The sequence below is a fragment of the Populus nigra genome, chromosome 5, assembly GCF_951802175.1.
Source record: "Populus nigra chromosome 5, ddPopNigr1.1, whole genome shotgun sequence".
NCBI classification, from domain to species: domain Eukaryota; kingdom Viridiplantae; phylum Streptophyta; class Magnoliopsida; order Malpighiales; family Salicaceae; genus Populus; species Populus nigra.
The window spans coordinates 5,829,939-5,902,027 of record NC_084856.1 but is presented as its reverse complement, the minus strand read 5'-3'; the positions used below and the strand labels follow the sequence as shown (position 1 = coordinate 5,902,027).

General features: G+C 31.6%; 1 protein-coding gene and 2 pseudogenes across 1 annotated transcript; all 3 read left to right on the top strand.

Annotated features, from left to right (window-relative positions):
• The first annotated feature begins 36,564 nt into the window (after positions 1-36,564).
• LOC133695552 (small nucleolar RNA R71) lies at positions 36,565-36,675 on the top strand (annotated as a pseudogene).
• Positions 36,676-47,251: 10,576 nt separating this feature from the next.
• On the top strand, positions 47,252-47,362 carry LOC133695551 (small nucleolar RNA R71; annotated as a pseudogene).
• A 5,802-nt stretch (positions 47,363-53,164) lies between these two features.
• LOC133693396 (gibberellin 20 oxidase 2-like) lies at positions 53,165-55,397 on the top strand. The gene is made up of 3 exons (XM_062114602.1): positions 53,165-53,700; positions 53,846-54,167; positions 54,875-55,397. Exons 1-3 carry the CDS (start codon positions 53,270-53,272, stop codon positions 55,133-55,135), a joined length of 1,014 nt encoding a protein of 337 aa, XP_061970586.1. The 5' UTR covers positions 53,165-53,269; the 3' UTR covers positions 55,136-55,397.
• Positions 55,398-72,089: the final 16,692 nt, after the last annotated feature.

Sequence of the window (72,089 nt, the reverse complement as noted above, 5' to 3'; positions counted from 1 at the left end):
TTCATAAGAAAAAAAGTTATATTTTTTTAATGTGGGATAAAACACTTTTTTAGTTTAAATACTTCAACTTAAAAATATAACATATTATCTTTTTAATGTGCGATAAAAAACTTTTTAAAATATTTTTTTAAACTTCATTATTTACAATATGTATATCATATATTGACATTGATTTTTTTTTAATTTTTTTAATTTTTTCGGGTTAACCCGGGTTGACCTATAAAACTTGAGACCCGGTCTCTTAGCCAGGTCAATCTCTGGATCGGGTTTGATAACTATACTTGTAGGAGGGTAAGTATTGACTTTAATTTGGTCTTTTTGGCTGTCTGTATCTTTATTACCTGATATTGTTTTTTTTCATATCTAATCTTCTAAGACTAATTCAGGAAAGTAGATGGATTATTAGATCAACTTGTTGAATTTATAAGTCATTAATCAAACCTACTTATAGATTATCAAATCAATCAACGTGTCATTAGATGAATTATATTTATTAAAACATTGTTTTTCTATTATTTTTTTTTTTAAATAAAATTGGTGTTAACCTCATCAAATTTAAACTGAGTCACGAAAATTAGTTGAGTAAACTAGGTTTTGTCAAATTAATAACTCAACTAAAAATATAACTCCGAGTCATTTACTGTTCCCGTGTTTCTGGGCAACCCATTAGCCGGAATTTAACAGTTATGCGCTTTTTTAATTAGCCGGCTTTATGGTAATTCAATATATTCTTCATTAATTTAAAGATGTGTTATGTGGCTTCGAGGATAAGCTCAATAAATGAACAAATAAATTTCCCACAAAGTTGGTGTCTCCCGGAGAAGTGCTCTCCTGGGGAATGTCGCTAAAATTACTCATGATCGTTTAAATGGTTTTTGTTTAAAATATTTTTATTTAAAAATATATTAAAATAATATTTTTTATTTTTTTAATTAATTTTGAACATCACAGCATCAAAATAATATAATAACATAAAACAATTATTTTCTTAAAAAAAGCACCGTGTCAAAAATAAATAGGCTATTAAAATTAGCTGCTTAAACAACATGTACGCTAACACATTTTTTTAGGATACGTATATTGAATATTGGAGGAATAAAAAAACAATGAAATTTTGAATAAAGAAAGATAGAACTCCAGGCCGAGGGTCCATGCAAGTGGAGTGGGATTCTAAATTTTATGTGTAACATCAATGCCTTTTCTTCCTTTATGCAAACCCGGATTCCATTTTCTTCCTTGTTTCGTTCTTGATAAGCTAGTGTTGGTATTTGCTTTTTATATCACACCATCCTTTCTTTACCTTTTTAGAATTAGAAATGTGATTTCACTTAAAGTTTAGAATATTTTTTGTTTAAAAAATATATTTTTTTATTTTAAATTATTTTTATAATCAGCACATTAAAATGATCTAAAAATATAAAAAAAATAATTTTTTTAGAAACACGAGTTGGACTGCATTTCCAAATAGACCCGTGTCTCCTTGGCTTGATTTATGGAAGAACTTGAAAACAGTAGCGACTTGCAAGCAACTGGTAAAGGCAGAGTAACTGGCAAAGGCATAGGACTTGGTCTATTTAGTTTTGATTTACGTGGGAGTTGGGACCAATTTGCAGAGTTGGTTTAGAAGTGGCATAGTGGGAGCAAAGGTTCTTTTCAATAAAGGGAGGCTTTAACAAAAAAACCCAGAATAGACTCCTTCTGCCCTCTACTTTTCTTGAATGGGCATCAAGAAGTTTTTTGAATTTGGGTTGATTTTTTATTTTTTTGATTGATTTTTGGCTAGTTGAAGATAAGAAAAAAAAAGGGTTTATTAAGATCTTTATTATATTTATTAGATATTTTCAGATAAAAAAATAATTAAAAATAAGTTTTGTTCCCAGAAATTAGAAACATGACTTTTTTACCATTCAATATAGTCAATATTGATACTAAAGATGACATGTCAATGGTGATGTATCAACAATCTTCTCATTTCTTCTATATCAGCTTCCCCTACCTAATGAATGCATAAGCAGCATGGAAAGTTTACTTGATCCAGATCTCACAGCACATTTTTACAATCAGATGCTGTGGGATACTCCATTGAAACGATGGGGAACCGATTCCCTTACATGTTGCCTTTCTTATCAGAAATTTCGCAGAATTCTACCAATATTTACGTGCCCTGTTTCGCTACAATTTGTGGTGTCTACATCCTCAGAATATTACAACAATGCCACTGGCTTGAAATGATTTCCACAAAGAAAATGGTAACAGCTGTCAACAGAGAAGAGTCAAGGCAGGAGAATTTTCCATGAAGAAGCTACAAATTGTCGAGGCTGGCCTTATCACGTTAGGTCACATGGATCATATCAAACCATATGATATGTATAGTTTACATTATTTCTCTGTTCTTCTTATGTATAATCTCAGACACAACTCCTAACTCTTAAAACAACTATATATTTACGACAAAATAAATACTTTTAATTTCATTCTTTGATGAATATACTCTGAGACAGAAATCCTAAAAGAACTATTTAGGATAAGGGAAACATTTTGGTCATTTTTAACTTCATCAAGCCTTTTATTAATAGAGACAGTGAATTTGTTGATTTCTCAAGGGGTTAATGCTTTCCTACATCCTCTACTATTTATTTTGTGTTTAAAAGCTCCCTTTACTTTTTATTTTTATTTTAATATCATCATCTTATGATGCATATTTCTTTTTTCATCACACCTTTCATTGGTTGATGTCACTAACATCAGTAAAAAATTGACAGTAACTGTGTTCCTATCACATAAATTTTTTATTGATGTCCATTTTGGTCTTTTAAAGTTTCTAAATTTACTATGTTTTATTTTTCTTAGAGCAAGTCCTTAATTAAAATTCTTTATCATTATATTTTACAATAAATAAAATTTAGTCTCTGATTTTTTTTTTGTTCTTACATGTCAAATCTTAAATTTTATCAAAATTATAAAAATACATATATGATATTTTCATAAACAAAAATTCAATAAAATCACAATACTATCAACCACGATCATACAAAAATAATCATATCAATGTTCAATTAAGCTAATCAAATAAAATTCATAAAGAAGTTTAGGAATTGAACTATTACTTTGAGATAAAATTCATTCTTATAATATCATATATTTATTATAATTTTTCTTTTTTTCCCTCAATTATTTTAGGTTTAAAGTAGGGAAATCAATTCTTACAACAAAAACAAAATAAAGAGAAAATTATCATAATAAATAAGCACATATCCATTTTATCTTTAAATAAATATACATGAAATATGCATTTCATGTATATTGTTTTTTAATTTTTAGATTGGATATTAATTTTTTGATGTTTGCACACACAACATAACACTTTCAATGCACACATTATCTTTAGGTTAGCATGGGAAATATAAACTTCATACCCTAAATCTTTAAATATGATAGGTTTGGTCTTTTACCGTTCTATATTTTCTATGGAGTCTTATCAATAGATTTTGATGGAACACTATTTAAAAGGTAAGCAATAGTTTGTAGGGCATAACCTCAGGAAAAAAAAATAAAAGGTTTGCATAGTTTATCATAGATCGTATCATATCTAATAGGGTTTGATTTCTTGTTTTAGAAACTCTATTAAGCTGTAGTGTTCCAAGATGCTCCAATTGTGAGAGAATCTAATTGTCTTTTAGATAATCTTGAAATACTTGGCTCAAGTATTCACCACCTCGATCCGATCAACGTATCTTAATTCTTTAAACCTTTTAAATGATTCAAACTTTCATCAAATACACATGATCATATCCAATATGGTAATCAATAATGTATATCTACCTATGACAGAAATTAGACCTACTGGTCTACATACATCTGTATGTATGAGACATTAGACTTAACAATTTATTAGATCTATAACAATTTTCAAGAACATATATTTTTACAACAATTCTCATATTTCGGTACTAGTCCAAAAAGTCCAAATATATTAAGATTTTTTATATGTATTTGTTAGATTTCCCAAAACACATACAAGCGGTTGAAATGGTAAATTAATTTTTTTTAGAGTCCTAAAGATTCTGTTAAATAGATTTAAAGTTGTTTAAGGTTTATATGAAGATTATCTAAAAATTAAATGTTTTTTTTCAGCTTTCAATAATTGCTACAAGGTTGAGTTATCACAAACCACAAATGGCTAGTATCTAACAGTAATCAACATGAACTAATGCGATCCAAACAACACTAAGAGATCCGTTAAAGATTCAAGTTTGTCCAGTGACAAGACTTAAGTCTAAGAGGTTCACAGAGACTTTTAATAGACTTCTACAGGACACATGAGCCAAGATGGACTCCAAAAAGATATTAAATAATAAAGAACAAACTTTGATTAATTTAATTAATGTTCAAGAAGGGTTTGTTGGTGGACATTCAAACTTTACAAAAAGATTGGAATAAAAAGATTCAAATCTGCTACTTTTGATCTTTTGCTGCTGTTTTGGTCATAACTAGAGTTACAAAATAATTTTAATACAATTCTAGTTACATTGAAAATTATACATTCACATATTTTCGATAATATATGGCACACCTTCTAATTCATTAATCTAAGAGAGAGCCATGCATTTAAATTTGAGCTTCAATTCTGCCAATAGATTATAAAAATAACTTTAGTTTTATTTAAATTAAAAATCATTATTGGAAGTTTCTGAACTATATTTAATTTAATTTCATTTAATGTGTTACTTATTCTTTAAATGGCTTACACCATGCATTTGTTATGATAAAATATATAAGTAGCCCGCGCTATACCGTAAGTTGACCTAAATATTTTTCATTGTAAAATAAAGATTTAAAAGCAATGGAAGTGCTCTAAAAAAAGTGCAAAAAAAAGAAAAAGAAAATGATAATCAGGTCATTTACGATTTAATAAGCTCATATAATTTTGATAATATGAATAAAAAAAATGCAATGATAATAAAAATAACTGGAAAAGAAAAAAAAAAGGTAAAAAACCTGACCCAAATTTATCCAGGTTAGCATGCCAAATCTGGGACCTGGTCGTGATATTGTGGTAACCCCATCGAAAGCAAATAGAATAAACCAATGAAACTCAATTATTAAATAATCAAATATTGAATAACAAAAATAAAAAGAATTAAAAAAAAACAATGAAAAAAAGAGTCAGCTTGAGTTAACCTATTGGCTTCTCAATCATGAGTATATGATTGAGATAATCTTATAGAAAGAAAAATAAAATAAAAACACAAAAACCAATTTCCAGTAAATCAAACGTTGAAAGATGATATTGATAAAAAAAATCAAATTTAATAAAGAACTTAAAAAGAGACTAAAGTCAACCCGTGTTGATATTCAAAACTTTTGAATCTGGCCACGAGCCCGAAACTAATCGTATAAAAAGCAAAATCTAAAAAATAATGAAGTAAAATTCTCAATCATAAAATAATGAGGGATGGACTTGGGGAAAAAGATAATCAAAATAGGATCTAAAACAAAAACAAATAGTGATAAGAAGCAAGGGGACCAAATTTGACATGAAAATAAATCGAAATCAAATCAAAATCAAATGTTGAAGTATAAAATTAAAAACAAAATCAATTAGGAAAAGGATAAAAGGGAAATAATAGCAATTAAGAGAATAATGACTAAATTTAATATACAAATTAAATAAAATCAAATGATGAAGGACAAAATTGAAGAAAAAAATAATCTACAAAAGATAAAAAAAACAAATAAGTAACAATTAAAAAAATAAAAACCAAATTATATATAAAAAATAAATTAAATGAAACTTCTATATTTTATCAATAAGAAGAGAGAGAAAAGAGGAATGGAGAGATATCCATTAGAGTTACACTATCAATCCATCGCCGACACGCACTCCACAACTAGAAAGCCTTTAGTGCACCACTTTTAATGTCATTGTGGAAGGTGATATTTGACTGCTAAAACAGTTTATCTTTGAATCTATTTGATAATTACAAAAAATGCATAAAAAATAACCAAAAATACCTTAGAAGCAAGTTCAAGAAAAAAAAATGTCAAGGATAATGAAATTATTATACTGTGAAAAAAAGATGAAAAGTAAAAAATACACCTTGACCCTAGTTAATTTTTTTTTATTTAAAGGAAAAATTAGTAATTCTAATCTAAAAAAAAAAAACGAAGAGACTGATTTCTTCCTATTTAATTGATAATGCCTATTGAATTCCAGGAAAAGATTGTTTTGCCTCTTAATTTGTATTTTTTTTTGGTGAATGGCAAAAATATTATTATATTATAGGAATCCACGGTATAGTGAGGCTTGATAGACAATATTTTACTGACCAATTTTTTTTTTTAATTGACAAATCATTTTATGAACTGTTAGTTGGACAAATTGGCCCTCGAACCAGTTTCGATTTTAAATTTAAAAGGCTTCGAATTGTAAAAAATGAATAAACAAAAGGCTGAGTGGGCCGAATGCATTAGAACGTGGTCGTCATGCCACTTAATGAGTTTGGAGTTTGGACATCTAGATCCAGTCAAAATGCATTTATTTTGGGTACAATGGCCGCACTGTTTTTCAGTTTGGACAACCATCAGTAGAAAAAGAATTAGAACATTTATGCACGACGAAGTAGGTGGGTAGTTTCAAAAACCAAGATTATTTATTAATATGCTAGATAATTTATTTTTAGATTAACGTGGGTATCCGGACCAGCTTACGCGTATCTCGACTAATTCCACGGGCCCTGAAGTTAACGATCATGTAAGACTCCAGTGGCCATCATATGAGCAACCATAGAATTCGAACCTGAGACCACAGAGGGAGCAAACCCCTTAGTCCAGAGTTCTTACCATTGAGCCACCGCCTAAATGGTTGTAAATCAATTTTATAAACACTCGACATGACTCATTATTTAAATCATAATTTAAGTTAAATCATGTGTGAATTGTTTTAACGTGACCCAGTCGTCTTCACAGGTCTAAAGACAACCTAAATAACTGGAAAAAAAAACATAGTTTGACTTTAAAAAAAATATTTAAAATGATATCCTTTTATTTTAAAATATCAAGACGACAACATATTGAATCAACCCGGTTTTCACAATTTAACATACCAAACCCACGACCTAATCATGAGCTACACTAATTTTAATAACTTTTTTGAAACCATTTTTTATTTAATTTTATGATAATATTAACAGAAGCTTGCAAGATTGAGCACTAACTTAATGCCATAATATTTGTTTAAGACCGTGATAATCCTATGGAAAGCAAACCATAATAAATTATAAAGCTTAATTTTCAATCAATCCAAACCCACAATACATGTTATGAACTCCATTAGGTTTAATAACTTTGTTTTTTTTTCCCGAAACTATTTTTTTATCTAATTATACGACAACAAAAATAAACACTCATAGAATTGAGCATCAACTAAATATTCAGATATTTGTTTAAGACCACAATAATCTCATAAAAAACAAACTGAAATAAATTAGAAAGATCAATTCAAAATCAAAATATTAAAAGATAAAATGTAAAAATAAAAGACCAATAAAAACTCAAATAAAAAAAAACCAAGTCTAGACATATAGGTTTGGGTGGCCTGGAATGTGTGGGCCTTTACAACAAAACCTAGGCTCGTGTGCCTAGTCTTTTTCATTTTGTTTTCATTTTTAAAGATTTTTGAAAAAAACCAAAGCTGACAACACACAACACGTTATTTGTATGTTTAGAATTCGGTCACCATAATGGTGATAGAAAACTCATGGGGGATTTTTTTGCCTAAAAATTATTTTCAACCCCTTTTCATCTAAAAACATGTTTATAAACTCAAAAACCAATTTATCATAACCTATATATAAAAAAAAAACACAAAAAGGGTAAAAAACAAAATATAAAATCAAATTAGGGAAAAAATCTCTCTTGATAGTGATTTACTTTTTCAAATAAGATGAAGGTTCAAAATTACCTCATTAAGACTCATCTCATCAAATGGAACCTGTTAACACCAAAATTAACTTTTTGTTATCATCGAAATGTGGAAAACCAATGATTTTTTCTTTTGTTCGCTATTATTCGATAACTTTCTCTCTCATCTCTCACACATTGAGTATTAAAATAAATAAAATATTTGTTTTACTAAAACTAAAATTCTAAAAACTACAAGGACTAAAACATAAAACATAGAAAAATAGGTAGACAAAAAAGTATGTTTTCACACAAAATCAAGATTGGCCATGAAAGTTATCTTTATTTTACACTTTGGTCCCATTTTTGTTAATTTTATCTTTAGTAAACTTTGAAAAATTAATCATGAAATTGGGCATAAAAAACTGTAATTAAAAAAATTGATTTTTATGGATAACTATATTGTAATTCGTGGATACATTTACTCGAGATGGAAAGAAACCCAAAATGTATGCTAACATGCATGGTTTTGTTGTTTACGTATTATGCCTGCAACAGTTTAATATAGAATTGGTCGAAGATATTGAAGTTCTGAATATAAGAAAAATATGATTATTTTAGAAAATTACAGTCTTAATAGATTCTGTAATTCTTCATTTTGCTCCTATACTATTATATGTTCAAATGTTAATCTTAGTCCTTAGAGTTTTCAAAAAGTTATAATGTGACCTTTTGTTGTTAAATACCAATTATTATACAATATAACTAAAATATATCTTCATTTATACTACTGATAAACTACACATTCTCTCACATTTTAGTGTTTACATCATTATTTATAGCCACTTTTTACCTTTAAGGGGTATATTGTTTTGCACTTAGGTCATTGAACTTTATTTCTTTTCAATTTTATCCTTGCAAGCTATGATGACATAGTTTTACGTGTTGGGATATGTTTTGATTTGCTTGCCCTTGTTTATCTAATATGACATAAAATATTCAACTGAAATATAATTTTAGGTTATTATAAAAAAAAAAATTAAAAGACCACATGCCTAAAATAACATTATATAACATATTCTTTTTTTTCATTCATTGTTCAAATGGCATGAAAAAACTTCAGTTTAGTCCTTCAAATTTTATATTTTCATATTTGATCCTTGTTCTTTTTGGTTTTTATATTTTGGTATTAAAATTTATTTTATTATGTTTTAGTCATTGAATGTTAAAAGAAGAGAGAATAAGTCATCATACAAAAAAGAGGAGAGACATAGCATTTGTGAAGTTACGAAAAAGATCAATCTTGGTATCAATAAGTTTGTATAGAAATGAGAGATTAATGGAGATGGTTTTTCCTATCAAACATATTAAGAAAAATAGATCAAGACTGGTGATGTTATTTTGATTTGGTTTGGTTTATGACTTTCAAACTATTTAAAGGGTGTATTAGAGTTGGAGATGGATTTATATAAATTTTTATGATATTTTTAGGTTAAAATAACTAGAATTTTTGTGTGTTTGGAATCCAAAAACTTGTTTGCAGAGGTAGATGACGCGTCATTGTTCTACTTAAAGAAATTAGGGTGGACAATGTGTTGTATACTTTCTTTTTTATATAAAAAAAATAAGAAATCTATGTGCGCGGACCTGGCCTTTAAGGCCTATTCATGCTCGGGCCTTTTTTTCGGGTCTAGGCATATGAGCTTCTCTTTCAAGGCCCGAAGTGCTTGACATGTTGGTTAAATAGCCCTTGAATTTTTTATTTTTTAATTTTAAAATAGAGTTTTCTATAAATAAATGCATTAAAATAATATTAAAATAATTATCCAATTTTGGGAAAGTTTTCAAGAAAATTAAAACTTTTTATGGTAATATTAATAATTTTCATGTTGTGCTCCCTTTAAAATTTTCATGTTCAAGTCACTGTTTGAAGCTAATTTTACGTTTTCTATCCTTGTAATCATTTTGTTTTTACATTATACTTTATTTATTTTTTATTTTTATCCTTGTAAGTTGTGTTGGCATGGTTTTTTTATGCAGGGATTTGTTTTGTGTTACATGATCTATTGTATGTGGTGTGAAAGAGAATATTTCAACACTAAATTAATTAGTGATATTATAAAATAGAATTTTAGTTTATAGTAAAAAAAGTTGAAAGAACAAAAATCAAAATTAACACAAAAATATCAAAGTTTTTTTTTCCTTTTCATTGTTCAAAAGGTGTGAAAAACTTCAATTTGGTCTCTAAAAGTTCTTCTTTTTACATATTTTAACCTTGTTATTTTAGGTTCTTGCATTTAAGTCCTAAACATCTATTTTATCATGATTCAGTTTATAGATATTGAGAGAGGAGAGAAAAAGTTATTGAAAAAAAGAAAAGAAACATAAAGAATTCAATTAATTATATAAAAAAGTTAATTTTAGTATCAATAGGTTTGTTACAACGATACGAGATTAATGAAAATGGTTTTGCACTTCAAATATATATAAAAAAATAGAGATTAATAGAAATGGTTTTGCACTTCAAACATGTCAAGAAAAACAGATCAAGACCCATAATTTTATTTTGATTTGGTTTGATTGATAATTATTGCACTAATTAAATGGTATTTTAAGGTTAGAAATGGATTGATAGAATTTTTTATGGTTTTTTTAGGTTAAAATAAGAATAAATTTGGAGTTTTAAAATCCAAAAATTCATTTGTCCATTTAAACGACGTATCATTCCTTCTGCTAAAATATATCAGAGTGGATGCCATGTTGTATTTTCATTTTAAAAATAAAATAAAATAAATTTAGATGCGTGGATATAGCCTTCTACATTCATTCATGTCCAAGGATTGTTTTTCTAGTATAGGCATGCAAGCTCATCCTTTAAGGCCTCAAATGTGCTTGGTTTTTTTGTTAAATAAACCTAAATGTTTTTTTAATGTTAGAATAAAAATCTTTTAAATAAACTTATTAAAATTTTATTTAAATAATTATTCAATTTCTCCATAGTCTTCAATAATATTAGAGCTATTTTTTGTAATATAAAAATTTATTTTATGAATAATTATATATTAACTTACACTGCATATATTTTTAAGAAGTTTTCTCATTAATATTCAATAATAATATAATTTTATTATTTTTACTTTAATTATTCTATTTAATTTATAGATATTTATTATCCTATATTTTTCATACATGTGCCTAAAAATTATGATTTATTTTTATGGAAACTTGCATTTACAATAATAATAATTTTTTATTTAAAAGAACAATGTTGTTGATAAAAAAAAGCATGTTTTTGTTAAAAAAAAAAGAAATAATTGAATAAGAAAATTAAGTTTTAATTAAAAAGTTATATTTTTCATATTTAATTCAAATCATTAGAATTTTGATGAATTTCTTTTTAATTGCAATTAGTTTTTATTCAATAAACTATATTAATAATAATAAAAAACTTGTTATTATCAAAACAAAAAAAAACTACATGAATAAGAAAAGATAATTTTAACCTAAAACAAAATGCAATTTTCGTCCATATATTTAATCGCTGCCTTTCTTATGATTATCTCTTTCAATTGCCATATAATCAAATAAAATATATTAAAAAAATGTCCTGTGATAGCATGAGCACACTATAACTATTACAAAGAACTAAAATAAATTGGCCTTTTACTGTTGATATTAGGCAGTGGCCGACGACGACCCTTTCTCATTTTTCACGTTCAAGTCACTGTTCATAGCTAATCTTTTCCTTTTCAGTCCTTGTAATTTTCACTTTTGCAATTTAGTCATTAAACTTTATTTCTTTCTTATTTTATCCTTGCAATTGTGTTGGTTATTTTTATGTTGGGATTTGTTTTGTATTGTATGCTCTATCCCATGTGGCGAGAATAATTCGGTGGTAAATTAAAGTTTAATATTATAAAATAGAGTTTTAGGTTATGGTAAAAAATCTAAAAAATAAGGATTAACATTAACAGAAAAAATATAGTTGTTTTTCTCTTTTCATTGTTCAAAAGACATGAAAAATTTCAATTTGATCCCTAAAATTTTTGCTTTTTGCATATTTTATTCTTGTTGTTTTTTGTTTTTATGTTTCAGTCCTAAATTTTCACTTTACCATGTTTCACTTTGTAGATGTTGAGAAATGGTTTGGTTGGCCATGTTTTGACTACAAAAAGTTGATTTTTAGTGTCAATGAGTTCTTTTTAAAAAGACGAGTTCGATGGAAGTGATTTTATCTTTTAACCATGCTAGAAAAAATATATAATGACCTATAAAAGGCTTTTTTTTTATTTGGTTTGATTTTAAATTTATTGATTGATTATGAATGTTTTGGAGTTGAAAATAGTTTATCGAGGTGTTGTTCAAGGATTAGAGCAGCTTCCCACCTAAGACGGGGGTGAAATAAGTGTATCACTAAATTTTACACTTAAGACAAATTATTTTAAAGTAAATTCAATAACCAATAATATAATTAAAGTACTTAAAATAAAGAGTTAAGGAAGAGAATTCATAAACTCGTTTTAACATGGTTCAACAAGCTTACATCCATAACGTAAGTGCGAAACCGTATTTGAGTATTATATTCTTTAACTAGTCCAAACTTAAGAGTATAATTTCACTTGATGAATACACATCAAAATTTTTGCACCACTTGAAGAAAACCCTTCTTCAAAGATTTTTCCACTTGAAGATATACCCTCTTCAAGATTTGTTTTGGGTGAAATTCCCTCAAAAACACCAAAAGGTTTTACTTAACTTTTAAAGATTTACAATTACTAAAATGAACACTTATTATAAGTCTTCATTTTAATCATTTATTGGACTTTCAGATTGAGTTCTTCATATAATCCATCATACTTGTTGATATTTTCTTTGTATAAAATATTTTTAAAGATTATTCTCATCCAAGCATATTATCAGTTCATTTTTCATTTTATTGTTATCATCAAAATATATAAAAATATGAATTTGTGATTCTAAAGGTCAATAATGTCCCTTATTTTTATGATGATAATACAAAGATAGTTTATATATTAAAGTGAGTCTCCCTTTATCTTTTGCAATGCAATATATAAACATTTAACACTTTACATATGCATTTAAAAATTCAAGTTTCTCCCTCTTAATGTATGCATATATTATTAAACATATCATTTATCATATCTCCCGCTCTTAATTCATCTATAATATCTCTTTCTCCCTTTGTCTTCAACAAAAAAAATATAATAAAGAGATAAGGATATAAAAGTAGAATGTCAATGAAAATTAAGAATCTTAGTTAAAACATTTATAAATACATAATTTTTTTAAAAACATACAATATCCATTACAATGAGAAAAGAAATGACAAATAAAGCATAGCAACATTAAAATACAAAACCCAATACAAATGATCTAGGTGGTGAATAGTGAGAGAGAAGAGAAGCCATTATGTTCTTGATATCCTTTGAGTCGTTGGGCATTTTCGTCTCTTATGTGTGATTGAGCTTCTCTAATTTGACACACATCTGTCTTAAGGCGGATGAGGTGGTTTTCCATCCTAGATGACCATGTGCTAGTAGAAGCTTTTTTCGGCGAAGAAGTAGTTGGTGGTGTCGCAAGCATAACCTCAAGCTTATCATCACTACCAACTTGTTCTTCTTTATCAACATCATGCTATTCTTTAACATGTATTCCTATTTGGTCCTCAAGAACCCAACCACTATCCACATTTAAAATATTACTTTTTATATCACTATCCACATCTTGGTGAGGGTCTTATTATTTATCATCATTAATTTTGAATACGGCTTCTTATCCGTACCCATTAATAAAATCTCAAAATGCTTATAGATAGAAGTCAAAACTTGACCATAGGGAAGAGACTTTTGCTTTTGATCTTATACTATGAACATATTCCTTGTCATAGTATAACTTCTACCTCTAAGCATACAATCTATTAAGCATATATCCATAAAGGTTACTTCATCAAAATTTTATTTCTCTAGTACGATATTATGGGTTATAATTTTATGAAGAATCCTAGGTCTTATAAGCAAATCTTGACTTTTAATCTTAGCACTTGAAACAAGTTATATTTACCAATATGCATAATTATTGCTTCATCATAAACAAAACCTTCAATTGTGGGAATTATTTTAATTTTAAAAGACCTTCATCATAAACAAAACCTTCAATTGTGGGAATCACTTTCATTTTAAAAGCCCTATAATCATTAGCAAGCAATTAACAATTAAATTCAATGGGTTTGTCTTAAAGATTACTTGATATCTTAAGTTCCATTGTAATTCTCATGTTTACAAAGAACATCTTAATTAACTTAAGATATATAGGTTTTTCTCAAATCAAACAAAGTTATCCAACCCATTTGATTAAAGATAGTATCTATACCAAAAGTAATCAAATTATTCTTTAATCCTTTTTCTACAACTATAGCTCTATTAGAAAAAGAACTTAAAAATCTTTGAATATTATCACCTTGATAAGATGTAGGATCATTGGCTTTTTTTCTTCTCGTTTTAATGTCTCCTAAATGTTTCTTGGGTGCCAATTACACTTTGATATTCAAGAAACACCTAAAAAACATGATCAATTGAGTGCAATTTGGTGAAATGTTTTAGTGTTTTTGCTCTCAACTTGAATAGTGATAGTCATATTTATATTGTTGAGCACCCAGTCGATAGATTGCTATAGGTTAAGTTCAATTGGTTAGTCAGTTAAAACCCAAGCTGAGAATTTCCTAAAATTCTCTTTCGATTCTTTCTTTATATATAAAAAAATATCCAAAAGGCAAAGAAATTGAGGGGCTAAAAAAAAAAACAAAATTGGGTAGTAACTTCACTGCCAATGAATGCTCTGGCTCAACCGATTAGCCAGTTGATTTAGTTATATGAATCGATCGACCAATTCATATAATAACCAGATTTTTTCAAACATTTTCCTCAAAATATGTTTTTTGAGTTGAAATACATTAGTTTGTCTAACTTTTAGACCAAAAAAAAATCTTTAACAAAAAAAACTTAAAAAGTTATTGTTTACACAATATTTATCCTCTATTTTTAAGCATCAATTGGTTGATTGATTGAATTAAACATTATGAACCAGTCGACAAGTTCATCTTAGACCTGGCTAAACAATGAAATTTGCAGTAGAACAATTTTTTCATGGTATTCATGCTTAATAGGTATATATTTTATCATTTAAATATGTCCAACTTATTTACATTAATGTATACACATAAAATCAATACTTCAAATATCTTTTGCATGAAAAAAGCCTAAATTCCTTCTTATTTTTCAAAAATGATCTCCAGTTAAAAACTTTGTGAAAATATCTATTAGTTAGTGTTTTGTACCCATAAACTCAATTATGATATCTATTCTTACAATATGATCCCTTAGAAAGTGATGTCTCACTTCTATATATTTTACGAGAGTGTTGGATAAGATTCTTAGAAAGATTAATTGCAATAGGGTTATCATAATCTATGGATATATGATCATATTTAAGTCCATAATCCTCTAAGGTTTGTTTCATCCATAAAATTTGACCACAATAACTAGTCATTGCTATATATTCTGTTTTGGTTGTTGATAGGGATACATAGTTTTATTTCTTACTAACCCAAGATACTAGTGAGGATCTTATAAAATGATATGTTCCAGTAGTACTCTTTCTATCAACTTTATATCCGACAAAGTCTGCATTTGAATAACTTATCAAGCTCAACTCACTTCCTCTCGAATACCATAACCTTTAATCTATAATGTTATGTAAATAACAAAAAATATGTTTTACATCACTAACATGTTATTCTTTAGGGTAAGCTTGAAAACATGCACATAGACATCCAAAAAATATAATATCGGACCTACTAGTAGTTAAGTATAAGAGTGATCTAATCATACCTTTATATTTGGTGATGTCTATATTCTTACTATTTTCGTCCATATCAAGCTTTGTTAATGTTCACATGGGTGTGTCATCTACCTTGACATGTTATATCCCAAATCTTTTTAGAAGATCCTTATTGTACATGCTTTGGTTGATGAAGATGTCTTTTGTTTGTTTGATTTGCAATCTAAAGAAGAAGTTCTACTCTCCTATTATGCTCATTTCAAATTTATCTTACATGCATTTTTCAAAATCCTTACAAAGAAATTCTTTAGTAGTGCTAAATATAATATTATCAATGTAAATTTGTACAATCAAGAGATGTTTGAATTTTTTTTGAAAAAATAATGGTGTCAATTTTACCAATGCTAAAATCATTATCAATAAGAAAAGACTTGAGTTAATCATACCATGCCCTAGGTGATTGTTTTAAACTATACAAGGCCTTTTTAAGTTTGAAAACATGATCAGGAAAATGAAAATTTTCAAAACCTTTTAGTTGCTCAACATGCACTTCTTCTATAATAAATCCATTTAAAATGAAATTTTAACATTCATTTGAAAAAATGTGAAGTTAACATGACAATTATAGGTTAATATAATTCTTCTTGATTCTAGTCTAGCTGCCGATGCAAATGTTTTCTTATATTTATACTTTTTTCTTGATTATAACCTTTAACATCTAGTTTGAATTTGTTTCTTACTATGGTTCCATGTTCATCAACCTTGTTCCTAAACACTTATTTTATTCCAATTATTGATTGATTATTAGGGTTGAGGACTAGTTTCCAAACATCATTCATTATAAATTAATTTAGCTCATCTTGCATTCATTATAAATTAATTTAGCTCATCTTGCATGACTAAAATCCAACTTTCATCTTTTTTGTCTTTTAGAAATAATTTAGGTTATATTTGAGAACAAATGCAAAGTAACCACTATTTCTAGTGAAGCTCTAGTTTTTATCCCTTCAAAAGGTTGCCGATAATTAATTAAGGAGGGTGAGAGCTTACATACCTTAGCTCCTTTAGGGGCACACATGGGTTACTTACCATCTCTAGTTGATTTACTTACCATCATCAAAACTCAAATGTTGAACATTTCCATTTATGTCATCTAGAATCTCAACAATTTTGTTATTTTATGTTTCCTCAAAACGATATGCATGGATTGCTCAAGACAAAGTGTTTTATTGTTATAAACTCTATATGCTATGCTAAAGGATGAATAGTCAATAAAATTTCAACATCAAATTTTGAATCAAATTAATCTAAATTATATTTAGCATTGAAAATTAAGCATTTTGAACCAAAAACTTTTAAATAAGAGATTTTAGGTTTTCTTCCTCTTAAAACTTATAAGGAATCTTTTTCAACTCTTAGGGATTAAAACATAGCAAGAAGTATTCATGGCTTCTTAAAAAAAACATTTAGTTGTGTAAAATTCATTTAATACAGTTCTTGTAATTTTTTAAAGATACTAATTTTTCCTTTCCACAACCTTATTTAGTTGGAGAGTTCTAAGAGTTGAAAAGTTATGGTGGTATCTTTTTTCTTCACAAAACATTTAAAATAAATCACTTATAAATTCACCACCATGATTACTCCTTATTTTTATTATAGAAAAACCCTTTTCATTTTTAACTTTCTTTAAAAACTTTATAAATTGATAAATTGTTTTATCTTTAGATTTAAAAAAGAATACCTAAGTATATCTTGTAAAGTCATCAACAATTACAAACACATATTTATGACCACTAATACTTCTAGTTTTAGTGGATCCAATATATGTGTAGTAATTCTAAAGGTCTTTCAATTGAAATATGATTTTTGCTATTAAAAGAAGTTTTCACTTGTTTACCTATTTAGCAAGCATCACATAACTTTTCTTTTTTAAATGCTAAATATGGGAGACCATTAACTAGTTCATTTTTAACTAGTTTGGAATGGATGTCCATGCTAATATGACCTAGTTTTCTATACCAAAGAAAACTAACATTAATACTAGCAACTATACAACTTTTTATTCTCATGCATACATCAATTTTAATCTTATAGACATTTCTTTTTCTATTTCCTACATAGATTATTTTATCATTTTCAAGAATTAAATAAAATACATCATAAAAAATAATTTTATAAGCTTTATCACATAATTGACTAATGTTAAGCAAGTTGTGCTTCAGGCTATTAACAAGAAAAACATTTTTAATGGAAGGAGAAAATTACCTCCAATATTGTGAACTTTAATTATTTTTCCTTTTGAGTTGTTTTCAAATGGGACATTTCCTTTTATTTTGGTAATGCTTGAGAATAAGAAGTCGTCTCCAGTCATATATCTTGATTAAGCATTATAAAAAAACCATTCTCCATACTCTATTGATTCTTTATTTTCACTTTTAATTGCTATGTATCACATGTTTGCCCGATCTTTTTCTTCATCACTTGAGTTTAAATCTGAATCATCACTCCAAGTAGCTTTCATTGCCCTTTTGTGATGATGACTCTTCTTTTTATTTTAAAGAAGTGGACAATCTACTTTGATGTGATCTGTTTTATTGTAATTATAACATCTTAGGAGTTCTTTACTTGAACCTTTCTTTTCCCATCTTTCTTGTAGTTTAAGAATCTTTTCTTCCCTTGCTTCTTTCTTAGAAAACTTTGGAAGTGCTTTGTGTTTAAGGCAATGTCCTTTTCAATGCCTTCATGATTATGATGATGATGATGATCATCATCATTATCATCATTAATGTGATGGATGATTTTGAATGCCAAGTTCTTGTTTGGATTTTCTTCTTGCTCTTGCTTATCCATAGCGATATCATGAGTCATTAAAAAACCAATAAGCTTATCGAATGGAAGTTTGATGAGATCTTTGGCTTCTCAAACTGTCGTCACTTTTGTTTCTCAAGTTTTTGTAGAGACCTAAGAATTTTACTTATAATTTCAGCATTAGTATATATTCTACCAAGTGCATCAAAACTATTTATAATGGTAGTCATTCTAGTAAATATGCTAGTAATGGATTCACCAGGAAGCATTTTAAACAATTCATATTGATAAACTAACATATCAATTTTAGACTCTTTGACTTGGTTAATTCCTTCATTAGTTACTTCTAAAGCATGCCAAATGTCTCTAGCATTTTTACATGATGTAATGATGTTGAATTATGTTTTACTTAAAATACAATATAAGATGTTCATGGCTTTGGCATCCATGAAAAATAATTTCTTATCATTATTCGTATATTCACTTCTAGTTTTACGATTCTCAACATCATTTTCAATTTTAATAGGTTTATGAGGTCTATTTCTATAAATAACCACCCACCAATCAAAATCAATATATTGAAGATAAAATTATCATTGTAGCTTTTTACTATACATACTCATTACCATAACAAATAATGGCCTAGATGTGGATGATCTTTTATTTTGGAGATTATAGCTAATGATTGTCATTCCACTCAAAGTTTAAGCAAACTTTATATTTGGGAATTAAGCTCTCATACTAATTATTGTTCACGGATTAAGGCAATTTAACACCTAGAAGGGGGTGAAATAGGTGTATCATTAAATTTTACACTTAAGATAAATTACTTAAATTAAATGCAATAATCAAAAATATAATTAAAGTACTTAAAATAAAGAGTTTAGGAAGAGAATTTGCAAACTCGTTTGAACATGATTCGACAAACCTATATTCACACCTCAAGTACTAAGTCATATTTGAGTAATGTATTCCTTCACTAGTTTAAGCTTAAGAGTATAATTTCACTTGATGAATCCACACCAATTAAAGAAAACCCTTCTTTAATATTTTTTTTTTCACTTAAAGATATACTTCAAGATTTTTTTCCTTGGTGAAATTCTCTCACCAATACCAATAGTTTTTACCTAACTCTTAAAGGTTTACTATGATGATTTTGTTTTTCACAATAAGCTCTCTCAATAGAATGTATATTACAATTTAAAGTTCTAATATCTCTATACCTCAATAGATAATATTTATAAGATATGAAGGTGTTTAAGTGTAGTGATAATGAGATTAAATACTCTTTATGCTAGAATATGAAGGTTTAATATCATAAACTAGAGTATGATTAATGATTTAGATGTTGTTTTACTCTTAGAATAACTTGTTTATCATATATGTTTGGATTCTCTTTCTAATTTTGCAATTAGACAAGCTATATACATGTTTCTAAGAAAAACTAGTTATTTATAGTCGTTACAGTCCCACCCACAACTAAAACAATTAGTTCAGATTGGTCATGTCAATCGTTTGATTGATTCCTGCAACTCAGGTTCACTAATGAATAAGTGATCGACCGATTCATTTGGTAGCCCCAAACGGTCAACCGATTAATGTAGAATTTTATATTTAATAGTTTAGCCTAGGTGAATTCTTAGAATCGTTTAATTTAGATTTTATCTGATTATTATCTTTCTTTAATGCATGTAAAATAAAGTATGTGAGTTCATTTTAATTGTGCTATCAAGTAAGATATAAAGATTTATATTTAAGCACTAAAATGAAAACTTATTCTACGTGTTCACTTTGCTCCTTTCTTGGACTTCTGGATTGAATTCTTCATGTAAACCATCATAGTTATTGACATGTTCTTCATATAAAACCTATTTAAAACTTATTCGTACCAAAACATATTATTAGTTTATTTTCTATTTTGTTTCTATCTTTAAAATATTTAAAACATGAATGCGAGATAAAGGTCGACATAGGTTGCTAGGTTGTCTTTATGTGAAAACAAGTTGAGATTCTTTTTTTTTTTTTTTTAGTCTAAAGCCTTGGATTTGTTGTATTTGCATGATGCATTTTTAAGATAAAAAATCATATGTACTTAGCAACAAGAATAAACCTCCACGATAAATAAAATAAGATATATTAAATTAAAAGGACAAATGATATAAATTATTTGTACACACATCTATCTTTAATTACTAAACGGGAAAATCAAACTTTTCACTTTAATCTTTAATTATCTTTCATATGTTTATATATATATATATATATATATATATATAATTTATCATTTCATATATTTTTTAATGATACCAGAAAACACATTCTTAACACTATTGCCTTTTTCTCTTGCAATTAAAAATTAACTTGTAACGTAGCACAAGTTACAATATCATATACTAGAAAACTAAAATAAAACCACCTTTTAATTTCTTTTGCACTTCATTAGTATTTTTAGATGTTTATGAGTTTTTAATAAGTACCATCACATATCTGAAGTTTCGAGAGAATCACATAAATGATGTTGTGAGAGGGAAAAAATGGAAGAGAAATATGAAAGATTGTAAAAACAAAAATTAGAAAGGTAAAGGGTTGTTTAAAAATATAGTAAAACTCCAATTTTTTAAAAACTAGAATTAGAAAACGAAAAACTAAATATGATAATTGAAAAAATAGGTTTTTAGTTTTTCAAATTTATATTGAGTTTGAAAAACACACTTTAGACATGAACAATATAATTTTTCTTTATATACAAGCACGTTTTAGAAATGTAAAGATTAAATTATTCTTTTTTTTTTACATTGTCATATTTAGTTATTGTCATAAATTTAAATTTAATTGTAAATATAATCTAAATATGTTTTTAGTTAACATTATAGCATTTTCATGATAATTTTTAATTTGAATGAAATAAAATTAATATTCTGCAATTAGATTATTATAAATTTTAAATATGAAAAAGACTATTGATTTTTTAATAAAAATAGTTATAAACTTTTTGTATTGCTTACTTTATTTTTAGAAAAATTCAACCTTGTTTCCAACAAATGAATATGTTTTTTAATTCTTTATTAGAAAAAAAAAGAAAACTTAAAATTGAAAAAGAAAATAATTTGTTATTATTATTATTGAACACACCCAAACTACCCTGATAGATATTTAACAATGTATTGCAAAAGATAACTAATATTATTTCTTAAAATTAAACACTACCTAAAGTTCTCACTTAAGATTTCTTATGCAATTTCGTGAGTAGGAGGCGGCATTCACAGTACCCTTACCCAACGGCATGATCAATTGCTCACAAGTATCGAACGAGAAGCAACTAGACAATTGAAACTTGCAAGCATGCAAGCGAAGAAGCATTAGCATGTGTACATTAGCCAATTAATAGCAATGATCCAATACTTGTATTTTTCCTGGCCATACCTAATATTTTTTGTGGCAGGAAAATGCAGGTTTTTGATCTGTGCTAGTGAGATAGTCACAGGACATGTAGGGCAAGCATGTTCGAAGGAAAATCCAAACAAATAATGTCTTCACACAACGATAAAGCCGTTTACTTCACGTGATGTGGTCTCTCCATATTTGGTACAAATCATACTAATTGGTTCTGGATATTCATGTCGGCCGAAACACTTCATTCTTCTCTGGGCTTTCGTGTTTCTTTCTCTCCTTGTAAGAATTTCAAAGGAGGGGCCTCGTTTGACACTGACACGCTGAAGTGACGTATCAGCTATTATTCAGCCATTGCTACCATACAAGATACTGTTTTTTTCTTTTCTCGTATATTCTTCCGTAGACATGTAGTTGGGTAGATACATAAGTAAATTTTTCTTATATATATATATATATAAAATAGAGAACTAACTTTAAATTGTAATTGTAGTTGCTTTAATATTCTCTCTTTAAGATGAAAAATCTTATTAACAGAATATATTGAGGGAATTGCAATAAAAAATTAAAGAATAAAAAAAAAACCTAAATTGAAAAATGACATGTAAATTTTACAAATAACATTATCGATAGAATTAACTCGATGTTAAAGCACGTTCGTAAATATGCCGACATAAAAATTAGGTATATACCGAGAAAATTACAGAGGGTATTGCAGTGAGATTCAAAAAAATAAATCGTATAATGATGTAGCATTTTTATCGAATGACCAATGAAGTTACTGATAGAATAATTATGTCGGTCATATAGTCGGTAATATTTAATATATGACCTGCGGTCGATCATCCTTTCCCCTCTCCTATTTCTTCTTCTTCCTTATGTATTTTTTTCTGCAACAACCAGCCACCCCCCCTCCAAATATTATTGTTATTGTATTGGGTTGACCGACCCAACCATCTAGGCTGGACCCAGTCATGTTGGGTTGGCCCAATAACGGCCCAACAAACCTAACATTTGTTTTGGGCTAGGCTGGGCTGAGATGGGTTCAGACCAATGTTGCATGGTCACTGGCCCAGCCTAGTGACCATGCTTAATTATTTGTGCCACAGTATGTAAAATGCAGTGTTACATGCAGTGGTCTGGGAGAAGATGTTGGGGGAAGAAAAAAGATAGCAACCTTGTCTGGGGAGGAGGCGAATGATTGCTAGTGGTGTTCTTGGTTGTGCAGGGAAGGTTATGCATGGTGGCTAGAGTTGTGGTGTTGCCAAAGGTGGAGAAAAAGAAAGGAAAAGGGGGGCTTGCGGAGGAGTAGAAATGTTTTTAGGAAGAGATGATTTTTCACTAACTTTGCACCCTGATTTCTACTCCTTTAGACCATGAAATCAACCTCTATTTATAGGGGGTAAAAGAGCGATATTTGATCTTCAATGGTTTCAAATCCTCGCCCTTGATTCAGCCTCAAAATGATCCTAATTATTGGCTCAAAGAGGCCATCATGAACTATCAATTTTATTAGTTGAAGGCTGGTTAGGTTGACCACTTTGGGGTGGCACCGCAACCGTTGAGGCGTCAATCAACCAAAAAGGACCATACTGGGGTGTAGTCAAATGTCAGGTTATCGTTTGCATTCAGGTTTTATCAAATATGGTAGAGAGATAGAGCATTAAATGCCTTGGAAAGAAAACCATTCGAGCAGCTTTTCTGGCTAAAATAAAGAAGAAGATGAATAGTCACCAGACAACGCGTTGTGTGGTCCCTTTGTTTTACTATAAAACAACGTCATTTTTGGGAATTAGAGTTTTAATTTAGGAATTTGATCAAAGTTCAATTTGATCCTCCATCTTTTAATTTCTTTTAATTGCACCCTTAATTAACCATAAACTTCTAATTTTATGCTATTTTGCCCTTGCTGAACTTAAATGTCAACCCTGAATTTTATGCAATTTACCCTCAATTGATTATTAAACTTTCAATTTTTTTTAATTTCATCTCTGATTTCAATCAATTGAGTTCCCACAGCTTAATGTCTTTTGTAAAATGATCATTGACTATGAATTTCTTCAATTTAGCCCTTAATTAATCCGAAAACTTTGATTTTCTTGCAATTTTACCTGTGATTTCAATCAATTGACTTGATAAAAATTAAATTTGGTCTCTTAAATTTTAATTTTCTTAATTAAACCCAAGTTGGGCTTCCAAACTTAATTTTTCACCAATTAAACCCATTAATAAAATTAATTTAACTTATTTAATGTATAATTAAGTCTTTGCACCTAATTAAATCCTTGAATTGGACTCATTAATTCTTAAACATAATTAAACTTTAATTTGACCCATGATTAAATGAAATTGGCCTATTAAAAAACTAATTATACCACTGGACTTAATTTTTATGCAGATTCATCCAATAATGATTTAATTTGACCTTGAATCTCCATTGTCTTTTTAGTTTTAGGTATAATAGGGTACAATTATGCTTCATATTTCATCCAAAATTATAGTTTGATTTTTTCTTGCTTTTGCCAAAATGCTAGTCTTCTTGTAATTATTATTGATTATTGATTTTATTTTTAATTTTGGAATGAAAAAAAGATGAATTTGGGGAATAACCCATAAATAGGTTATGAAAAATTTGATGAATTTATTTTTTCTTTCTAGGATATATATAACAACCGATTGATGGAGAAATACAGGGACAATTCTTCAACCCATCCGAATCTCGATTTGAAATTGTGGTTAGAGGCAGGATTTTTCGATGGATCTAATAGGAATCGAATATACTGACTCTTTAACACTACGACAGAGAACTTATAAATGGCATGTAGTGTTTTAACCATTTGATGATTGCAATGATTTTGAGCACTTAAACTCTAGAGTTCGCGATAATATTAGACCAACGAGTACATACTCAAACAACCCATCTTAATGAAAAGCGTGAACGACTCACTGTTGATTATGAAAAACATTGTCGATTGGTAATGGAAATAAGATCATAGATGGGTGATGTACACCCCCTAATTGGCCCCACGGTCCTGGCAACGACCAGTCTCCTTCTCTAGCGCTACCTCTATTTTAAATTTATTGTATTTGAAAGTACAAATGTTTGGATTTGTAATAAACATTTGATTTTTATATTATTTTAATTTATTTGAATTATTTTTATACTTCTGTTCAACATATATTTTTTTTAAATATTACTGACGAGATTACCAATGGAACAACTTCGTCGGTATATTTTAGAAAGAGTTAGAAAAGAATTACTACAAATATCATTGTTACTATTAACTCACTGATAAAATCACAGATGATATTATGTTGGTGATATGTTATATTTACCGATGGATATACTGACGAACAAATAAAAACATGAATATCATGCACGATGAGCTGAAATTCTCGGACTTAGCTTATCACAATCTTTGAGTCAACCATATTGACATCCAAAAACTTTTCTACTATGAACTTCTTCATAATATCATCTTTAGCCTTATACTTTTTATAGAAGACTTCTCAAAGTTTCTTTGCATTATTGGTGAACTATACACACTTTCTCTCCAATTTATTGAAGAAGTGGTTTTTTGCACACAAAATCATTGTGTTTCCCATCATCCATAGCTGGAACTTTAGTGGGATCATATTTATCATTTGATAGTTTTGGTGTTGTTTCAGTCAAGAATTTTATCAAGTTCAAGGTGGTCAAATAGAACAATATTTTTTGCTGCCACCTTTTAAAGTTCAATCCATTAAACTTTTTATATTTATCAACATGCATCATAGAAGGTGATGGTGGGATCATACTACCAAAATAGTACTTGCTGAAGTAACAAAGGTTAGAACAACCTATTCTTAAGTTGAAATCATGATAAAATCTATATATATAAAAAAGTAATAGCCAAATATATTTCTACATAAATATTTTTGGCCTCTCAACAAGCAAAAAAAGTGATATAATAAAACAACTTAATAAACAAAAGTATTGAAATCACGCAAGATAATATTAATCATTTTTGTTTATTTTAGTTTAATAAGATTTTAACATACATCATATCATAAAAATTTATTTTAATAATTAAACAAAAAGCATGAATATACCATTTAAGATAATATATATATATATATATATATATATATATATATATATATATATATATATATATATCATGTAGAAACTAAATAAAAACCAATCATTTAAAAACTTTGGTTTAAAGGGTTATTAGACATGCATCTATTCATACAAAGTGATTTAAATAAAAATAGAAAACTTGATAAACGATAACAATTTAAAATTTCTAGCAACCTTCTAAAAGACATAAAACAAGATATATAAACTCAACAAATACTAGTCAAGAACAAAGTCTTAGGATTGTTGTCCAGGAAATAGGTCACTGAGCATAGATATATAGTTTATCATTGCAAGATTATTAAATAAGCATGCAATTTTGTATATCGTGGCAAACTCACAAACAAGTCATAATATCATATAAAGACTCTCACATTTATACTATGCATATACCCAAATTAGCTTAAGATATTGAAATACAATCCTAACATGCATAATATTGTATTATATTAAATTAAACTAAACTAAAGTACTTATCGAAGAACTTTAAAAAATGATCAAGTTTTGTTGTTGTCAAGGACTAATTCTTTGTTTTTAAAATTTTATTGTTGCCCACATGGTGCAAAATGATGTTTGCAATAAGTCTTTAAGGATCCTAACAATACCATATTGTTTAGATGCATTTCTAAACAAAGTCTATGAACTAAAGATAATATAGCGCAAATGTCTTTTGACAAAGACGAACCTAAGTTCTAGAGTTGGGAGAAAAATCAAAGCTTAAAAAATAGCTAAAAAGGGAGAAAACACTAAAAATATAAGTTTGTAAAATCTTGAAAACAATGTAGAAAACTCTACATTCACCCTCTTTTTATAGTGAATTTTGTAACCAAAACAAATAAAAAATCAAATCTAGTAATTACCATAATTAATTCCCACCATTACAAGTTTTGATTACTGTTATTAAACCAAAATTAAACCTAAACATTATGGTTTCAAAATTTAATATTTTTTAGTTGAAAAAACTAATTAGGTTTAAAGAAACTTTTTTCAAAGAAAACTAATCATATTCAAAGGCTAAACAGAATAGAACAATAAGTTTGCAAAAAATAATTCTTTATAGGCTAAAAATTATTTTATAATAAATCCAAATCTAATATAAAAATATGATAGCAAAAAACAAATTCTAACCCAAACTAATGACCTAAAATCTGATGCCTGGGCTCAGCCCATGCCCGAGTCAAGCATGCTTATAAGTTATACCTTTACCACTTTACTTAGGTTTATTTATGAAACTTTAACTTTCCACTAAATAAACCACAATATATCCTTGTATTGTTTTTAAGTAGGATATAGGGTTCATAGTAAACATACCAACTAAAGGTTTTTTAGATCAACTTCTCATTCACACACAATTTGTTTTAATCATGTTAATATTCTATGTTAAAATCATTTATGTATGAGAATAATTTTTAACAAAATTTTAAACTCAAAAGTTAGTGAAGCCCACTTTAAATTTGATTTTAAATATGCATCTTTAACCTAGGTTTATTAAATTAATACGAACAAAAAATGCCTAATTACAACATCTAAGTTGTTTTGTTTGAATCAAATGTCAAAGAAATTTTTTTTACAACAAGTTGATTTTCTATTATTATTGTTATGATGCATACTCGAGCTTAGTTTATTTAGATGTTTTTGAAACTTTTTTTTATTGATAGCATATCAGAATCGTTGTTGGCTATGTAATCTTAGGCTTTAGTTCTTAATCAATTGGATGTAAATTGGGGGTGATGTAGTTGGGCCTGCGATCGCAAGTGATTTTAAACAATCAGGTGTGGGTTTACCATAACTAGATAAGGATCTGCCTAAATAGATTACATGGATGACATAACAGATATATTTATGGACAAGTAGAACATGTTTAGACTCAAGAGGAGGTTTGGTTGCACTAGACTAGAATAACAGCTCAAAAGTATCATAACTTTTGATTTAACTATTGATTTATGCTTAAATTTTGATAGAAGTTTTTGAAAGTTGTTTTCACTATAGTAGCCACTGCGTCGCTATGCGAACTATCGAATTTTAAGATATGAAAACTTTCACTAAGGCATTTGGTTTTGGTAGTTTTGTGATTTTACTTGTTTTTTTTTATTACATGCTATTTTTTGATTTTATACTTCTTTCCTTTGTAATTACAAGTTTTTTGTTTTATTTCCTAGTTGAGGTAAGGTTTTTGACCTATTTAAATCTTTGTAAACCTCCTAAAAAGGCAAACTTGATTATTATTATTTTAAGAGAATAAATCTATGAATTTAGGGCTCACATATGCAACCCCTTTCACCTATGAAAAGTTACATGTTTTTTGTTTAATTGTTATCTTCAACTTTTATCTGTATCAATTGGTATTAAAGCATAACAATCCCAAATTTATTGCGAGTTGTGTGCTATAATCTTGTGAAAGAGAATTTGTTTGCTGCTGTGTGAGTTAATAAACCAGGTAGAAAAAAAGTCATGGAGCAAGGCATGGCTAAGAAGGGGATGAGAAGCCTCCACTTTAAGAGAGGAATGTCTAAAAACTCATCATCAAAGACATACAAAGGTAAATCAAAGAATTAACATGTAGCGTGAAGGATAGGAAACTACAAGATTAAGGGCAACATGATTAGGACCAGAAGAGTGATTATGGGTCCCTGGCTAGTACTGGAAATCAAAAGCAGTTTTAGAGGAGACAAACTTCTAAGTAAGAAGAGAACAAGTCTTAGGATTTTGGATTTCATATCAAAATTCCTGAGTTTTTAAGGGCTTAATGATTTGAAGAATTGATAAACTGGATGAATGGGATTGAAATAATTTTTTTAATATAAGGATGTGCATGAACAAATACGAGAGAATTTGATCGCAATCAAATTAAAGGGCATGACATCTTCTTGGTAGGAGTATTTCAAGGAAAAAATGGAGAGATAAGGAAAAGCTAGAATAATGACGGGGACAAGATGAAGAAAAAGATGAGAGAGTACTTTCTTCTTTTTAGCTACTCTCATACTTTATACTAGAGGCTCCATATGATGAAACAAAGAGGCAAATCGATCTATTAATGAATATACTAATGAGTTTTATTAGCCAATTTCAAAGAATCATCTGGCAGAAACAAAGGAGTAGCTAGTGGCACGATACTTATAGGCCTGTAACAATTTATTTAATATGTATTATGTCTTCAGGTATTATGGATAATGTTAAAGGTGTATCAGAGGGCGTTAACAGTGAAGAAACAACAAGATATGAAGATTGTTAGTTGAAATTTCTAGTTAAATAGAATAACAAAGAACGTGGTAGTGATCCAAGACAAACCACCATCCAAAGTAGGCCAAACCAATAAAATCAATGGGTAACAGGTCAACATTTTGCCTTTAGACTTCACTATTTTAGATGTGGTGAATTAGGACACCGAATTAGCAAGTGTAGCAAACTAGAGAGTTGTCTAGAAAGACTCTGCTAGTAGAAGAAGAGCCTATAAATTTTACTAACAATAAGAACAATTCAAATAATGATAGGGGTGTTCTGCATAGAGATGGTGGTATAACCTTATGATTAGAAGGAATTTTTTAGCACTTAAAGGTGAATGGAGGCGTAACAATATCTTTCACTCTACATACACCAATAAAGACAAAGTCTATAGTTTAATCATAGACAGTGGGAGTTGCGAGAATGTGGTCTCTAATGAGGCAGTAAGGAAACTTTAGCTAGCAACTAAAAATCACCTTAATCCCTACAAGATGACATGGTTGTATAGAGATGTCACAGTAATTATGGATAAATGCTGCCTTATTTCTTTTTTGATGGTAAAAAATACTTTGATAGTTCTTGGTGTGATGTGGTATTAATGAATACTTATCACATTCTGTTAGGGAGGTGATGACAGTTTGATAGGAGTATGGTTTATGATGGTAGGAAGAACATTTATACCTTTAGCATTAAAAGGAAGCGTATAGTTTTGGCATCTATAAGGGAAAAGATGGAGATAAAAGCTATTGGTGGGAAGAATTTGTTTTTCTTATCACAATTTATGAAGGAAATAAGAAGTGAGGGAGTGGTGTTTGCCTTAATTCCTAGGAGTACAATTATGGAGGAGGAAGAAGAGGATGATAATTCCATAAAGGCACGAGGTGTGTTGGTCGAATTTTCAAATTTAATGCTAGATGTGTTGCCCTAAGGTTTACCTTTTATTATAGAGATATAGCACCAGATTAATCTAATGTCAGATTCTAGCCTATAAAATAAAGAAACTTATAGATTTAGCTTTAAAGAAACCATAGAGTACAAAGACAAGTAGAGGAGTTGCTAGAGAAAAGGTATATCTAGGTAAGTATGAGTCCTTGTGTCATGCTGTCACGACCAAAAGATTGATGTCTTATCCCAAGTGCAGGAGTGTCAAAGTAATAAATAACCCGGCAAGACCGGGGTCGAACCACAGAGAGGTTAATTGTATAAATTATAAATAACAATACAACAACAACAACAACAACAACAATAACAATAATAGTAATAATAGTAATAATAATAATAATAATACTCAGTACGTGGCATTGTTATACCTGAGAATGATCTAAAAGATCGGGTCACAGGTTTCCAGCCTATATACTGATTTTATGAAAAGATCAAAGAGATATATTATATAATATAAACAGATTTCTGATGCGAATGAACAAGGCAAGACCAACAATGTCAGGATCCTTGATCACACACAGAGCATACTTAACGTACATAACATATAACAAGAATGTAAATAATAATAATAATAGTAGTAGTAGTAGTAGTAATAAAAAGAAGAAGAGGAAGAAATTAATGTGAACTTTGAGATGGAAGATTAATGTAAGGATTAAACAATGATAAAAACAAATGTCAAGGTTAGAGGATTCACTAATGGTATTTCAAATAAATATAATATAAACTCTTTTTATTACTAAACTAGAAACCACACACAAAGGAGGTTCTAATCGGATGATTTATCATTAATGGCTCATTATAAAGTATTAACATGATCATATTAATTATCTTGTCTAAGTAACACCATACTTATAAATATCATCAGGCATTCATGTTGTTAGCTTATGTTAACAACAAATCAAGTTCTTATCATAACAACGATGTCGGCCGAAAACTATGAAGGATCAAGCATTCGATGTACCAAGTGTTATACAACATAAATCTAGATTAACCATTTAACAAGCAAGGTATTAAGAATTAGTAAGATAAAAAGATAAGACATGCTAATAACAATTTATCTTGGATATAAACATTAAAGTCCATGTTGAGTTTATATTATACCTTATTCTAACACCATTAGTAAAACCTTTTCACCTTGACATAATTAACTTAGCTAAACATAATGAAGAAGAAAAACATAAATAAACAAGATAAGAACATGATTATGATATAAGTTAACTAAGTATATGAAAGGAAATGAAAAAGCATAAACAAGAGATTAATATAACATGAAAGAAAACTTGAACATTACAAAGATATAAAGAGAGAAAGCAAGAAGATGATTTTGATCTGAAAAATAATATGACTAAATACATGGCAAATGCCTCCTTTTATAGGCTAAGATTCAGAACTATTGATTGGTAGGCAACCATTGATTTGGTGGCTGGTTTTTGACATTGTTGGCTGCTTGTTCTTGATATTGTTGGCTGATTTTTGATATTGTTGGCTGCTGGTTCTTGATATTGTTGGCAGATTTTTGATATTGTTGGCTGGCCAAAACGTCATTGCTAACATCAGAATTTGAGCCCTTTGTTTCATGAAATCTATGGGAAATTGTCTCAGCTTTCCAGCAAAAAAAACCAGAGCTCATTTGGACTTCTAGAACTCAAGATATGAGCTGAAAACCGAACAGTGTTTGAGTTGCAGGACAGGTTCCGACTTCTCCGTTGTTGCTAAGATTTGAACTTGAAAACGGCAGAATTGAGTCTTGGACCCTTCATGAAAGTTTTAGGTCTATGTCTTATCTTTCCATCCATATAAAGTGGACCTAAATCCGAGTTCTACAACTCCAGTTATGATCAAATAACCGAATGGTGTCCCAGTTTGGAATTGAACCAGCATCTCTTCTCCTAGCCTAGTCCTCCTTTTGTCTCTTCACTTTCAATAGTTAATCACATCAATCAATCCTTTGAATTATGAGATATACCTGCATTCAAAACAAGCATTTACCATAAATTAAAGATATATTATATTATTAGACTTGTTATTATAAAACATGCTTTAGTTAGGGAATTTAACGATACTTTAGTGCAATACGATGATATAAAGCCTTAATGAGAATGCACTTTTAAGTACTAATCACATGCCAAACCTTTTAGTCCTAAAAAATGATAGGTCATGATGTGTGTGTGCAGATAACTAGGCCATCAATCGGATCATAGTAAAATATAGGTATCGCATATCATATATAGATAACATGTTAAACTAGTTGGCAGGGTCTAAGGTATTCTCCAAGATTGATCTCAAGAATGAGTATCGTTAGATCAGAATCAGAATCAACTAGGGGATGGATGGAAGACAACCTTCAAAACTCATGTATTAAGGTCATTTATGGGTAGATTTGTCATCATCTATTTCGATGACATTCTAATTTATAGTCCTACTCTAGAGTCTCATTTAGAGCATTTATGATTTGTTTTCAATACTTTAAGGAAAGAATAATTGTATGTCAACCAAAAGAAGTGTAATTTTTTCACTAATACTATTTTGTTTTAGATCCTAGCTTTTGACAATTTTCACAAGTTTTGCAGAATGCATGCGTGTCTTTGAACATGGTGGGCCAATAAAATCCACATTGTAAGATTTTTGCAGTTGTCTTTCTTGATGAGAAATGACCCCCACATGCCTCAGAATGACAAAATTTAATGACACTACTTACCTCATTGTCGGGAATGCATCTTCGAAATATTTGATCAGGACAATATTTGAACAAGTAAGGGTCATCCCAATAAAAGTTCTTCACTTCGTTCAAGAACTTTCTTTTGTCTTGGGTACTCCAATGAGCTGGCAAATGTCCTGAAACAAGAAAATTAACTATATTAGCAAACCAAGGCATCGTAAAGACAGAAAGTAAAGATTCATCAGGAAAGTAGTCATTGATTGGTGTGATGTCAGATCTCGAATCAGTTGTCAATCTTGACAAATGATCCGCGACAACATTTTCGGTGCCTTTCTTATCCTTGATTGTGATATCGAATTCTTGAAGTAACAAAATCCACCGCACCAATCTAGCCTTAGAATCCTTCTTAGAAAGAAGATATTTCAACGCTGCATGATCGCTAAAAACAATAACAGGTGAGCCAACAAGATAAGATCTGAATTTTTCACATGCAAATACTACTGCAAGTAATTCCTTTTCAGTGGTGGTGTAATTCATTTGAGCACTATTTAAAGTTTTACTTGCATAGTAAATCACATAGGGTTTCTTATCTTTTCTTTGTCCTAAAACAGCACCCACGGCATAATCACTAGCATCACACATTATTTCAAAAGGTAATGACCAATCAGGAGGTTGAATGACAGGAGCAGAAGTAAGCAAGTTTTTAAGTTTAACAAAGGCTTCTTCACAATGTTCAGTCCATTCAAAAACATTATCCTTTGTTAGAAGGTTACACAATGGCTTAGATATTACACTAAAATCTTTGATGAACCTTCTATAAAAACCAGCATGTCCTAAGAATGATCTAACGTTTTTAACAGATTTTGGTGTTGGCAAGTTAGCAATTAACTCGATTTTAGATTTGTCAACCTCAATTCCTATTGATGAAACAATATGACCAAGTACAATGCCGTTTGTTACCATAAAATGACATTTTTCCCAATTTAGCACAAGATTCTTCTCTTCACACCTGTTCAAAACCTTTTCCAAGTTAGTTAAACAATCATCAAATGAATCACCAAAAACAGAAAAATCATCCATAAAAATCTCAAGAAAACGTTCAACCATATCACTGAATATGCTAAGCATGCATCTTTGAAACGTGGCTGGTGCATTACATAATCCAAAAGGCATCCTTCGGTATGCAAATGTACCAAATGGACATGTGAAAGTAGTTTTCTCTTGATCTTCAAATGCAATTTCAATTTGGTTGTAACCCGAATAGCCATCTAGAAAACAATAAAATTCATGACCTGCAACTCTTTCTAGAATTTGATCCATGAAAGGTAAAGGAAAATGATCTTTTCTAGTCATTGAATTAAGTTTTCTATAGTCAATGCACATGCGCCAACCAGTAATAGTCCTAGTTGGAATTAACTCATTCTTCTCATTTGTTATCACAGTAACTCCAGACTTTTTAGGTACAACTTGGGTAGGACTTACCCATTTGCTGTCAGAAATAGGATAAATGATTCCATTATCTAGAAGCTTAATGACTTCATTCCTCACTACTTCTTTCATATTAGGATTAAGCCTTCGTTGCATTTCTCTAGAGGGTTTAGCATTTTCCTCCAAATAAATCTTGTGTGTGCAAATCAAAGGACTAATTCCTTTTATGTCAGCTATGGTCCATCCTAATGCATTTTTGTGCATTTTCAGAGTTTGTAATAACTTACCTTCTTGATGAACATTAAGTTTGGAAGAAATTATTACCGGAAAAGTTTCATTTTCTCCTAAAAATGAGTATTTGAGATTACATGGTAATGGCTTCAAATCGGGTTTTGGTGGTTGAACACTTGAAGGTATGGACTCAATTGATCGTGGTGGCAATTCCTCAATTTTTGGTCTCCAACTATTTGCCTTTGATTCTTTCTGAAAATAAACCATTTGCAAATCATCAGATTCATTAAACTCAGTTTCACTGGAAGTGTTTTCAAATTGATCACAAATTAATTTTTCAATAAAATCTACTTCCTGTAAATCATTATCATCTCCAGGTTGCTTGCAAATGTTAAAAACATTCATCTCCAATGTCATGTTTCCAAAAGATAACTTCATCACTCCATTCCTACAATTAATCAATGCATTAGAAGTTGCAAGAAATGGACGTCCTAAAATAACAGGAATTGAATTGCATGCTTCAACAGGTTGTGTATCCAAGACAATAAAATCCACAGGAAAGATGAATTTATCAACTTGTACTAACACATCTTCAACTATTCCTCTAGGCACTTTTACAGATCTATCAGCAAGTAAAAGAGTTACAGAAGTAGGTTTTAACTCACCTAGATTGAGACTTTGAAAAACCGAATATGGAAGTAAATTCACACTAGCTCCAAGATCAAGTAAAGCTCTATCAATTTTATGTTCTCCAATAAAGCAAGAAATTGTAGGACAACCAGGGTCTTTATATTTCAAAGCATTATCATTCTGAAGAATGGCACTTACTTGTTCGGCTAAAAAGGCTTTCTTTTTCACATTCAGTTTTCTCTTCACAGTGCACAGATCTTTCAAAAATTTAGCATAAGACGGTACCTGTTTAATAGCATCTAACAAAGGTATATTGATCCTTACCTGTTTGAAAGTTTCAAAGATTTCAGAATTGTGATTGACTTTCCTTTGTTTGGTCATGGCATGAGGAAATGGAAGTGCTGGTGGGGAATTAGTCTCCTCCTTGCAGTGTTCAGGTTCAACCCTTTCCTTACCCTCAGAGACTAACTCATCTTCTTTCTCACAAGGTTCAAGAACGGGTTTTTCAATAACCTTACCACTGCGGAGAGTAGTGACTGATTTGACTTGATCCATATGTTGGCTTCCAGAACCACTTGCACTTGAATTGTATTGCCCTTTGGGATTTTGCTGGGGTTGAGATGGAAACTTACCTTTCTCCTGAAAACTAAGAGCAGATGTGAACTTTGCAAGAGTATCTTTTAGATCTGCCATGGTTTGAGCATTTTGAGTGTTGATTGTCTCTTGCTTTTCAATGAATGCATGCAGTGTTTCCTCAAGATTTCTTCTAGGAGGGGGAATATAAGGAGGTGCATATCCATGAGAATTTTGAAAATTATGTTGTGCTTGAAATGGTGGCTGTGAAGTTTGTGCATTATTGTTACCACTCTTCCAACTGAAATTTGGGTGATTTCTCCAACCAGGGTTGTACGTTTGTGAGTATGGGTTATGACTTGGCCTTTGGAAACTATTTAAAGCATTGGCTTGTTCATGGAGACATTCCTTAAAAGAAGGCAAAGTTGGACAATCATTGGTTGAGTGTTCATTAGTTTCACAAATTTGACACACAATTTCTTGAACAGATTTTATTTGACCACTCTTTTTTAATTCTAGTGCCTCAACTTTTCTAGCTAAAGATGCAAATTTGGCTTGGAGGTCATGATCTTCCCTAAGGTTGTACATGCCTCCATTAGATGTATGAGGTTGAGTTTTACCTGGTGCCTCACACGTACCTGTGGTGTCCCAATTTTGAGCATTTTCAGCTAGCAAGTCTAGGTACTCCATTGCTTCATCAGGGTCTTTATCTTCAAAAGTTCCATTGCACATCAATTCCACCATTTGCCTATCTTTAGGTGTTAACCCTTCATAAAATTGTGAGACCAATCTCCATGTTTCAAAACCATGATGAGGACAGGTATTAAGCAAGTCTTTATATCTATCCCAACACTTGTAAAATGTTTCTCCTGGTTTTTGAGTGAAAGTGGTGATTTGTCTTTTGAAAGAGTTTGTTCTGTGAGACGGAAAAAACTTCTTTAAAAATTGTTGTTGCATTTCATCCCAAGCACGAATGGATCCTGACCTAATATTTTGTAGCCATGTTTTAGCTTTATCTTTTAATGAAAAAGGAAAAAGCTTTAATCTGATGGTGTTCATGCTACAATTTAAGTCATTATAGGTGTTACAAACTTCTTCAAATTCTCTTAAATGCAAATATGGATTTTCTAATTCTAAGCCATGAAAAGTGGGTAAAAGTTGAATAATACCTGGCTTAAAATTAAAATGAGAAGCATCAGGAGGAAAAACTATAAATGATGGTGCACTTGTTCTTGTTGGATTCATGTGATCTCTAAGTGTTCTCACATCATTATTCTCATTATGAATTGACTGGTTATCTTCTTCGGTCATGTTTTCTAAAGAAATTGAGGATTTCCTAGAAAGTCTACCACTTAATGTACGTGTCCAAACTCTCATGCAAGTGCAAAAGAAAAGAAAAAGAAAAGGAACAAAATTAGAAAAACAAATAAAAGTAAAAAAAAACAAAAGAAATATAAAAGAAATATAAAATTTATACAATACTTACCTCCCCGGCAACGGCGCCAAAAACTTGTCACGACCAAAAGATTGATGTCTTATCCCAAGTGCAGGAGTGTCAAAGTAATAAATAACCCGGCAAGACCGGGGTCGAACCACAGAGAGGTTAATTGTATAAATTATAAATAACAATACAACAACAACAACAACAACAACAACAACAATAACAATAATAGTAATAATAGTAATAATAATAATAATAATACTCAGTACGTGGCGTTGTTATACCTGAGAATGATCTAAAAGATCGGGTCACAGGTTTCCAGCCTATATACTGATTTTATGAAAAGATCAAAGAGATATATTATATAATATAAACAGATTTCTGATGCGAATGAACAAGGCAAGACCAACAATGTCAGGATCCTTGATCACACACAGAGCATACTTAACGTACATAACATATAACAAGAATGTAAATAATAATAATAATAGTAGTAGTAGTAGTAGTAATAAAAAGAAGAAGAGGAAGAAATTAATGTGAACTTTGAGATGGAAGATTAATGTAAGGATTAAACAATGATAAAAACAAATGTCAAGGTTAGAGGATTCACTAATGGTATTTCAAATAAATATAATATAAACTCTTTTTATTACTAAACTAGAAACCACACACAAAGGAGGTTCTAATCGGATGATTTATCATTAATGGCTCATTATAAAGTATTAACATGATCATATTAATTATCTTGTCTAAGTAACACCATACTTATAAATATCATCAGGCATTCATGTTGTTAGCTTATGTTAACAACAAATCAAGTTCTTATCATAACAACGATGTCGGCCGAAAACTATGAAGGATCAAGCATTCGATGTACCAAGTGTTATACAACATAAATCTAGATTAACCATTTAACAAGCAAGGTATTAAGAATTAGTAAGACAAAAAGATAAGACATGCTAATAACAATTTATCTTGGATATAAACATTAAAGTCCATGTTGAGTTTATATTATACCTTATTCTAACACCATTAGTAAAACCTTTTCACCTTGACATAATTAACTTAGCTAAACATAATGAAGAAGAAAAACATAAATAAACAAGATAAGAACATGATTATGATATAAGTTAACTAAGTATATGAAAGGAAATGAAAAAGCATAAACAAGAGATTAATATAACATGAAAGAAAACTTGAACATTACAAAGATATAAAGAGAGAAAGCAAGAAGATGATTTTGATCTGAAAAATAATATGACTAAATACATGGCAAATGCCTCCTTTTATAGGCTAAGATTCAGAACTATTGATTGGTAGGCAACCATTGATTTGGTGGCTGGTTTTTGACATTGTTGGCTGCTTGTTCTTGATATTGTTGGCTGATTTTTGATATTGTTGGCTGCTGGTTCTTGATATTGTTGGCAGATTTTTGATATTGTTGGCTGGCCAAAACGTCATTGCTAACATCAGAATTTGAGCCCTTTGTTTCATGAAATCTATGGGAAATTGTCTCAGCTTTCCAGCAAAAAAAACCAGAGCTCATTTGGACTTCTAGAACTCAAGATATGAGCTGAAAACCGAACAGTGTTTGAGTTGCAGGACAGGTTCCGACTTCTCCGTTGTTGCTAAGATTTGAACTTGAAAACGGCAGAATTGAGTCTTGGACCCTTCATGAAAGTTTTAGGTCTATGTCTTATCTTTCCATCCATATAAAGTGGACCTAAATCCGAGTTCTACAACTCCAGTTATGATCAAATAACCGAATGGTGTCCCAGTTTGGAATTGAACCAGCATCTCTTCTCCTAGCCTAGTCCTCCTTTTGTCTCTTCACTTTCAATAGTTAATCACATCAATCAATCCTTTGAATTATGAGATATACCTGCATTCAAAACAAGCATTTACCATAAATTAAAGATATATTATATTATTAGACTTGTTATTATAAAACATGCTTTAGTTAGGGAATTTAACGATACTTTAGTGCAATACGATGACATAAAGCCTTAATGAGAATGCACTTTTAAGTACTAATCACATGCCAAACCTTTTAGTCCTAAAAAATGATAGGTCATGATGTGTGTGTGCAGATAACTAGGCCATCAATCGGATCATAGTAAAATATAGGTATCGCATATCATATATAGATAACATGTTAAACTAGTTGGCAGGGTCTAAGGTATTCTCCAAGATTGATCTCAAGAATGAGTATCGTTAGATCAGAATCAGAATCAACTAGGGGATGGATGGAAGACAACCTTCAAAACTCATGTATTAAGGTCATTTATGGGTAGATTTGTCATCATCTATTTCGATGACATTCTAATTTATAGTCCTACTCTAGAGTCTCATTTAGAGCATTTATGATTTGTTTTCAATACTTTAAGGAAAGAATAATTGTATGTCAACCAAAAGAAGTGTAATTTTTTCACTAATACTATTTTGTTTTTTTGCTTTATTGTATCTATTGATAGTTTTCAAGTTGATCAAAGTATGATTTATACAATTGTTTAGTGGCCAACACCAAAAAGCATCCACGAGGTTTGGAGTTTTCATAGCCTTGCATCTTTTATAGAAGATTCACCCATTACAAAGTGCCTAAAATGATGTAAATCAAAACATAGCTATGGAGCTTTTCATGGAAGAAAACAAAATTTTGTTCCAATGTTTAAGGTTAACTTCCTTAGGTTGGGATTATTATCTCTTTTTTTTTTTTTTTTTTGAAAGCAAGAATTTATAATACAATGTATCTTGAACCCATGTAACGAGCTTTTAGCTAATGACTCCCAGACCAGTTGGTCTTAGGGCATCAGGTGTTGAGACACCCCTACGAGCTTAGTAACTCGGGTTGCAGATACTAACACGTAGATAGTGCAATGTTTGATTCCCTTAAGCTTTTCTCCTTAACCCATGTAACAAGCACTGGGCCAATAGCTCCCAAGTCAGTTGACTTTAGGGTACTAGGTGTTAAAACACCCCTTCGGGCTTAATTGCTTAAGTCAAGGAGGCTACGAAACCAAACTTATCTACTTTTATTTATTTGTTTGTTTTTTTTTGTTTGTTTTTTTTTTGTTTGTTTTTTTTTCATATTATATATTATCCCTTTTCCTTAGTTGTTACTTTTAACAAAAGAACATAAATAATGTAATAATCCAATATGCAACCCACAATCATATGTTAAAGTGTGTGTGTGAAAATGAAGGTTTAAGAATACTTGTTAAATGAGTATATGAGCAGAATTAAGTGATAACAATGCGAGAGTTTGTAAATCTGAATATTTCAAGAAGTAGTATAATAGACCTTGTTAAGAATGTTTACTAAGATGCGTCTCAAGAGTCACTAAAGTTCATCCTTTACTCTGCCATCCTAGTAACAACAGGTTTGCAAATGGTTGTAACAATAGAAAACATAGTTATTTAAATTTTTTTTTTTAATATCAACTACTACCCTCTCCCCCCAACCAAAACGAGACATTGTCCTCAATGTTTTAAGGTAGAAAGATAGAGTATAGAAGACATCACCTGAAACAGCGACTACTGACAAACCTGAAACACACTTAAACAAATATAATAAACAACAAAACACAAACATTATACCATTAATAAAACCAAAGACACAAGTTGTCACAAACTAAGGCTCAAATCCAATCTAAGCTTTTTACGGCGTTTCGTGATTGACCAATTAAGTCGACTCATAGAGGAATCAACTACAGGGATGAAAGATTGAAGTTCATCAATCAATTGTTCAACAGTAGCAGCAGAGATGAGGATTTGTCGCGCTGAAAATGTTAGAAATTGTTGTTCCACAGCATGATCAAGAAAAGACAGTAAAGTATTATAAAAACCATTAACATTTAGCAAACCTATAGGTTTCTGGTGAATGTTCAGCTGAGCCCAAGATGAAATATGAAATATCTCTTCTAAAGTTCCCAGACCACCTGGTAAAGCAATAAAGGCGTCAGCATGGTTAAACATTACAGATAGTCGTTCAGACATTGTGGAGACCTGTAGTTCCTCTCCGACTGTTTTTCCAATGATGTCCCCTTCGGCTAAAGCTTTGGGGATGACCCCCAAAACTTGACTGCCTCCTAAAAATGCAGCTATTGAAACACTCCCCATTAACCCAAGGCTGCCTCCCCCATATACTAAATGAATCTTTCTCTCAGCTAGTACCCGACCAAGATGATTTGCTGATTCTAAAAACTCTTTTTCTTTCCCAGGACTGGATCCACAAAAAACACAAATATTTTTTATTGGAGGAACAGAGGAACTGGCCATTTCGACACACTTCTATATCTATTAAATGAATGGGTAGAGTAGAAATGATGGGAAGGAAGAGAAGATTTTATAGATGAGAAATTGAAAATGCAATCATACCACCTATATGTAGGCTAGCTGGAGTCTTACTCTCTCTCTCTCTCTCTTTGTTTTTTTTTTTTTTTTTTTTTGAAAAAGCATGTGTATGTACAAACAGCTGTGATTGTGGCTCACATCTTCCCTTGGTTTTACGTCCAAGAACGGCTTAAACGCCCTCTATGGGTCGGGGATAGGCTTCCCATCCAGTTTTCTTAAAAACTGACAAACAGGGTCTTTTTTAGTCAGATTCCCAAGACTAAGTCGATCATGTTCTTTATGAAAATGAGGCCATAAATCATGAATTGCACGATGCACATCTCCACTAGGATGCGTCTCAAGAGTTAATAGAAGATTATCTAAAGACTCCTTACTCAGGCCATCCTTAATGAATTGTATTTTATCTTCACGGTTTATAGATACCATTCCTAAAGAACGACATTTTGTATTACAAGTCCATCTGGCACATCGGTGACAGACTTTCAGTCGTTTTGCACGATGTTTCTTTGCAAAAGTGCTTTTACCTGTTCCAGACATGTATGAAATAAAAGTATTGGAAGACTCACCTAATAATCGGACCTTTGCTTCAATCAACCAACGAATATCTTCAGGAATTCCATGGTTCATTAACAACCTCAATCTTTCACACCTAGCACGGTAAATGTTTGTGATCGCATTCTGAGGTAGGGCAGGAAAATACTTTTTCAATTTTTCAAGAGTGGTGTCCATTTTTCAAAAGAGAAGTGGAGGAGAGATGCAAAGAAAAGAGAAGGAATAAGAAATTGAACAAATATATACACAGATATCAGTTATCATGGGAAACTGAAAGAACCGACTTAAGAGTCACGGAGTACCGTTATCCGCCATTTGACCGGGGTTGGAGAAAGACTAGCAAAACAAGAGTCACACAAAAAAGAAACACAAAAACAATGTGAGAAAAACAATATAATCAACCTTTATATACAACATCATTCAAACCAATGGATTCAATTTCACTAGGAAAATTATCAAAGTAAGCTTTCAAACGATGTCCATTTACCTTAAAAACATTGCCATTCTTTGGATTCTTAATATCAAAGGCCCCATAAGGATACACATGTTTCACAATAAATGGACCGCTCCATCTTGATCTTAGCTTTCCAGGAAATAAATGGAGTCGAGAATTATAAAGCAAAACTTTTTGACCAACATCAAATGTTTTTCTCAAGATTCTCTTATCATGAAACTCTTTGATTCTTGCTTTATGAATTTTTGAATTTTCATATGCATCATTTCTTATTTCCTCAAGCTCATTTATTTGCAACTTACGCAGATGGCTAGCATCATCCAGGTTTGAATTGAAAGCTTTAATAGCCCAATAAGCTTTGTGTTCAAGTTCCACAGGCAAATGACAAGGTTTTCCATAAACCAACCTATAAGGTGATATACCTAATGATGTTTTAAAAGCAGTGCGATAAGCCCAAAGTGCATCATTAAGTCTTAAAGACCAGTCCTTCCGATTAGGGTTCACTGTTTTTTCCAATATTTGTTTGATCTCCCTATTAGCAAGTTCTACTTGTCCATTTGTCTGAGGGTGATAAGGAGTGGCAACTTTATGTGTGATTCCATATTTCTTCATTAAAGACTCAAATGGCTTGTTACAGAAATGTGTTCCACCATCACTTATCATGACCCGAGGGATTCCAAATCGACTCAAAATATTTTCTTTCAAAAACTTGATCACTGTTTTATGATCATTGTTACGACTTGGAATTGCCTCTATCCATTTTGAAACATAGTCTACTGCGACTAATATGTACACAAAACCAAATGATGGAGGAAATGGACCCATAAAATCTATACCCCAACAGTAAAAGATTTCAATAACAAGAATAGTATTTAAAGGCATCATGTGACGTCTTGAAATAGATCCTAGCTTTTGACAATTTTCACAAGTTTTGCAGAATGCATGCGTGTCTTTGAACATGGTGGGCCAATAAAATCCACATTGTAAGATTTTTGCAGTTGTCTTTCTTGATGAGAAATGACCCCCACATGCCTCAGAATGACAAAATTTAATGACACTACTTACCTCATTGTCGGGAATGCATCTTCGAAATATTTGATCAGGACAATATTTGAACAAGTAAGGGTCATCCCAATAAAAGTTCTTCACTTCGTTCAAGAACTTTCTTTTGTCTTGGGTACTCCAATGAGCTGGCAAATGTCCTGAAACAAGAAAATTAACTATATTAGCAAACCAAGGCATCGTAAAGACAGAAAGTAAAGATTCATCAGGAAAGTAGTCATTGATTGGTGTGATGTCAGATCTCGAATCAGTTGTCAATCTTGACAAATGATCCGCGACAACATTTTCGGTGCCTTTCTTATCCTTGATTGTGATATCGAATTCTTGAAGTAACAAAATCCACCGCACCAATCTAGCCTTAGAATCCTTCTTAGAAAGAAGATATTTCAACGCTGCATGATCGCTAAAAACAATAACAGGTGAGCCAACAAGATAAGATCTGAATTTTTCACATGCAAATACTACTGCAAGTAATTCCTTTTCAGTGGTGGTGTAATTCATTTGAGCACTATTTAAAGTTTTACTTGCATAGTAAATCACATAGGGTTTCTTATCTTTTCTTTGTCCTAAAACAGCACCCACGGCATAATCACTAGCATCACACATTATTTCAAAAGGTAATGACCAATCAGGAGGTTGAATGACAGGAGCAGAAGTAAGCAAGTTTTTAAGTTTAACAAAGGCTTCTTCACAATGTTCAGTCCATTCAAAAACATTATCCTTTGTTAGAAGGTTACACAATGGCTTAGATATTACACTAAAATCTTTGATGAACCTTCTATAAAAACCAGCATGTCCTAAGAATGATCTAACGTTTTTAACAGATTTTGGTGTTGGCAAGTTAGCAATTAACTCGATTTTAGATTTGTCAACCTCAATTCCTATTGATGAAACAATATGACCAAGTACAATGCCGTTTGTTACCATAAAATGACATTTTTCCCAATTTAGCACAAGATTCTTCTCTTCACACCTGTTCAAAACCTTTTCCAAGTTAGTTAAACAATCATCAAATGAATCACCAAAAACAGAAAAATCATCCATAAAAATCTCAAGAAAACGTTCAACCATATCACTGAATATGCTAAGCATGCATCTTTGAAACGTGGCTGGTGCATTACATAATCCAAAAGGCATCCTTCGGTATGCAAATGTACCAAATGGACATGTGAAAGTAGTTTTCTCTTGATCTTCAAATGCAATTTCAATTTGGTTGTAACCCGAATAGCCATCTAGAAAACAATAAAATTCATGACCTGCAACTCTTTCTAGAATTTGATCCATGAAAGGTAAAGGAAAATGATCTTTTCTAGTCATTGAATTAAGTTTTCTATAGTCAATGCACATGCGCCAACCAGTAATAGTCCTAGTTGGAATTAACTCATTCTTCTCATTTGTTATCACAGTAACTCCAGACTTTTTAGGTACAACTTGGGTAGGACTTACCCATTTGCTGTCAGAAATAGGATAAATGATTCCATTATCTAGAAGCTTAATGACTTCATTCCTCACTACTTCTTTCATATTAGGATTAAGCCTTCGTTGCATTTCTCTAGAGGGTTTAGCATTTTCCTCCAAATAAATCTTGTGTGTGCAAATCAAAGGACTAATTCCTTTTATGTCAGCTATGGTCCATCCTAATGCATTTTTGTGCATTTTCAGAGTTTGTAATAACTTACCTTCTTGATGAACATTAAGTTTGGAAGAAATTATTACCGGAAAAGTTTCATTTTCTCCTAAAAATGAGTATTTGAGATTACATGGTAATGGCTTCAAATCGGGTTTTGGTGGTTGAACACTTGAAGGTATGGACTCAATTGATCGTGGTGGCAATTCCTCAATTTTTGGTCTCCAACTATTTGCCTTTGATTCTTTCTGAAAATAAACCATTTGCAAATCATCAGATTCATTAAACTCAGTTTCACTGGAAGTGTTTTCAAATTGATCACAAATTAATTTTTCAATAAAATCTACTTCCTGTAAATCATTATCATCTCCAGGTTGCTTGCAAATGTTAAAAACATTCATCTCCAATGTCATGTTTCCAAAAGATAACTTCATCACTCCATTCCTACAATTAATCAATGCATTAGAAGTTGCAAGAAATGGACGTCCTAAAATAACAGGAATTGAATTGCATGCTTCAACAGGTTGTGTATCCAAGACAATAAAATCCACAGGAAAGATGAATTTATCAACTTGTACTAACACATCTTCAACTATTCCTCTAGGCACTTTTACAGATCTATCAGCAAGTAAAAGAGTTACAGAAGTAGGTTTTAACTCACCTAGATTGAGACTTTGAAAAACCGAATATGGAAGTAAATTCACACTAGCTCCAAGATCAAGTAAAGCTCTATCAATTTTATGTTCTCCAATAAAGCAAGAAATTGTAGGACAACCAGGGTCTTTATATTTCAAAGCATTATCATTCTGAAGAATGGCACTTACTTGTTCGGCTAAAAAGGCTTTCTTTTTCACATTCAGTTTTCTCTTCACAGTGCACAGATCTTTCAAAAATTTAGCATAAGACGGTACCTGTTTAATAGCATCTAACAAAGGTATATTGATCCTTACCTGTTTGAAAGTTTCAAAGATTTCAGAATTGTGATTGACTTTCCTTTGTTTGGTCATGGCATGAGGAAATGGAAGTGCTGGTGGGGAATTAGTCTCCTCCTTGCAGTGTTCAGGTTCAACCCTTTCCTTACCCTCAGAGACTAACTCATCTTCTTTCTCACAAGGTTCAAGAACGGGTTTTTCAATAACCTTACCACTGCGGAGAGTAGTGACTGATTTGACTTGATCCATATGTTGGCTTCCAGAACCACTTGCACTTGAATTGTATTGCCCTTTGGGATTTTGCTGGGGTTGAGATGGAAACTTACCTTTCTCCTGAAAACTAAGAGCAGATGTGAACTTTGCAAGAGTATCTTTTAGATCTGCCATGGTTTGAGCATTTTGAGTGTTGATTGTCTCTTGCTTTTCAATGAATGCATGCAGTGTTTCCTCAAGATTTCTTCTAGGAGGGGGAATATAAGGAGGTGCATATCCATGAGAATTTTGAAAATTATGTTGTGCTTGAAATGGTGGCTGTGAAGTTTGTGCATTATTGTTACCACTCTTCCAACTGAAATTTGGGTGATTTCTCCAACCAGGGTTGTACGTTTGTGAGTATGGGTTATGACTTGGCCTTTGGAAACTATTTAAAGCATTGGCTTGTTCATGGAGACATTCCTTAAAAGAAGGCAAAGTTGGACAATCATTGGTTGAGTGTTCATTAGTTTCACAAATTTGACACACAATTTCTTGAACAGATTTTATTTGACCACTCTTTTTTAATTCTAGTGCCTCAACTTTTCTAGCTAAAGATGCAAATTTGGCTTGGAGGTCATGATCTTCCCTAAGGTTGTACATGCCTCCATTAGATGTATGAGGTTGAGTTTTACCTGGTGCCTCACACGTACCTGTGGTGTCCCAATTTTGAGCATTTTCAGCTAGCAAGTCTAGGTACTCCATTGCTTCATCAGGGTCTTTATCTTCAAAAGTTCCATTGCACATCAATTCCACCATTTGCCTATCTTTAGGTGTTAACCCTTCATAAAATTGTGAGACCAATCTCCATGTTTCAAAACCATGATGAGGACAGGTATTAAGCAAGTCTTTATATCTATCCCAACACTTGTAAAATGTTTCTCCTGGTTTTTGAGTGAAAGTGGTGATTTGTCTTTTGAAAGAGTTTGTTCTGTGAGACGGAAAAAACTTCTTTAAAAATTGTTGTTGCATTTCATCCCAAGCACGAATGGATCCTGACCTAATATTTTGTAGCCATGTTTTAGCTTTATCTTTTAATGAAAAAGGAAAAAGCTTTAATCTGATGGTGTTCATGCTACAATTTAAGTCATTATAGGTGTTACAAACTTCTTCAAATTCTCTTAAATGCAAATATGGATTTTCTAATTCTAAGCCATGAAAAGTGGGTAAAAGTTGAATAATACCTGGCTTAAAATTAAAATGAGAAGCATCAGGAGGAAAAACTATAAATGATGGTGCACTTGTTCTTGTTGGATTCATGTGATCTCTAAGTGTTCTCACATCATTATTCTCATTATGAATTGACTGGTTATCTTCTTCGGTCATGTTTTCTAAAGAAATTGAGGATTTCCTAGAAAGTCTACCACTTAATGTACGTGTCCAAACTCTCATGCAAGTGCAAAAGAAAAGAAAAAGAAAAGGAACAAAATTAGAAAAACAAATAAAAGTAAAAAAAAACAAAAGAAATATAAAAGAAATATAAAATTTATACAATACTTACCTCCCCGGCAACGGCGCCAAAAACTTGTCACGACCAAAAGATTGATGTCTTATCCCAAGTGCAGGAGTGTCAAAGTAATAAATAACCCGGCAAGACCGGGGTCGAACCACAGAGAGGTTAATTGTATAAATTATAAATAACAATACAACAACAACAACAACAACAACAACAACAATAACAATAATAGTAATAATAGTAATAATAATAATAATAATACTCAGTACGTGGCGTTGTTATACCTGAGAATGATCTAAAAGATCGGGTCACAGGTTTCCAGCCTATATACTGATTTTATGAAAAGATCAAAGAGATATATTATATAATATAAACAGATTTCTGATGCGAATGAACAAGGCAAGACCAACAATGTCAGGATCCTTGATCACACACAGAGCATACTTAACGTACATAACATATAACAAGAATGTAAATAATAATAATAATAGTAGTAGTAGTAGTAGTAATAAAAAGAAGAAGAGGAAGAAATTAATGTGAACTTTGAGATGGAAGATTAATGTAAGGATTAAACAATGATAAAAACAAATGTCAAGGTTAGAGGATTCACTAATGGTATTTCAAATAAATATAATATAAACTCTTTTTATTACTAAACTAGAAACCACACACAAAGGAGGTTCTAATCGGATGATTTATCATTAATGGCTCATTATAAAGTATTAACATGATCATATTAATTATCTTGTCTAAGTAACACCATACTTATAAATATCATCAGGCATTCATGTTGTTAGCTTATGTTAACAACAAATCAAGTTCTTATCATAACAACGATGTCGGCCGAAAACTATGAAGGATCAAGCATTCGATGTACCAAGTGTTATACAACATAAATCTAGATTAACCATTTAACAAGCAAGGTATTAAGAATTAGTAAGATAAAAAGATAAGACATGCTAATAACAATTTATCTTGGATATAAACATTAAAGTCCATGTTGAGTTTATATTATACCTTATTCTAACACCATTAGTAAAACCTTTTCACCTTGACATAATTAACTTAGCTAAACATAATGAAGAAGAAAAACATAAATAAACAAGATAAGAACATGATTATGATATAAGTTAACTAAGTATATGAAAGGAAATGAAAAAGCATAAACAAGAGATTAATATAACATGAAAGAAAACTTGAACATTACAAAGATATAAAGAGAGAAAGCAAGAAGATGATTTTGATCTGAAAAATAATATGACTAAATACATGGCAAATGCCTCCTTTTATAGGCTAAGATTCAGAACTATTGATTGGTAGGCAACCATTGATTTGGTGGCTGGTTTTTGACATTGTTGGCTGCTTGTTCTTGATATTGTTGGCTGATTTTTGATATTGTTGGCTGCTGGTTCTTGATATTGTTGGCAGATTTTTGATATTGTTGGCTGGCCAAAACGTCATTGCTAACATCAGAATTTGAGCCCTTTGTTTCATGAAATCTATGGGAAATTGTCTCAGCTTTCCAGCAAAAAAAACCAGAGCTCATTTGGACTTCTAGAACTCAAGATATGAGCTGAAAACCGAACAGTGTTTGAGTTGCAGGACAGGTTCCGACTTCTCCGTTGTTGCTAAGATTTGAACTTGAAAACGGCAGAATTGAGTCTTGGACCCTTCATGAAAGTTTTAGGTCTATGTCTTATCTTTCCATCCATATAAAGTGGACCTAAATCCGAGTTCTACAACTCCAGTTATGATCAAATAACCGAATGGTGTCCCAGTTTGGAATTGAACCAGCATCTCTTCTCCTAGCCTAGTCCTCCTTTTGTCTCTTCACTTTCAATAGTTAATCACATCAATCAATCCTTTGAATTATGAGATATACCTGCATTCAAAACAAGCATTTACCATAAATTAAAGATATATTATATTATTAGACTTGTTATTATAAAACATGCTTTAGTTAGGGAATTTAACGATACTTTAGTGCAATACGATGATATAAAGCCTTAATGAGAATGCACTTTTAAGTACTAATCACATGCCAAACCTTTTAGTCCTAAAAAATGATAGGTCATGATGTGTGTGTGCAGATAACTAGGCCATCAATCGGATCATAGTAAAATATAGGTATCGCATATCATATATAGATAACATGTTAAACTAGTTGGCAGGGTCTAAGGTATTCTCCAAGATTGATCTCAAGAATGAGTATCGTTAGATCAGAATCAGAATCAACTAGGGGATGGATGGAAGACAACCTTCAAAACTCATGTATTAAGGTCATTTATGGGTAGATTTGTCATCATCTATTTCGATGACATTCTAATTTATAGTCCTACTCTAGAGTCTCATTTAGAGCATTTATGATTTGTTTTCAATACTTTAAGGAAAGAATAATTGTATGTCAACCAAAAGAAGTGTAATTTTTTCACTAATACTATTTTGTTTTTTTGCTTTATTGTATCTATTGATAGTTTTCAAGTTGATCAAAGTATGATTTATACAATTGTTTAGTGGCCAACACCAAAAAGCATCCACGAGGTTTGGAGTTTTCATAGCCTTGCATCTTTTATAGAAGATTCACCCATTACAAAGTGCCTAAAATGATGTACTTTTTAGTGGATAGATTGGGTTGAAACTAGTTTTCAATTAGTGAAGCAGAAGATGACTAAAGCTTTAGTTTTGTCATTACAAGACTTTGAGAAGCTATTTAAAGTAAATTGTGATGCTTCTTAGGCAGGCATTAGAGGAGTTCTTAGCCAGGATAGGTGCCCCATTTCCTTTTTTAGTGAGAAACTGTCCAACTCGAAAATTAAGAACTATTCCACTTATGATTTTGGCGTTTTACGCTATTATTCAGACTCTAAGGAATTGGAGGCACTACCTCATGCAGAAGGAGATTATTCTAATTACTAATTATAAAGATCTGAAGTATATAAATTGATAATATAAGTTGAGTCGTTAATATATGAAGTGGGTGTTATTTTTACAGGAGTTCACTTTTTTATTAAGACACCAATCGAGCAGCCTAAACAAGGTGGCTAATGTTTTTCATTGGCGGGTAACCTAGCTCAATACTATATACTCCCATATGCTGGAATTTGATACTTTCTATGAGTTGTATTCAAATGATTCCTCATTTAGTTAGATTTATACTATGTTATGAAAGCAAGGTAACTGTTATAACTTTATGCTTTTAAATTGTTATCCTTTTTGTGGTTTGCAGCTTTGTGTTACAATTTGTTTTTTACAAGAGCACATCATTCATGAATTGCATTGTGAGGGGCATTTTGGATGGGATAAGATATTGGTTTTAGTGTCTATAGATTATTATTGGCCTAAGTTACCAGGTCAGGTTTTTAACTTTTTCAAGAGGTGTGCTATTTGTTAGAGGTCCAAAGGGACTTTATTTAATGCTGAGTTGTACTTCTCGTTACCAGTTCCTGATGCTCTATAGCTAAAAATGAGAATGAATTTTGTATTACGCTTACCTCGTACCTAATAGGCCATTGATTATATTTTTATTATTGTTGACAGGTTTTCATAGATGACTCATTTTGTAGCCTTCTAAAAGACCATGAATGCATTTCGGGTAGCCCAACTTTACTTTAATGAGTTGGTTTGTTTGCATGGAATTCCTAGGTCCATCACTTTGGATAAGGATGGCAAGTGCATAATAGGTCTCAGAATCAAACCACCCAAATGAATCCCTTTGAGATTATCTATAGATAGAATCCATCTGGAGTACTAGAGCTAATTTATATTCCTGGCATCAGACGATTAAGCATCCAAGCTATTGATATGGTAGATTACTTGCATGCATTCATGAGCAGGTCAAACAGATAATTAGCGACAACAAGGCCAAGTATAAGGCCCTGGTTGTTACTCATTATAGGAGAGTGGTGTTTGAGGTTGGTGATTTAGTATAGGTAGTCCTTACATATGACATGTTTCTAGTGGGCGAGTATAAGAAGTTGAGGGAAAGGAAGATAGGTCCTTGTGAGGTATTCAAGAAGACAAATGATAATGCTTACAAGATTTGTCTTCCTCATCATTTGAAGACTTCTGATGTCTTCAATGTCTAACATTTGACTTCTTATTTGAGGAGGAAATGAACTCGAGGACGAGTTCTCTCCAACCCAAGGAGAATGATGTAATCGAGCTTGTAATAACGGGTGATTTTAAGTAGTCAGGTGTGGGTCTACCATAACTAGATGAGGATTTATCCCAGACAGTTTATGTGGATGGTCGAGTAGATGCACTTATGGATAAGTGGGAAGGCTTAGACCTAAAAGGAGGTCTAGTTCCACCAAATCAAAATAATATTTCAAAAGGGTTATACCTTTTGATCCGACTATTGGATTGCGCTCAAATTGTTACAAGAGTTTCTAGAGGTTATTTTCCCTATAGTAGCCATTATATCGCTAAATAGACTGTTAGATTTTTAGATATCAAAAATCTCGATGAGACCCCTGGTTTTGATAATTTTTTGTTATTTTTCATATTATTATTTTTTATTTTATGCTTCTATGCTTTGTAATTTTGGATTTATGTTTTGTTTTCTAGTTGATGTAGGGTTTTAGTGTTTAAGGATTTGTAAATCTTCTAAGATAGAAGGCTTGATTATTATTATTTAAAGAGAATAACTTATGAATATAGAGCTCACATTTGCGGCTCTTTTTGTTCATAAAAATAATTAATATTTTTTGTTTAATTATTGTTTTTAATTTATGCCTGCGTTAGAGAGCCTGTTTCATTTTTTCCCCTCACGTCTCCCCTGTATATGAAAATTATTGTATGTTAAATGTTAAATATATTGCTTCGCTTTGTTTTATGCGTTATCTTTATTTTCTCCTTCTTTATTGTTTTTATTTACTTTGATTTTGATTATGCCTATAAGAAATTCGTAAGATAAGTTATCTATATCTTCACAGACTAAGGTTTAAAGACCTTTTTCTTTGAGAAAGGTAAATTTTTTTAGCAATAGCATCCAACCCTAGCTACCTGTACACACAATGGCCAATCGAGTGGCTTGAAAAGGCGTGTAGCACTAGATGCCCCATTCAATAATTTATTTTCTCTCTTTTCCTACCAGCAAACGGATACGGTATAAGTAACCAAACCCAATCATACTTCAAGGATATACTATAACAGCCACTGTGATGTTGCGGTATAGAATATTGGTTTACATGAATCCGGTCCATGAAATAATTTTTTCTATAAATTCCATGTCCTTTCCTATTAATTCTTGCTTGTTACCTGTTTCTAGAATTATTCGAGTGCCTTTGCACTTCTTTTGCCAGCCCACTTCTAATTCCAAGGTTAGAGATCGAGGGAGGTTTTTATTTATTTCCTTTTGAACAGACAAACTCGATCAGTATGCCAAGAAGATTTGTTTGGCCAAAACAAGACTTAGTTGGTGCTCATCAAGAGCTCACGGAGCCAGTCGTGGACCTTGAGGGTTTCTTTAGAGGTGACGAGGAGGCAATAAAGCAGGCTTCTGATATCATTAAGGCTGCTTGCTTGCAACATGGTTTTTTCCAAGTGATCAATCATGGAGTTGATCTCAATCTCATTAGTCTCGCCCATGATCACATGCATAATTTCTTTAAGCTTCCAACTTGCGATAAACTAAGGGTTCGGAGGATGCCAGGTAGCATTTGGGGGTATTCTAGTGGACATGCTGATCGGTATTTGTCTAAATTGCCATGGAAAGAGACGTTATCTTTTGGCTACAATGAAAACTGTCCGAATCCTATCGGGATAGACTTTTTCAAGTCTACCTTAGGGAAGGATTTTGAACAAACAGGGTAAGATCGATACAGAATATATATATATATATATATATATATATATATATATATATATATATATATATATAATTTTAAACTGCTTCTCACCCATGTATTAGCTAGCACTAAAATAATTATATATATGATTCTTTCCCTTTTGTAGCTTGGTCTATCTAAAATATTGTGAGGCTATGAAGGGTTTGTCCCTCTCCATAATGGAACTATTGGCAATCAGCTTGGGAGTTGATCGAGGGTATTACAAAAGCTTTTTTGAAGATGGTTGCTCTATAATGAGATGTAACTTCTACCCTCCTTGTCAAGAGCCAGGTCTTACTCTAGGCACTGGACCTCATCGTGATCCCACATCGCTAACCATACTTCACCAAGATCAAGTCGGAGGTCTAGAAGTCTTTTCAGACAACGTATGGCAGACGGTTCGTCCCCGTCAAAGTGCCCTTGTTATTAACATTGGCGATACCTTTATGGTAGGTATTTAAAAAACTGCTAGAATATGCATGTGTTATTTTCGTTTCTTGTCTAACTATTTCTTTTCCAATAATTTTCTTGTCCAATTGGCAATGCTCATGTTAAACGACACACACTCGTGGCATGCTTCTATATTAACATTGGCGATACCTTTATGGGAGGTATTAAAAAACGTATACCACGTGTGTATGGTAAACGTCATGTGTGGATTATATGCATAGAAAAAGTAATATCATGCTTGGATCCTTTATGTATTTATATCCTTTGTATATGTGAGGAACATTTCTTGTTCATACAAAAAATGGATTAGTTAGTTGTTTTTCTTAATAAGGTTCCAAGAATTAATTATCTTTCAGTCTTTGTAGTTCAATAAAACTAATAACTATTAGTTCTCATGGTTTCAAAAACTATATATTTAATTCACATGTTCTTAAATTTATTTATAACTTAAAATTTCCGTGTTTTCGTTTAAATTTATTTTTAAAAAGACAAGATGAAAAGATTGACGAGAAAATAATTTTTTTTTAAGAACAAATATACTAACAAATCAAGCATGATAATCGCTTATTTAATTATTTTTTATATCATAGGAATTACTTGATTTATTTTAATAAATTATAGCAATTAACTGTGAAAAGGGGACAACAGTCGTGCGTGTAATTGCTGTAGGTTCCTCCTGCTTTTGCTGATTTTGTTTGATTCGCAGGCCTTATCGAATGGGACCTACAAGAGCTGCCTGCACAGGGCAGTGGTCAACAAGTACGAGGAGAGGAGATCGTTGGCATTCTTTCTTTGCCCAAAAGAAGACAAGGTGGTGAGACCACCACTAGATCTTGTGTGCAATCAAGGGAGAAGGATGTACCCAGACTTTACATGGTCGGATTTGCTCCATTTCACACAGAAGTACTACAGAGCTGATGATGCTACCCTTCAGAACTTCACCAAATGGATCATTTCTCCAAAATAAGCAAGCCTCTAATGCTCTTATCATGGGATCTCTACTCACGTCAAGTACATATATACATGTCCGATGTTCGTGCCTAGATGTCAATTAAGGTTTCCAGACGCCTTGATTGTCAAAATCATGAAGATATATATGTGCTTTTCTTTTCTGTGTGGTTGTGCTTTGTATCGCTGCTCTTCTTATTTTGTTATGTTTTGCACCCTTTTCTTCTGTAACGTCATCTGTCTTTCCTTCTTTCATTCTCTTCTGTTTAGGAAAGCACTTAGATCGATTCTTTTTGGTCATATCGTTTGTTCATAAGCAAAGCATTTTTTTAGTTGTTAACTAGCCAAAATGTATCGTTCCAACAAGAAAAACAATACTCTAATCGATATGGAATTGACAGCAAATAAACTTTGATATTTAAAAAAGAAGTTAAATTACATAAATTAAAAAAAAAAAGAGTAGGCATTAACTAAAAAATATATTAAAAAAAATTAAAAAAAAGAGGCCAAGTGTTTTGAGGCCTAACAAGCTAAGCCTACACACTTAACCTATATAAAAAAGATCTGGAACGGGCATAAATGTTTTTTAAGAGCATACCATGCATCATCTGCTCTATTTTTTTTTTATTTTTTTATAGATTACAAGTTGTTCGACACACTACTAGAAAATTAACAAATACAAATAAAAATACTGACAAAAATATTTTTGTCTGTAGATTGTGGTGAATTTTACCGAAGGTATAGTCCTATAGTAAACACCAACAAGATACTTTTATTGGTGTTTACTGAGGTGATTACAGTGAGAAAAGAAGGAATTAAAAAAGCCAAAAGTTACAATGACGTGTCATTTACATAGATGAAATTACTAACGAAATAAACTCGTCGGTAAAATTCGTTCGTGAATTCATCATTAATATTTAATTTATGACTTAGTGGGCAACCTCTCCTCTCTCTTTCCCCCATTTATTCTTCTTCGTCTATTTTCTTTGCAAAAAAAAAAATAGCAAACCCCTTCCCTTTATTTTATCACAAATCAACCTCTCATCACCATAAATATAATTACTCCAACACTTAGTCTATCAGCATCACTGTTCTAATTCATTTCTTTTAAGGATTCCCCACATCAAGTAGGTAAAAGTATCTATTTTTTTAACTCAATTTTAAAATGTTAATTTTTATTGCATTTTTTTACAATATAAGTAGTTTGTTTGTGTGTTTACTTGTTTATACCTTTTTCCAATAGAAATTTGTTATATGAATGTATGATTTGTACATGTTAGGGTTTATTTGAGATGTTGAAAAATTGCATTTGTTTTTAATTTGAAGAAATTGATTTTGATTTTGTGACTTAGGTGTTTTATAATGAAATAAATAATGACTTATTTAATTGATACATTTTACATTTTGTCAATTTTGTTCTTGAGTTGAAAATTTAGGTAAATGTGTAGAAATTTAAATTTATATAGATGATTGATAATGATTTAAGAGTACTATTAAAATATATTGAATAAGTTTGAGTTAAGCCAATATTAGATAATTTTTTTAGTTCACATAATTAATTTATACATGTTGTCATCAAAATTCTATATAGGTTTGATATAAATAATGGATGATTGTTCATGGATGTATCAATTTTCACCTGAAGGGTTGTGTATGAGGGATTATTATAATGAAATTGAGGGTTTTTATTAATTATGCACTATCTAATTAGAGAAATATTTGTGTTGGTTTGTACATAGAGAACAATATGTTCTTTTCAAGACCATGGTAGAAAAGATGGTTGGGACAACATCTAGTTCTAGTAACGTGCATGATGTTGTAGATGACAATAGTAACTCATATAGGAATATGATTATAGATGCACTAAAAATGAATCAGGGTTATGCAAGTGAATGTTTCATCAAAAATGAAGAACCAAATGCAGACTCAGCCAGGTTTTTTGATCTTCTGAAAGATTTCAGAGAACCATTATAGGATGTGTGTGCACAAACACAGTAAATTATTAGTTGTTGCACATGGGTTCACCATCAAGTTAGATTATGAGTTGAGTGACGTCGATTACAACAAAAATATCAAATGAGTGAGAAGCATTTTACCTGAAGATAATAGGCTAAAAGAAAACTTCTATGATACTAAATCCATGATGAAATCCCTCGGTTTATGATACCAGAAAATTGATATATATGTTCAAACTTATGTATGTTGTACTACATTGAAAATGTAGATTTGATCAAATGTAGAATATGTGGGCATGCTCGTTATAAACCTAAAACTGGCTATAGCAAACTCCAAAGTTTGAGGCAATTTTAAACCAACAAGTTGAAGCTCAGACGACCCATCTTTTTTTAAGAAAGGTTTAATTGTATTGAAAAAGAAAGAATTTACAAAGTGAATAAGAGGCATACCTCTCGGAGAATCAGAAACAAGAAGAAAAACCAATCAAAATAACAGGCACGAGAACAGTACAGAAAGGAAAAAGAAAAGAAAGAGTAAGAATAAGCTAGGAGACTGGAATGTGCAACATCCCAAAACTAACTAGCCAATTCTGGAAAGAAAACGGAAAAAACTACAAACTAGAAAACTAAAAAAGGAATGCAACCATTAGAGCATTACTCTAAGGATCTAGGAGGCTCCAAACATCTCAAATCAAGGCTGGGATGGTGCATTTATGCTCCATGTTTGTTATATGAGTTCTTATAAGCTAGTAGATTTCCTCACCAGTTGTCTGAGGGGGCTGGTAATGGTTGCTGAAGATTCTGTTATTCCTTTCTTGCCATATGAAGTAGACCATGATAGATAAAAGGAGGCGAGCAATCATGTGGGTGATGTTCTTCTTCTTTTGGTAAGTTGTGGAAGCCTAGAGAAATAGATGATGCCAATAATTGGCAGGCCATTGCATGTTAGCTTTGTTATTGATGGTTCCCCATACTAAGCTAGAGTAGTGGTGATGGAAGAGTAAGTGACCAAATAAAATGCAAGTTGTGTTTCTTATTATTCCAGTCATGTGCAGCCTATCCATGGTGCGTAGATGACCCAGAGAAGCATGCTAGAGTATGAAAGAGTGGCAGGGGATGTGACCCTTGAACCATAGAAGGTTATACATGGTATTGGATTGCCTTATATCATGGATAAGTTCCCATGCAGAATCAATTGTAAAAGCACTTGAAGGGTGGCTTTTCTAGATGCAATGACTTAGTGCTGAGATGATCAAACTCCAACGATTATATATGGAACTGAAATCACACATGAGAAGTACATGTGCTCCATGTTATGGCTCTCTAGACTCGATAACGACTCACCTCCTTCTATTCCTCCTCCTACAACCTTTATCTTCCAGATGAATTGTATTTGAACTGATAAATTTTTAAATCTATAATAAATATTTGATTTCACTGCTACTGTTTAATCACCGACGGTTTAAATCCGTCGATAATATTAAAAAAATCACTAATGAAATTACAAATATTTTTTTTTCGGTTATATGTCATATTAACCAAGGGATATACAGATAAAATAAAGTGGGTAAATATTTTTTGTTTGGCTTGCCTTTTTTGTTTATAAATTCATTGCTGATTATATTACCAATGAAATTACATACAGATTAAGAATCACCGAGGAAAGTTTTTTCGACGAACAGTAACCGTTTATGAACCTGTCGGTAAAAGTCATGCCAACGAAATTAGTTTCTAACTACCGATAGAATATTCCATCAGTAAATTGCAAAATTCTAGTAGTGACATAACAAATGACTGTGTATAATTTATAATTCAATTATAAATAATGTCATTGATTGAACACTTTTTCTCTTATCATCTTTTTTGATGGCTTTCTTTCTCATTCCTTAATAGCCAAGGACTAAATTTCAAGAAAAAAAATAGTTTTGGATTCAAACTAAAACATTTAAAATAATACGGACCAAATGTGTATAATTTAAAACGTGAGGGGTAAAATTAAATTTTTTTTCATGCTTTTTGTAAAAGGAGCTCTATTTTTTATATTAATTTTGGTCTTTATTTTTTCAATTTTGTTTTAACAACATATTAAATGCGATGATCAAACTATAATGAAGAGAAAATATATATATTAAAACATAAAACCATGGAAACAAAATTTAAAATTATAAAATTGAAAAGAAATTAAATGAGATAATGAAACAATAATAAAGAAAAAATTTCAATGATGAAGGAGGTAAACAACAAAACGTGAGAGAAGCTATTGACTACAAAAAGTATATTTCATAGGTGTTATACTTTATTTGTTAATAAAACAAATAGAGAAATTATGTTAAAATTATGAACTTTGGATCCTCTTATCTCCTTCACCGTATTTTTGTTATTGGTTATCTTCATCCTAAACCTTACATCACATATATACTATCAATAACATGAATTTGACAACAATTATCAAGAATATGAGAGTTATAAGCCTTGAAACAATGTCCATTCATTATCTTAGCAGAAACTTTCAATATCAAAATCTTTGCATGCAATGTAAAGTGTTCATTTTAGTTTGCTATTGAGTAAGATATAAAGATTTAACAATAAACATTAAAATAAATTCTTATAAACTAAGTTTTCACTTGATTTGCATCTGGAACGTGTTAATGAGTTTCTTAATTCAATTTCTTATGCCTTATAATGTGATCTTCATCAGACATGTTTAAACTTAATCTCATTAATCTATTTTCATTTAATTGTTATCATCAAAATATATAAAATATTAATATGTGACCCTAAGATCAATAAGGATAACATATTTTGAGATTGGAATTGCCTTTAGGGTTGGATAATGCATGATTCGCCTTCAAGGCAAGACATTAATACCATAAGGATTAAATTGCCTTAAAAAAGGTTATTAGAAATGTTGTGAAGATCGGTAGTTTATGTCGTTAGAGTAAGGATATAGTTATATGAATTAAATTCAATATCTTCTAAAATAATGAATATATTTCATGTTCAAAGGAAATGAAGGATAACAAGTAGAATTAAGGATTGTTTATTGTAAATGGTAAGGAGGAATAAATTTGATGGTCGATATAAAAACTAGAAAATAAAGAGAATAAAATGTCTTCGAAGTTTAATTGAAATAGTACATGTATACTTATGTTTCAAAATATAATTTTATTTTACAGGTACTATATAAGCACCTCTTTAGTAGTCCTTAGATAATCCAATCTTCATTTACTTATATAGATAGTCTAGGAAATAAAGAGTTTTAGGCATGTAAACTTTTGAAAACTTAAAATTAATTAATGTAATCCTTTAAGTAAGTTGATTTTAAAAATACTCTTTTGATTCTCATATATTATTGGTTATGTAATGCTATTGTATTGTATGAATTGTGTGAATGGTGTATTGTGAAAAGTTTTGGATTTAAGTATGTATTTTGATAGGCAGTGAGCCTGAAGCCACTTTGAATGAAATACAAACACACACTTTGTTTTCTATAAGATTCACTACAATAAAACAAAATTTGTGTGTTATGTTTTTGATATTGAAGGAAAGGTGCTTGAAATAACAAACTATGGACATTATGATAAAATTATGTATGTTGTTAAGAATTTTATTTAGTAGTTGGTTCGTTAGTTTTTGAGAAATTCAAAAAGTTAATCTTGATTTTAAATTAATTGTGATGTTTCAATTATCTTGAATTTTGATAAATATAATGAATGAGGTTATAGTAAATTACATATGAAATGGGGAATTTTAATATATAATTTGAAAAGAATTGGCATATTGAGTTGAATTGATTTGGTAGGGCTAAGTTATAAGCCTATGTGGGTTTGAATTAAGCTAATAATAGTTGAATAAAAGAGATAAGAATGAGTTAGTATTGTTGTGTTTCTTTGATAATTGGAAGTATGGAAATTATAATTGTTATGAAATCTTGGTATAAAAGAAAATATAAATGTGTTGTACCTTATGGAAAAATAAGAAATTGAATGTTAAATGTAAATCATAGTGAGAAATAACTAAATAGAAATTGTGAGAATTGTGATATGTTGGAAATTAAATGAGGATAATTGTAATTATAAAATGTTTGAGTATGTACAAAATACCTAATAAAATTAAATATTAACATGAATATAGGTTCATGAGAAGGAGTTAATGGGATACCAATAAAGATATCTCTTTCTAAATCAAGAGAGGCATTTGATCCATCAAGAAGATCTCGGTTGACCAAAAAAGTAGATAGGTGCTCATCATCAAATTTATTATGAAAAAACCCTCATAATTGATAAAACTGTTCAGGAACAATTTTCTTTAAACTCCTTTAAGTGGGTTTTGAACTTGGATTTGTCCATAAATCCAAATCCAACATGATCTACTCTAGAAATTTTGTATTGCAAATGCGCATGACACGAGGGGTTGTCATGTGCTTTATTGCTTTTGTACACTAGAAGATGAGAGCGAAAAGAACTAGAGGCAAGGGAGGGGCCGAAAGCTGAAGGCAGGGAATTGCATTTACATGGTTTTCTGTGGTAAGCCATATGCCCACTAACTAGACAATCAATGACCTTCGCTAGCTCCAAAAGACAAGAGAGAGATGGAGGGGTCTACTATAAATGAAGGCCTCTGCTCTCTAGTGCTAAAAATACACTTGTACACTTGCATCTGTTCGAATTAGGTGAAGGGTCTTTTTTATTCATAGGGAACTCTGCCATGTACCCGATCTCATCCAAGTTTTTTATATAGTTTTTAAAAATTCTCTTTAAATTTTTTTATAATCTCGTAAAATCACATTCTATTGAAATCTCGTATATCTAATAATTTTATTTTCTAATTCACATTTGAAATATTAATACTAAATACAATTTAAAAATTTAGAATTATATCGTTGAGTAATTAGAAAATTGTTAATGATTAGTAAGATTTATATATATATATATATATATATATATATATATAATCATCCAAAATCTCTCGTATATAAATGTTGCTGAAAAACACAAAAAAATGACTAATCTACATCTCTTTCTCCATTGTCAACCTTCAACACCAATCACTAGCTATCATCTTCTCTCTAATCAGCCACACCATCGACAACCTTTCATTTACTCTCTTCTTTTAGTCATAACACCTATCAATACCAAAAAAAAAAACAAATTTTAATTAATTTGAAGTTAAAAAGAAATTTTCCACATCTTTTCTAGAAATGTTTAGTCTTTAATTCGTCATGAGATTGGTGATGCAAGATTTTATTTAATTATTGATGAAACTCAAGATGAATGAGAAAATGGCCCTTGTTATTAGGTTTGTTGATAGAAAAAGATTTATACGATAACGATTTTTAAATATAGTTCATGTTAAAGATACAATTGCTTCAACTCTTAAGGAAGAGATTTCCTTCGTTTTTTTTTCATCACAATCTTAATGTTTAAAATATTAGGGGCCAAGGGCATGATGGTGCTAGTAATATGCGTGGAGAATGGAATAGTTTACAAGCTTTATTCATTAATGATTGCCCTTATGCATATTATGTATATTGCTTAACTCATCAATTACAATTGGCTCTTATTGCTGCAGTTAGAGAAATATCTAATTTTCACACTTTCTTTCAAAATTTATTTTTTATTGTTAACATTGTTAGTGCTTCTTGCAAGTGTAATAATGAATTACGGGCTTTTCAAGCAGTTACAATTAAACATTTAATTGATATTGGTGAGATTGAAACGAGTAAAGGAATTAATCAAGTAGGTGGTTTGCAATGACCTAGAGATAATAGATGGAGTTCGCACTTCAAATCAATTTGTAGTTTGATAAAAAAGTATGGGGCAACTTGCTTGGTTCTTAAAAACATTGCTTTAGATGATTCTACTTATTCTCTACATGATGATGCGACTTTTTCATTTAAGTTTCTAATGTCATTTGATTTTCCATTCATCTTACATATAGTGAAGAATGTTATGAGATTTACTGATGTGCTTTGCTAAGCCTTGCAACAAAAATCTCAAGACATTTTAAATGTTATGCATTTGGTAACTACCACAAAGACTTTAATTCATAAATTAAGAGATAATGGTGGGGAATGTTTTTAGAAGAAGTGACATAATTTTGTAAGCATCAAGACATTGAAGTTCCTGATATAAATGCTTGTTTTTCTAGTGTGGGACTTTCTCGTCGTAAAACAAAATCAGTAACAGTTGAGCATCACTACCAAGTTGATATAGTTACAACTATCATTGATCAATAATTGCAAGAGCTAAATAATATACTCAATGAGCTGGTAATAGAGCTTCTTAAGTTGAGAACAATTTTAAATCCTAAAAATAGCTATAAATTATTCAGTATTGAAGATATATACTTATTTGTTGACAAGTTCTATCCTGAAGATTATTCTAACTAAGAAAAAAATCATTTGAGATTATTTTTTACTCCTCTTGTTTCGACAACAACTACTAAACGAGTTTTTTCAGCGATGAAGATTGTTAAAATAAAACTTCATAATCGGATGGAGAATAATTTTCTTACAAATTATTTGATTGTCTATATAGAAGAAGAAAAAATCCTGAAAGATTTATAAATAATATGATAATTGATGATTTCTATTCTATGAAAAAACGACAAACATAATTAAAATAAATATATAAGAATCATTATTTATTGTTTTTTACTTTATTTCAAAGTTTATCAAGTATAAATAATTCTTGGTTATAACTAATGTTTCTTATATATTTTGTATGTTTATATTTGATAAGTATAAAGACTAACAAAATTAAAGTGATGGATACATTATGAAGATGGAATTAACTTCATAGCTTTGACTCAATTTAGTATTACTCTAGACCTCTTACCATATACAAGACCATATACAAGGGTCATTGTATATTTGTAGTAAATTCTTTAAATAAAATTAAATAATATATTTTTTTTTTATTTTTACAACTTATGTATAGTTAATTAAAAAAAATATTATATTTTGTTATATTAGTTTTTTCCCAACCAAATAATCCTAGCTGGGCCTAGGATAACCCTTTGTCAACCATAGATTCATATAGCTGACATATCTCATCCAACTTGGACTCCTTACAAAAACCACTTATTAGAGCCTCGTGTGTAAGACTATTTGGTATGCAGGCATGGTCACCCATCCTATTTAAAAAATCTTGAGGGCTAATCTTGCTTTTTCATCACGATAGTACCCTCACATCATGGATATGTATGTTTCCATGGCCGGAACCAAGCCAAGACCCATTGTTTCCGCCAAAAGCTATTTACCTTATTCCATTACGCCCTTGAGGAGGCGGCAATCAATGTGTCATGTGTGTTCATATTAAGCTGTAGTCCATCTTTGAACGCTTTACTGAAAAATTAATGCGAGGGACTTCCTAGTGTCAACTTGCCTGTAGAGCGCAGCTATGAGAACGGTATATGTTACTGTATCAGCTAGTAATTGACGTTGAAATCCTTTCTCAAGTAGTTTACAGGTTTCTAGAAACCTTCCTTTTTTGACAGAGGCTATTTATGAAGGCATTTTATGTGAAAATACTCGTACTGAAAGCTTCTTTACCCATTTAATCCAGCAACTTATATGCTCTTTCAAAATTCCTGGCTTTACAATGCCCATCAACATGACAAGTATGTCTTGGTATTGGGAACCAATCCCTGTTCTTTTATTCTGCTCACCAACATCTTTGTTTACTTCAACTTATCTTCTTTATGATACCCTTTAATCATGGAATTGTGTATGCGCAACAAGTTTATAATCATCTCTCCTAACAGGCTTAAAGAATAGCCCAGATTCATTTTCAGCTGACCCCCCTTTTTTTCCTCCAAATATCTTAAATGCTTGCTAATGTTATCCCTCTTGAAAAAACCCATTGATTAGACATAACATTTATTAAATTAGGTTTCAAACCCATTTCAACCCCACTTATAGACTCTCCCCGAGTCTTCTTCTATTGTACTCGAGGCCGACCCCTACTAGCACTCGTTCTAGATTAAGCAAGCCTTCATGATTCGTCCACAGTCACTAACTGTTGTTGGGTCTAAGCTGGTGGTCTATAGACTCTATACCCATAAGACTTCTCAGGAATACTATTTGGGCAATTTCTATTTAAATGTCTCAAATCCCCACTAAGATAACAACCTCTGTCCAAAAACTTGCAGTCTCTTTATCTATGTCCTTCATGCCGACATAGGTAACACCTCTCAGTTGTCAAAGAGCAATCATCAGGGTGCTTTTGATGACAACACTCATAATATAGGAATGTAGGCATCCCATGTATTACAGTTCCAACAGAACCCCCTGCCTGACTAGCCTTGGGATGAGACTGTCCTCCCAAGAACCCTCCTCCACCAGACTAAGGGGGTCTACTAGGAGCTCCTTTAGGCAAGATATTTCCTCTACTCCTAAACGACCGGTTAGGCCCCTGTTCACCGCCTCCTCCCTTTTTAAGGAGAGGTTGCCTACTAAATTGTGATCTAGGTTCTCTTTTCTTTTCTAGAAATTATAGGCCCTGTTATATTTGTTGGTAATTAAGTTGCTGAGCTGGATTTACAAATAAGCAAATGCAGAAGATTGAAGGGAAAAGTTGACAGTAAAGAAGAAGGAAAAGAAGAAGCTGAAGAAAGTTGTTATGTAATGATTAGTTAGTTGCATTTCAGTTATTTGTAACTAACTAAGAAAAGAAAAAGTAATTAAATGCTTTTCTGTAGGCCTAGCTGTTAAAGGCTGTAAAAGATCACACAATACGTGTGTTCTCCCCAAATCAGTTTATAAGGGGCATTTTGTCAAGCATGTTGTGTGTGGAAAATATATACAAGAATTACCTTTTTCTGCAACTCTCTCCATTCTTCAACCTTCTGTGCAAACCTTTTTTTCTCCTACTACCCAAATCAACAATCAACCTACAAATCATCAAATAAACACAATCAAACACAAGATTAAAAACTTCAACATGGTATCAGAGCAGTAACTTGATCAACAAGGGACTGAAAACACAAAATTCCAGAAAAGATGGTGTCCAGTAGAGATTTACGAACACCTCAGTTCAACGGTGTGAACTATGACTTTTGGGCAGTAAAGATGGAGACAATCCTCATAGCATTTGATCTATGGGATGTAGTTGAGTTTGGCATGAAATCAGGTTCAAGTGTGAAAGAAGAAGAATCTGAGAAAGAAGATAAGAAGAATGATGAAACCGAGAGCAAAGATGGTGAAACTAAGAGCAGCATAGCTGAAGAAGCTGTTTTCAGAGAAAACAAAATAAGAAATGCCAAGGCATTGAGCCTCATCCAATGAGCCTTGACTGATGAACTTTTTCCTAGAATAAGGAATGAGAATACTGCACAAGGAGCATGGAATGTGCTGAAAAGAGAGTATAGAGGTGATAAGAAAGTGAGGTTTGTGAAATTGCAAGCTGTGAGGGCAGAGTTTGAATACATGAGAATGTCAGAAGGAGAAGGCTTAGAACACTATCTTTCTAAGTTTTTTGAAGCTATAAACAGTCTGAAATCTCTAGGAGAAGATGTACCTGAGATTAGGATCGTGTAGAAGCTCCTAATGAGTTTAAATAGGAGATACAAGTCCATTGTCTCTATCATTGAAGAGACAAGGGACCTTGATGTGCTGAAGGTGGAAGAAGTTATAGCCTCTGTCAAAGTATTTGACAAGAGGGAAGACCTGCATGATGAACAAGATAAGATTACAAGGACTGAAAAGACATTTAGTAGTCTCAAAATGGGCTATAATCATGCTGTAAACAAGGCTATGCAGGGGAGATCTAGTCCAAGATGGCAGGGACATGATCAAAGGCATGTGGGCTGGTCTCAAGGAAGAAATGTGAATAATCATCACAATTTCAGTCACAACACAAACTGGAATAACAGAACTGGAAGTAGCAGCAGCAGTTCACAGCACAGAGGTGGAGGTAATCAAACAAACACAAAGCCTCAATGTTCTGTATGTCAAAAATTTCATTTCGGAATATGTAGATATAAGGGGAAGCCTAAGTGTGGGAAATGCAGTTGGTTTGGACATTATTCCAAAGACTGTGACATCAACAAGCAGCTAGCTAATAGTGCAAAGGAGGAAGATGTGTGCACAAGCACTATGTTTTATGCATGTCATGCTGCCAGCATAAAGAATGAAGATGTGTGGTTCATTGATAGTGCATGTAGTAATCATATGACCTCTCAAGAGGAGAATTTAATTGATGTTGATAGAAGTATCACTTGCAAGGTGAAAATGGGTTCAGGAGATTTGGTTCAATCCACTAGAAAAGGAACATTAGTTGTTGAAACCAAAAAGGGCAGAAGATACATAAATGAGGTGCTGCTAGTCCCAGGTTTGGATGAGAATCTACTTAGTGTAGGTCAAATGATGGAACATGGTTACTACATCTTGTTTGGGGGCAACAAGGCAGTAATATTTGATGATGAGAAACTAGAGAATGTGCTTGCAAAAGTAATAATGAAGGGGAATAGATGTTTTCCCCTTGCACTGGAATCTTTAACTCCTGCAGCTATGAAAGCATCAGTTAATGAAGATTCTTGGACATGGCATAGAAGGCTTGGCCATTTAAATTTTGCAAGTATGAAGAAGATGAAACAGGAAGAGATTGTGTATGGCTTACCTGTGATAGAAGATTCAAGGAATGTGTGTGAAGGCTGTGTAAAAGGGAAGCATCACCGAGAGAAATTTGATCAAGGGGAAGCATGGAGAGCCAAACATCCACTGGAACTTGTGCATACTGACCTCTATGGACCAATGCAGGCAGAATCAATTGGTGGGAATAGGTACTTTCTTACCTTTATTGATGACTACTCTAGAATGTGTTGGGTATATTTCCTCCGAAATAAATCTGACACATTAAGTGTTTTCAAGAAATTTAAAATACTTGTTGAGACACAAAGTGGCTACTCTCTAAAAAAATTGAGAAGTGATAGAGGAGGAGAATATAACTCCTATGAATTTCAGAATTATTGTGCAAGTCTGGGTGTGGAGAGGCAGCTCACAGTAGCCTATTCTCCTCAACATAATGGAGTGGCTGAGAGGAGAAATAGGACCATAGGAGAAATGGCAAGATCAATGTTGATTGAGAAAGGAATACCCACTGAATTCTGGGGAGAGGCAGTGAATACTGCTGTGTATCTTCAAAATAGGTGTGTTACATCAGCTGTGGAGGGTAAGACACCATTTGAAGCCTTCACGGGAAGGAAACCTGGAATTAAACACTTAAGGGTGTTTGGGTGTGTATGTTACACACTCATTCTAGCAGCACTAAGACAGAAACTGGACAGTAAGGCAGAGAAGGGAGTGTTTATGGGTTATGGAAGTTGTGAGAAAGGATATCGGGTGTATATTTTGGATTCAAAGAAGATAGTGCTGTCAAGAAGTGTTGTTTTTTATGAGAGCAGGTTCTGGAATTGGACTGAAAATCACATGGAATCAGTCACACAGCAACTAAGGTTTGAATGCAACAAAGAAGAGAGTGAAGTAGAAGAAACAAATGTAGATGCTGCACAGAATTATGATGGCATTGATCAGTTAATCTCACCTGCAAATGGTTCAGTGACAGAATCAGTTGAGAATATCAGTCAAGGATCATCACCTAGTTCAACTCCAGTGAAGTTAAGGAGCATTGAAGACATTTATAATAGATGTCACATGAGCTTCATTGAACCATAAAATTATCAAGAAGCAGCAAAGAGTAAAGACTGGCAAGATGCAATGAGAACTGAATTAGAGATGATAGAGAAGAATCATACTTGGGAGCTGATTGACAGACCTTCTGATGCGCCTGTGATAGGTGTGAAATGGGTCTTCAAGACAAAGCTCAATCTTGATGGGTCCATACACAAGCATAAGGCTAGACTTGTAGCCAAGGGATATGCTCAAAAACCAGGGGTGGATTACAATGAGACTTTTGCTCCAGTAGCAAGGTTGGATACTATAAGGACTCTCATTGCGTTGGCAGCTCAAAAGGGTTGGAAATTATTCCAACTAGATGTAAAGTCAGCATTTCTAAATGGAATGCTTGACGAGGAGGTGTATGTGGAGCAACCCGAGGGGTTTGAAGTGAAGGGGTCCAGCCACAAGGTGTATAAACTATACAAGGCTCTATATGGACTTAAACAAGCCCCTAGAGCCTGGTATAGTGAAATCGATGCTTATCTTACAAGTTGCAAATTTGAAAGGAGTGCAAGTGAAGCAACTTTGTACACCAGAAATGATAGTGAAGGAGGCCAGATCATTATCTCAATATATGTTGATGATATAGTGTATACTGGAAGTAGTGAAAGGATGATGACTGAGTTTAAGAGGGAGATGATGCAGAGGTATGAAATGTCAGACCTAGGGATTCTTCATCACTTTCTAGGGATTGATGTATTGCAGACCAATCAAGGAGTTTTTATTCACCAAAGTAAGTATGCTAAGTCTCTACTTACTAAGTTCGGACTTGAGGACTGCAATCCAGTTGCAATTCCTCTAACCGTGGGTGAAAAATTAAAGAAGCAAGATGGTAGTGAACCTGCAGATGAAGGGTTGTATAGAAGGATAGTGGGAAGCTTGCTGTATTTGACAGCAACAAGGCCAGACCTAATGTATTCAGCAAGCTTACTATCAAGATTCATGAGTTGCCCTACAAAGAAACATATGGGGATTGCTAGAAGGGTATTGAGATATGTTCAAGGTACCCTAGACTATGGGATTGAGTACACAAGAGGCAAATCAGCTACTCTAATCGGTTATTGTGATGCTGATTGGGGGGGCAGTGAGGATGATAGCAGGAGTACCTCAGGCTATGCTTTTAGCTTTGGAAGTGGTGTGTTCTCTTGGGCTTCTGTAAAACAGAGCACAGTGGCTCTGTCAACAGCAGAAGCTGAGTATGTCTCAGCTTCTGAAGCCATGGCAGAAGCCATTTGGCTTAGGTTTGTGCTTGAAGATTTTGGAGAGATGCAGGCTGAGGCAACTCCATTGTATTGTGACAACATGTCAGCAATATCGATGGCCAAAAATCTTGTTTTCCATCAGAAAACAAGACACATAAACAGGAGATCTCACTTTATCAGGGAATCTTTGAAAGAAGGGTTGATCAACATGCAATTCTGTAGGGGTGAGGACCAGTTGGCTGATATATTCACCAAGGCTCTACCTAAAGACAGATTCAACTATCTAAGACTGACTCTTGGGGTTAAACCAGTCAGCAACTTAGGAGAGGCTGTTGGTAATTAAGTTGCTGAGCTGGATTTACAAATAAGCAAATGCAGAAGATTGAAGGGAAAAGTTGACAGTAAAGAAGGAGGAAAAGAAGAAGCTGAAGAAAGTTGTTATGTAATGATTAGTTAGTTGCATTTCAGTTATTTGTAACTAACTAAGAAAAGAAAAAGTAATTAAATGCTTTTCTGTAGGCCTAGCTGTTAAAGGCTGTAAAAGATCACACAATACGTGTGTTCTCCCCAAATCAGTTTATAAGGGGCATTTTGTCAAGCATGTTGTATGTGGAAAATATATACAAGAATTACCTTTTTCTGCAACTCTCTCCATTCTTCAACCTTCTGTGCAAACCTTTTTTTCTCCTACTACCCAAATCAACAATCAACCTATAAATCATCAAATAAACACAATCAAACACAAGATTAAAAACTTCAACAATATTTTTGCCTTGCTACCCTTCTTCTAAAACTGACTCTATAAACCGAGTAGCCTCTACCAGTTCCCAAACTATCTTGGGTACAGGATTACCAACCCTTTTCTAAGCTCATGTCTGACACCATCCCTTAAACTCTTAATCTGATGCTGCTCAGTGGGAACTAATGTAAAAGCAAAGATTAAAGATCCTGAAACTGTCTCTTATACTCTGATACTATCATACTCCCTTGTTTAAGGGCAAGAAACTCATGTTCCTTACTCCTCTTATAATGTCTAAAGTAATACCTGGTCTCAAACTTTGTCAAAAAATCTATCCAAGATAATACTCCCTCTGCTCTTCTCTCTCTCATAGTCGCCCACCATGTTTGAGTACTATTTGACATTAATTATGCCACACAATTACTCACACTCTCTCTGGTGCTGGAATTTGAGTAAGTGACTCTTCCATTTTCTAAAGCCAATGCCCACAATTTCAGCATGTTCCTTTTATAGATATGGAACACACCCCATCTCCCTCATATTTTTTACCTAATGCACTAAAGTGAGGGTATCATCTTTACCTGCAGTACCGGCTACTCTTATCATACTAGAAATAACAGCCCTCACAATATACTCTAAATATGCAATATCCTGATATGATATAAGTGCCCCTAGTAGCACCATAGATTCTACTGGATTATCCTATCATGTTGGACGCCTTTATACGATGGCATCCTCGATGCAAATGGTAGAGAGATAACTCCGGGCATAGATGATTCTCTTTGAACTGACCATGATGGCACAACCGGTGAATGTGATGCAATAACTCCTAAAGGATCTCTCATCTGATCCCCTTCATTATCAATGGATCGAATCCCTACTTTAACAGAAGATGGATCAGTCTTAGTCCCCTTCTAATACGAACCATCCTAAAATAAATATTAATTTCTCGTTAGTACATCTGCCTTTTAATTTCACAAGTGTATTGGATTATGTCTAAATGCTTTGATACCAACTATAATATCTTAACCTTTGAATGTATTTCTCAAATTTAACAATGTCATATATATGACAATAGGGGTAAATCTTTTTTTTTTTAATCTTTAGCAATCTCAGCAGGCTAAGAAAGGTTTTAAAAGCATGGAACCATATAGGAGTTTTGGACAAAATTAGGAGTCCATTTGTACCCCATTGTATGTACCTAATATTAAAAACACAATGATTATTCAAGATTAAATTAAATGATTATTAAATGAATTTGCATAAAAATTAAGTCTGGGGACTTAATTAGATTTTTAATAAGTCAATTTGATTTAATCATAGGATCAATTAAAGGTTTAATTAAGTTTAAGAACAATTTAGTTCAAATTAAATTATTTAATTAGGTGCAATGATGT

Excerpts from the sequence above, each read along its gene's own strand:
- LOC133693396 (XM_062114602.1), top strand. The coding sequence starts at position 53,270 with ATGCCAAGAAGATTTGTTTGGCCAAAACAAGACTTAGTTGGTGCTCAT. Across the intron at positions 53,701-53,845 it reads AAGGATTTTGAACAAACAGG|CTTGGTCTATCTAAAATATT; the intron begins GTAAGATCGATA and ends TCCCTTTTGTAG. Across the intron at positions 54,168-54,874 it reads ACATTGGCGATACCTTTATG|GCCTTATCGAATGGGACCTA; the intron begins GTAGGTATTTAA and ends TTTGATTCGCAG.